A 72,089-nucleotide genomic window follows, 5' to 3' on the forward strand; every position below is an offset into this window, starting at 1 on the left:
TTATGAAACATGAGACCCTTTTGTCTTTGGAGTTTTCAAAGTGATTAAGGTGTCAACTAAATTGTGATGACCCTGGATGGGTGTCCTTGATTCCTTCCTTTGGGGCTGAGCATCTCCTGGTAGTTTTCTTTCTGTGAGCTCATCTCTCCCTCTGGTAATTTCCAAACTGAGAAACTGGACTAAAAAAATTTTCCTGTAAAAAATGTCCTTTTCAACTCATACTTCTGTGAAATATTTTGGCCTCAGCACAACGAAATTATTTGGAAAATATTTCAATCAGTTCTTTTTGGAGGCATTATGATGTAGTCTTTAATTATACACGTTCTTCTTCTGTTCTCCAGAGCCCCAGCCCATTTTGAAATTATTTGTATTTTATTCATATTTTTATTGTTAGAATGCTTTCCAGGCTGGAAATCATCTTTTTAAAGAAAAAGAAAATAAATAAGGGGAAATGGCTATTCTTTCTTTAATGTATTTTACATAATAACAGTCGGTATCTTTTAAAATAAAAATAAAACAGTCATTTTTCACACACACAGAATTACAGGAAAGTTGTGGTGTATCTTTGTTTATAGGCTCAAATTTGTTATATTTAATAAAATTCACCCTTTTCCTTTTCTTTTGTACAAATATTGTAGCACAATACATCAGAAATAATGTTACAGGATTATAAGCATTTCTAGCAACAATCCCATTCATCTGAAAGCCATTGGATTTGTACTTTCCTGTAGGTATTTCTGTTGTGATTATATATATCAATAGTTAGGTACTGTCATTTCAGTAGGCATGAAGCATTAGTTTATTTTGTATTGTGCGCAAACATATGCATATGTATACCTGCAGTGTTTAGGACAAAATTAATTTACATGCCCACCTACATTTCTACTTAAATATTTATAATACATGCTTTATACTTACGCATTTATACTCAGAATCCAACCTGCATACACATTGGTATGTTTATGTGATGATACCTCCAACTGACATGCAAAAAAAAAAAAAAGAGCCTTATTTGACTTCTAAAGGTAGTGGAAAAGATGATAAACAATATCTTTTTTTTTATCTTAAACAAAAAGCTTTTAATGTCATTTTAGACACACATACTCATTTCTATAAACCCTCACTGCTGGGCAGGAGCCTGGTAATGCCAAACATTTGATATTTCAGGCCGTAAGTTCAGTATTAAACAGACTTTGGTATCAAAATCTGTACATTGTTAGCAATTGTTTGGTAGTGATAAATGCAGCTTCACACTGACCACCCCAGTTGAGTTGATCAGGCATGATCTCAGATTCCATGCTGTGTCAGTACCAGGGCAAGAGGGATCCAGACAGAGAGATCCCATACTTCATAACTGGGTAGGCAAACTCCAAGGACTTTCTGGAGCTGCAGTTACAGAGGCCTGGGTTCATCTGTCCAAAATGGTTCACCAGTAGGACTGAGGGATGTTAGAATGAATCAGCCACTTTGTGAGGGAAAGAGATACTGGAGATGAGGTTGGAAGAGCAGGCCAAAGAAACTGGGGGAAACCTCTCATCTTCCTGACTCTTCTGGCTCCTCACACTGAGGTTGTGCGGGCACTGATAGCACACGCCCCATTCTGCCAGCCACCAGCACCCTACTCACCTTCCTCCTTCTGCTTCAGTGCCTCTGGCCTGTCCATATGCAATAGATTTGTGTAGCTTTGCACTGTTGGGCTTTCTGTGCCAGTTGAGTACAAAAGTTTCTCACTCCTCATGGTGCCAGTCATTGATATATAGGTGATAAAGCCCATGATATAAAGAGTTTCTCCATGTAGATATTATACATAGGGTCAAGATTTCCTGAGACCATCTAGAAGAAAGGTGGTACCATTTTTAAAGCATAGAATACAGAAATATGTAGATGCTCAAGTCTAGAGAACTGGGGTGCTGTGAGAGGCTGGGTCTACCAGTGATGACACAAAGTGAGAGGGTAGCCTTGGCTACAGAGAGATTGCAAACAATAGACAAAATAGCTTTTACCACAAGTGTTCAACCAAGGCACAGATGGCCTGTGGGACCTTGAGAGATCATACATGAAATATGGTAGCAAAGGGAAGGGGATTCTGTCAACCCCGGTGCTCTCTAATGCCAGACCAGCACTCCTTGCTTGGCAGTCAGAATACTTTTTTTGTATTTATGATACTAAAAGAGAGAAAGTGATGAAATTGAAAAAGAAGCAAGGATTCTAGAATAAATAAAACAGGGAGAAGACACTTTAAAAGACCCTGAGAAAAGAATTCCTTTTCTCTCCTTCCTTCCTTTTTCTGTCAGAAAAAAACATGATTTCGTGAATGCCTTCATGCTGATCTTACCTGAAAACTCTCATGTATTTTTGCATGCTATTAGAGTAATGCACTTTCAGGCTGGGACCAGTGATCCCTTTGAACTCACTTGAAATACCAGAAGGAAAATGGAGAAACAGATTTTAATTTTGGCATGTTGGCAGTAGATGATGATGGGTATTTGAAAATGAAGGATGAACTATGAAAATGAGAATCATGGAATTTTTTTGTCTGGAGCTCCTTGGTCCCCAAATTATTCATAATCTGAGGCTGATTCATCATCTTTCTCCTTTTGTTTAATTTTCTCCTCACTGCCTGAATCCAATGGGAAAATGAAAGAATGCCTGTAAAAATTTTCTTCCTTGATTAATTCTAACTTTTAACAGGATAGAACGAATGAGCCAGTTTTCCCAGGTGCCCTTATTTTGCATTCTTTCCCTGGGAGCAAAGCCACACTGATAATAGTTCGGCAAATTTTTCAGAACAAAATAGGCAGATGTTGTGTGTGAGAGGTTGGTCTCTGGTGGGGCTGGTCATCAGTGCCATGAAATTGTTGTGTCCCAAAGGTTTCTTCAGGAGAGAAAGAGATCTGCTTAGAACCAATCCTACAATACCCTCCACATGCTCTCCTACAGCAGTTTGCACTTTCCTTGCAATGACCATTTCTATCATAAATTTGTCAAACTCCCACTTCAGGAATTCTAAAATCCAGGTCATCTGGAGTGTGACTTACTGCCTTCTTATCAGCCATAAGGAAGAATAAAAACGTCACCTCCACCCTCGTAATTTTATTTATATCTCCTTCATTCCAAAAGCTGGTTAAAAACTGCTCTAATTAAACCATGTCTTCTATGGTTTACCTCTACGTATTACAAAAACAACATCTCTGTAGAGAATATTCCCTTCATATTTTTTATATCAATAATGATCTTATTTTGTATGTATGTGTGTAAACAAATATATCCATTGTATCCTGGGCTCTTAATATTTTTTCCTGTTTATCTGTAAGTGCTCTGTACAGAGTGGTTTGGATGTATTCTGCAGAAAGGGTGCTATCCTGTATAATACACTGGTCAGAAAAAAAGTATTTTCTAACTTTTTTGCAGATGTCTGAAGTGGATGATACCAATGACAGATGATGTTATCTGTCTTTTGGGACAGAACAGGATAGTTGAAATGAATATATACAGAAGTAATGCAAATAAAACTATTAATTTCCAAAGTTTTATAACCAGTCTAATCATATTGTTTAATTTTTCTCACTTGCATATTCTCTTTCTTATTTGATCTTTGAAATATTATAAACCCAAATCCATATTATTTCTTGAGCTTCTCATTAGCAAATTCAAGAGCATTTAAAACAAAAGAGGAATGGTTAAATGGTTAGCTAAATGTCTCCCATTTTCCCCCCAAGGCCTCCTCATCACCAGCACCATTCATCACCCCTGCTCCATGGTGTGGCACCTACCTCAGTAGCAGCGCTTTCTTCATGAGAAATAAAAATGGTTCCTGTTTTCTTCAGAAATTCATGGGACATTTTCAGCACTCACTATGCCTGCCAGTCAGGAACCTGCTTTGTGACTGGCCGTATGCAGCTTTTTCTGCTGCTCTTTATAGTCATACAGTGATCTGTGTGAGAATTTAACGTCATGCAGACGAAAACCTGTGAGAATACTCTGTACATCACATCCCACAGGTGAAATAGCTCTTCAGCAGGGGCCAGCCAAATCCAGTTCCTTCAAAGCCCTTTTTAAGGCCTGAGTTGCAACGTTAAGATGCACTAGTTCTGTGCTCAGCCTAATCAAAGAAATGAAGGTGAAAGAAAAATTCCAACACCTTTGATGTTGAGCAGAGGGTGAGTACAACCACGGAAAAGGCAAAAGAGCCCTAAATTGGATATCTAAAATTTTCTAAGTCAGAGCCAATCGCCCTTCCAATATTTATTTTCACATTACCAGAAATAAATAATCACTTCCAAGGTACTATTTATCTCACCCTAAGCTGCATACCTGCAAGACAGGTCGCCCTCTGGAGTTCTCTGTGTCTTCTTATTGACCATAAGGTAAGTTCAGGGTGATTGCCTTAGGCTTAGATGGCCAATCCATCAATGTCTAAGTGAAGGAAGATGACCCCAGCTCACACAGCCTGGAGGTACCTGTACTCATATACCCTGTCTATTACTCTAGTAAAAGAAGGACTTCAAGGTTTTGCCCTAAATTCTTGGAGGATGTGTACTTTGGGTGTTTTGTAAAGGCAAGTGCAATTAACCTACTGCAAGCCACTTGTACATAGGCTGAGCTGTAGAACTACAGAGTGAAATGTTTTACACACACAGTGTTTTATATAGTCCAATATAACAAGGTCCATGGTTAAATAACAAACATAGTAATAGATGTAGCAAAATTAAAATCTTGTAAACTGTGCCTCATGGTACTGTGCAATGTTAAAAGTTGTGAAAAATCAAAGAGCATGGTTATTAGGAAGAGGCAAAGAGAAAGCACCTGGGAACAACCCAAGCTACAGTGTTCTGTCACATTTCTTGGCTGGAGTGGTTTTTGCTGCAATATATCTGTGAGTGACAGGGTAAAAATTTACAGAGAATCAACTGAAAACTTGCAAAAATGTACTTATTTTTGGGATATCTAAGTACAACATTTCGTTACATCGTCTCTCATGGCAAATTTAGACAGTTTTGCTATAAGGATATCCAACATGCTAATCTTGATCCTCCCAAGTCTCCATCTTTCATCATGCTCATCAAGATTGTTCTGCATGTTGTTTCTGCCACTGTGTCATGATGATTCAGTGTGCAAAGTTTCTCATTAGTACAGGCATGGGACAGAAATGCAAGCAATAAACATCTCAAGTTCATTTATGCATGTGATGTTTTAGCTAAATGAAAATACTTTCTCAACTATGTGAAGCTGGAGGGAATGTTTCTGTTTCCAGATTTTGTATGCTCTGATGGGAGTGAGATGTGCTTAAAGTAAAAATACCATCCTCAAAATGGAGAACTACTGGTTGCCAATCTACCCAGTGCATGTCACCTTGTGAAAAAATTAGAAGTGAAAAACTGATCTTCTCAATTACCAGCATGTGTTTTAAGTATATGAAAAACATCTAAATTAAGTCAACATTTGTTGAGATTTAGGGTGCACGGTTAAGCAGTTTACAGGTTAACATTTGAAAAGCTGATTTAACAAATGGCTGTGCTAACAAATTTATTTTTTCTTCATTTGAACAAAATCATAGGAAATTTTATGCATAAGCTGTTCAAGTCCTGTGAAGAAAGAAACTTTCTGCGTGCATTAATTTTACATTTCAAAAGTCATCTATTTTCTTTACATGCAATATTTTTAAGCAATATAATAGAAATTTTAGATTTTAAGAATTAGGTACTTAATACCTGCTGCAGCCCCAAAACTCATCCTGGTGTCTCTTGTTTCATGGCCTTCCAAAACCACCCTGGAAATTAGTGCCTACTATTCTATAAAATCTCTGTGCACTCAAAACATTCTGTGTGGTCTTTTTGGTAAGTCTAATTTTAAGTCTTCTGATCTTTGGTGGATGTACAAATTCATTTAATCAGTCAGTTATCCTGCAATATAGGCATCTGAGTCATATGCTCTCCACCAGTCTTTGCTTGGTTAAACACCAGATGGATGAAACAGCTGTATAAATCTTTAATCTCTGTGGCAGCCTTTCCTTCATTTATTCTTTGACTTATGTGGTTAGCTTCACTTGTGTATTCTTCCAATTAGGGAGTTAACCAATCTCTGTCATTCAGATCTATTTAACACACTTTGCTTGTCATTAGCTTAGGGAATTTTATTTTTACATTGATTTTTCAACAAATACATTAAATATTTAGTCTGCATGTGAAGTAATATTGACATCTTTGATACCTTTGTTCATTATCTGTTCATCTATCAACATTACTGATATAATTAAGAACAACCATTATCATCACACTTTGTAGTTCCAGTCCTTCTTTGGAATAGTACTTTCTTGTAAGACAATTCTCTCCTCCAAAACTGTGAAATGTATAACCAATGACTTTTCTTCACACCATTCTGGTTTGCAGTTGCACTATTTCTGCAATCTCACTATTTTGATAAAATAATATAAATGTAAACTGGAAGACAATGGTAGAACTATCCATTTAAATGTATATACTTTTAAAGGGTTAAACTTAACCTTTTTTTTTCTAAATTACCGTTTTTTATGAATAGAAATTTTGGAACTAATGTGAGCTCTGTCTAGAAGAAACCAAACTTAAAATAAGACTCTGTTACCTTGATTAAACAAGCTGATTGTAAGAAAGTATTGTAGTACTAAACCTTGAGGAGCTATTCCCAGATCAGATGATATCAAGAGTGGTTTTGCAACTCCAGAAGTACTGTGCCCAACTAACCTTATAAAGATCTGAAATAAGTCTTTTAAAGAGATACATAATACATGAAGTGGATCTAGAGACTGCAACATGAGAAATTTTCTGCAAAGACAGAGAACTGTTTAATGCATTTGAATATTGGGATGTCTTATAAAAGGAGGGTGTGAGCTCCTCCAACCATACAGCTTAGAGAGAGGGTAGAATAAAATCCTCTGTGAAGAATGTCATTGTTTAACCTGGCTGGTAATTAAGCACGGCGGGCGCAGCTGCTCACTCACTCCTTCTCACCCAGAGGGATGGGGAGGAGAGTTGGAAAGGAATGTAAAACTCGAGGGTTGAGATAAGAACAATTTAGTAATTCAAATAGAATAAAACTGAAAGAACAATAATAACAATGATGACAATAACAGTTATAATGAAAAGGGGGAGGAAAAGGATAAAATCCAGAGGGAAAGGAAGAAAGAAACCTGTGGTGCACAATGCCACTGCTCACCACCCGCCGACTGGTGCCCAGCCAGTCCCCGGACAATGATCTGCCCATCCCGGCCACCCCCCCACATATATGTACAGCAGCCATGATGTCCCATGGTACAAAATGCTGCTTTGGCTAGTTCGGGGCAGCTGTCCTGGCTGTGTCCCCTCCCCACTCCTTGTGCCCCTCCAGCCTTTTTTCTAGCAAGGCCTGAGGAACTGAAAAGTCACATCAAAGCCAAAACACAGCACTGCACTAGCTCCTAAGAAGATAACCCCGTCCCAGCTGAAACCAGGACAAAGAATTATTTTTTTTATTAATATTTTCTAGGGAAAAAAAAAAAAAAGCATGTTCAGCTGCTTGGTCTGATTAGAGTCAAGACTAATTTGTTTATTTTCCCCCTCTCCCCAAAATAATGTTTTGATTTAGCCAGGATAACAGTAACACTGTAATAATTTTGCTACCTGAGCAAAAAGGGAATCAGAGGCAAATGGTGAATGTTAATGCTGAGTTAGGAAAGGCTATTGTGGCACCTTTGTTCTGTAGGGTGCACCAGCAACGCTTAGCTAATTTCACCCAGAAATGTCCAGACCACCAAAGGCACAACCTAAGAAGTCCTGAGGTTTTGCAAACAGAAAAGAAATTTGCATACAGAAAAGAGTGGGAATAAAAGGCGAAAAACATGGCATATATGAAACAAATCTAAAACTCTAGGATGTCACTAGAAATGCTGAGATGCTACAGGGACTCTAGAAGTTATTTGATGCCCCTGAAAGTCTTTAATGCTACTAAGTCCTAAGAGATGGTTGAAACCATTTCATTTTCAGATGTTATTCTTTATGTTCTTTCTTTTGTGTGTGTGTGTGTTTAAAGTCTGTGGAATAGAATAGGAGTTGAATGCAACGTTTCTGAGCTAGTCCTCCTATGCATGTGAATAATACACAGTTTAAACAAAGTAAAGGGAGTGAAGATATAAAGACACGTGAGGTTTCTGCCTTCTCCCTGGTATTTCAAGGATATGATTTATAATAGCCCCATCGTTTCAAGACTAGCAGTTGACTGAGTTCATGCCCTCTCTCTAATAGCTTTTCAACTCTATGTGCTTTTGTTACCATGTTTCATATCCATGCACACTGGGATTTTTATCAAGGTAACAGGAATCAGAGTGACCACCAGTGTAAAGTAATTTTGTTCAGAGCAGAGACAGTGATTTCTTCCTTGCATGGTAGCACAAAATGCAGAGTGGGTCATATCCCTGTATGGAAATACAATCTCACGATGACCAATGCTTTGATGTGTTTGATGTGTTTCAAGCATTTCTGAAATATTTCTAGGCATATTAGCTATGAAATATGAATGCATTCTTAATATAGGGGAATAACTTTGAACTTCAACTACAGTTCTGCAAGCAAAAAATCTGTTCCTCCTTCCAAGGTGTGTATAAGAATTAGGTATGGAGGTTTTTTTGTGTCAGCTCTGTGGGGATGTAAATTATCTATATCTGTATAGAAATCTCCCTTTGAACTTCTAGCTTGATATCATTACCTATTTTGCTTGCAGTGTTATGCCAGTTACATGTCCCTTGTTTATTTTCCCCTCCATCTGCATGCAAAAATATCCTTTCTGTCAATATCAGTTATCCACATGCAGCCAGAAGAGATTTGATCTCACCACATTCCAGCAGTATTTTTCAAACTGTTATAGATATGAGATGAAATCTCATTTATTTTGTGGCTACAAATTCCAACAGGGAACAGGAATAATTTTTTCATGGAAACAATCTTTAAGCCTCTGAGATCATCCAACACTGTCTTTCTCAAGGAAGTTAGCCTAAAAGAGAAGGAGTTCTTAACTGGCTTTAAAAATTGAGTGTATGGTTGATGGTAGAGCTTAGCATGGCTGGTCCTCTGTTGCTATGGAACTAGGAGGAATCTGCAGTCTTTCCCTTTACTTGATTTCACTGATGTAAGACAGCCAGTGGCATATGGGAACACACTTTCTGCATTAAGATTTCTAGAATTTTGCTCATGTTTTACCTGTGCAGTTTGAGCGGATCGCTGTTTTATTGTTGTTTTAACATAAACAGTAGGACAATGAAATATTTCATGAAAATTGGGAAATCCTCATTAAGAAACAGAGACTGCTCTACTTCTACTCCACACATAAAGATGTATTTTAAATTCAGTAATATTTTCCCTGCATATTTTCTGCTTTTAAATTTTATGTCTTTTTAAATCATTATGAAGGAATCCATATTAAATACATTTTAATAAGCCCATTGTGATTCTCTTTGGTCAACATAACTTATATAGTAATGATATTTCATTCAAAATTTCTATACCCTAAAGAGTAACAAGCTTCATTCTAAGAAAATGAAACCCCAAAACTCAGATATTGGGTCCAAACGGACAGAAGATTTCAACCCAATTTTTTAGGGTTAGATTTTGCAGGAGCCAATCATGTTTTTTAATACCTACAAGCCAGTGGCAGGTATCCAGCAACTGCAGTCTTTTTTAGTATATATGTATATGCCTATTAATGTATACACACACATATGTATAGTGCATGCATCTATAGGTTGTTATGTGAAAACTTTCATGACTATGGCTTCTTGATTGTTATCAAAGACAGTCTAAAAAATTCATCTGAATATTTTTTTATATTATGTTGAATGTATGTATTTGTGCAAGATGCTGCTGACAGAGGTCTTCAAGCATGTCTGTAAGACACAGGCATTTTAATATGCCACAGCCAGAAGAATAGTTTCCATAGGTGTTCAGCATTAAAATAAAACAACTTTATTCAGCAAATGGAATAAAACATTGTATTGCAAAGTAATTCCTTGGAGACACACTTCATATTTTAGTTTCAAGTAATTTAGAAGACAACAGTACATCTTATTCGGTAATTTTGTGAGTCTTGCCTGTGAATCTGAGAGCACTGCAGTTCAGTAGTGGGACAGAAACTGATTCATTAGCTGTGAAATATAAAGAAGATAATTCCATACTAGAAAAAAAAGAAAAGCAATTTCAGTGTTAGTTCTATCCTGGATTTCTTGCTGTAACTGAGAAGAGGTTAAAGTGAAACACCCTAAGAGTCTAAGGCAGCCTAGACACAGCCTGGTACCTGATTGCCTTCAACTGCCTATAAACAGAAAATCCCATATTTATATATCAAACTAAACTTGTGCCTTGAGTAGAACTGGGTGAAGGTCTGTCATCTTTTACTTGCTCTGTTTCATAGTCTCATGATCAGCTGATCTAAGTCACTTAAGGTCCACTTGCTACATCAAAGGACTTAAGCCTCTACATTTCTTGTTGCAGATTTAAAGATATTAATGTCCACCTATGCAAAAGTACCTGCCTTGTACAACTATTAATTGCCCTGCTGCAAGATGACTATGTGACAAACTACTGTATACCTATGAAAGATACTTTACCTATGAAACCAGTTGTCAGTACAGTGAATTAGTTGATACAGGTACAAATGCGTGCAAATTATTCAATGATCAACTATCCCCATTTGATGTTTATTTTCTGAGTTACTTAACATTTTGTTCTGTAACAAACCTAAACCATGTAACTTACATCAACTTGAGTAGGAATTATGAGCAAAACTTGCTACAAAATAGCTTATTTTCATGACAGGAAATTTTTTTAACATAAAGGTTATGTTAAACTGTCAGCATTCAGGAACGATTCAACTATAACTATATATGATGTCAGCACACAAAACACACAGAAGTATGGTGGCAAACACCACAAAAAGTCCATTTGTGATACAGTCAAACAGAAGGATCACAGATCGTGTGACCACCTTACAGAGTCAGAAAATCCATCTGAAGATCTGCATGAATAGATCGTATATAGCAACAGGATTCTTACCCACACTCCCTTCACTATAACCACCACCACCTTTCCAAAGAGTCTATATTTTCTCTAATCCATAGTGGGCTTGTCCATGTTATGATATGCCTATCTTACCTTTCACTCTGACTGTAAAGATCTTTCAGTGATGAAAAGGAAACTGGTAAAACCGATAACAATTGGGGGAAAAATATCTGAAACATCTTTTAAAGAATAAATATTCTTAGCTGCAGTGGTCAGACTCCTTTTCAAAAGTATCTGTCTGAGTAACAGTTCCTCAGACCTGCTGAGTCACTGTAGATAAATCCCTCCAGTAATCAGAGTTTCATGAAAGTAAGGTAACCATGTTAATTTGGTTTAAATGGTATTTTGTGATCTTCTGATGAAATGCAATCTGAAATAAACAGAGTTTATTAGTCAGAAAGAATCATATTCTTTCAATCCAGCAATATTCTTGAAAATGAAAAAAACTTTCAAGACATGACATTCTCCAAGTTGGGAAACAGAGAATCTCTCTTTTCCTTTGTTTTGTCTTACCTTTTTTCAGACTGTAAGAACCAAAACAGAAAACAGGGTAGACCATGGCATCTACAGATGCTGAAAGGCCGTTCCCAGAAGATGAAGCATGATGAAGAGGGGAGGCAAAAGTACTCCTGTGGAAGCAAAATGAAAAGTCAAAGAGATCAAATAGAAACAAACTGCAAGTGCTGCTCACTGTAGCTAAATAAATAATAGCAATACATATGACAGATGATACCAGCCTGGATGAAACAGAGAGTGGCATTTTTTCACACCTTGTTTTTTTCAAAACTCACTTCTCAGCCAAAGCAGATAACACTCCAACTGAGAAAAACTGATTTGATGAGTCTTGCCAATATGGAGAGGGGATTTTACATAGAGAAATCCTTGGCAGAATTTCTTATTTGCCCTTAAGGCACATTACTGGGCTCTAGGCTGAAACAATATGGGTGAGGGAAAGACAATGAAACAGTAGATGATAAAAAATGAAAAGGAGAAACAAAAATAAAAATAAAAAATTCCAAAGGGATTTCAGTATTACTTATATCTAACACATATATACTACATTGACTTTCTATGCAAGTGTAAAACCAGTGCTGCTCTGCACTTTACCAGAAAATGTCTCCATGCTTGGCCATTTTTAAAAGTGGAGGAAGTATTGGTCTGCAAGGTCTTTAGGCCACAGACTGGTCTTTCTGCCCTAGCTGCTTAGGGCAAGCCAAGGGCATCCTAAGCGCTATTTACTGTGATAAAAATGAAGTCTCTGAATGACACTGAAGAAACTGTTCACTCAAAAAGAAGCAGGCAATTCATACACAGGATTATTTTATTACCACCATTTAGACTTCAATTCAGCAAAGCACTTGAGTATGTGCTTTAAATCCATTAATTGTTGTTAATTAGTTGAGACTCTCCTTGTAACACTGAGAGCTAACCTTTGAAGACACACTATTCAATTTCGCCACAAGGTACAATGAATAAGACTTTTTCATGGGCTTCATTTTCCTGTCTTCTCTGGCTTTTGTGCTTTCATGCCCAGAGTGAGGACTGCTGCAGCATGCATTTGCAAGCTTTGAGGTAGAGAGTCCCTAACCTGCACCTTTTAACAATCACCTTCAGTTTTATTGCTGAATTTCTGCTTTTCGGTTCTGTGAAGTACCGGGGCTGGGCTGAAATTAATTGTGACTGAAAGAATGGCATTTTCAAAGTTGTTATGACAATCTTCTTCCTTCATTAAGATGCGTAAGACCTAGATATTCCATTTTTTTCCAAGACCACTTATGTAATTCTTAGAAAATATATTGGCTACGTGGTGGATGACTCAATTGTCCTGGAATAAAATACTGCTTTGACAAATCTACTTGTACTTCTGAGTGTCACTGAGTAAGCGCTATTCATTCTTAAAGCAGGCATTTCCTGCCAAATCTCCAACTGAAATTAGTTATAGTTAATAAAAATAATTCTACGGGGACTTAATTACCATTCTCGATTTCCAAGTCTCCTTCTTAGAAAGATTTGCTTTAAAAGATCAGTCCTCCCTATTCTAGAGCACCTATCACTGACAGGTCAGATTAACAAACCGGTCAAAAGTTTCTAGTTCTTCTGGAAGCAATACAGCTCTTTCAAAGACCAGTTTTTCATTTTGTTCCTTTGTTTCCTTTATTCTCTGAGGAAAAGGAGCCCAAAGAAACTCTCTTAGTGATCTTTCTTACCCTAGTTGGAGCACATGAAGCATTCAGAGTGAACAAAAAGCAATTTGTGCTATTCCTCAGTGCTATCTGTTAAAATACAGCTTTGATTTGGCCAGCCACAGCTTTTGTGTGGGCCTAGGCTTGTTCCTCTCCTCTTTTCCTCCAAAGCAGGCATACAACAATAATTTCATAAGCACTATATTTCTTCTAAAGCCAGAAGACAAAGCAGTGCTTCAATAGCTACTGTGAAAACATAGGGCTACTGTGTATCTTGTCTTGCTTTTCATTTTTTACTTCCCCAACCCCCTTTTTTTTTTCTTTTTCTCTTCTTCAGCAATGTCATCTTTTCCAGCCAGTAGAGTAGATATGGATAGATTTGGATTAAGTGGTGCTTGCGTTTAGTGTCTTAAAGAGCAGTCAGGTCTGGATCCATTGTTAGAATCTATTGGAAGAGTAAGAAGGATGAAGAGTTTCAGTGGGCTACAGCAGCCAAGTGAAAGAGACGTAGCAAGCCTGGGAGAACAGAGGGCACTGGCAGCAGGGATTTTGGAGTAAGCTGAACAAGAATAGCCGGATAGGGACCATGCCAAAGCTGGGCCACAGTAGAAGGAATGAGGGTGGGGACTGAAGGACTGCAGAAATGTGGAGAACTTGAAGCTCTTGGGTGACTGAGCAGGTCAAATCAGAAAGACATGGAGATTTGGGCGGCACTTGGAAGGAGTCAGGGAGTGAGCTTTGGAGCTGGAGAGGTTGAGTTTTCAAGGATAACTGAGGGCTTAGAAGGGAAGGGATTTCACACTGAGTGAAGCACATTTTGTCAGGACAAGTCAAAAAAAGAAAGAAATATGGGATGAGAGAGCTCTAACAGGCAACAGCTTGAAAAGCCTGTGTTTTGCCTGCTAGCCAGTTTTGTTAGCTCTCCTAATATACAATGACAATTGCTACCAAAGCTTTAATATATACGGACCATAGTCTTCAAAGAAATGCAAGCATAGCTCTGACAGGTCTGAGGTAAGAGGTTGAACATTAGATGGATTGGTGAGCAGGTGCAACCAGATGAAATGTGGGGATGTCTTGCAGTTTAAAACCAAATGATGATGCAGTGTCTAACTGGAATTGGATACCAAAACAACTTAATCACAGAAAAATTTTACAAGTCATTGGACTTGTCTGCTCTGCAGATGGCACGACATTGTCCAGGAAAGAATTTGGTTGAGTTAGGATTCTATCTATGCCATGCATAGACCTTATTCAGGGCTTGAGAGCCTTTGAGTACTCTCCTGAAAATAACCTGGGCATCATCAGTTATTAGATTGGGTAGAGAAAATCAGATTCTTATTGAAATTCACACAGTGCCAATGTCAGTCTGTCACCATCACTTGGTGCCCACAATCTCGTTGCCTCAAATATTATGCAACAAGTGTTAGGTTTCTCACACCAGCACTACTCTATTCTTAAAAATAATCTACTCCCTTACCCTATGGAGTTAACTAAAGTCCATATGTTAATAGTACTGTCAACTAGACCTAACTTCGCTAACTGCTACACAGTCCACCCCTTATATAGACATTCCTTTAAATGTCCATATAGATTAGTTCCATGCATTGCCATTTGTGAGACTACCTACACACATCGAGACATTCTCCAGATCTTTATATACAAACTAATTGTTAATGCTACTAATATGAAAATTTGTCCAAGTAAAATTATACAGTAGAAATGTGGCATTATCCACATAACCAATTGTCCAGTTACCTATAACATGCTCATCATTCTCAGTGCTGTTGTGTGCTAGAGTCAAGATTTGGTCTTTTGTGGAAGACACTGCATGCCATCTAGTACCTTGCCCATAGGTTGTTATTCATGTGGTGTTGTACTCCTGCCCTACTGCAAATGTCCCCACCATTCATTTTCCAGCAGTCTGTTGTGAGAGTCACGGTAGCAGAAATGTTTGTGGGTAGATGGCATGTGCTGGCACTACATATAGCACATAGCAGTCCTCTGATCACAACTACACAGATTTGGTATGTCACAATGTCTTTTTTGACCTTGGTGGCCCAGATGGGTTACCCAAATATTTCCATCTGTGTATTTTGCATTGTTTCATCCATCTCCACACACCACTGGCTGCCATCTGGGAATCAATATGGGCATCCAGTGCAGTACTGGCAATCGGGGCACTAACTTAAGTGGTTATACTGCTCCTAGTATTTCAGATGTTTCTTGGACTCCAGCACAGGTGTTGCACATCTCTTTCTCTCAGGCTGCATGGCTACCTTATCCCAAATATGTGCGGCTTCAAAATCCCAGTGATTGGCCTCAGATTTCATCAGGACCGTTTTGCTGCATGTTCCAGGAGACTCCACCTGAGAAGGTATGCAGGACATTTTTGTACTCTACCACAAGCTCAGACAGGGCACAGAGTCACTGCTGTGCTGCAACTTGTTTCACTTGTTGAACGGCTTAGTGTTATTTGTGTGTCCCCGAGACCCTGATTTTGTGCATGGGTCCCAGTGGTACCAGCAGCTGGCTACACCTGGGAATATGCACCCACCAGAACCCTGCCATTCCAAGAAAGGCTTCTGGATGAAGACCAGACGTCCCTTGTTTCTGTGCTTCGGATCCCAATGGGGAACACTTGTTACCATGATCTTAGAGACCAGTATCTCAGCCTTTTTGATCAGCAGTGCAGCTGTCCTGTCTTTTGACAAGCCAGCTCCACCGCTGCTCTTCTCCACATTTTGCTGTGCTATATCCCTGTCCCCCTGGGCAGTTCTCAGAGCTTCTCTTACTCACCCATTACTGTGCTCTAATGTACTTCCTTTGTTTTCCAGAGCATCCTTCTCTTCCTCTGGTTTCCATATTTCTTCAAACAAAACCCAGTATGCAAAGGCACAGCACCACTTCAAGGCAATGCTTATCACCCAACCTCCCTCACGCATGTTGAACTCTTCTGAACTGGTCTCCCTATACCCTAGGAGTCTCCATCTTCACCTTTTCATAATCCCTGACAAATGGTGAGATGCCACCAGGTCAAACACTGTACCAGGAAGCCCCATTCATCCTCCCATCCAAGAACCAGGGAGTTCTCTTGGGTTTGTACTTAAACATTTTACAAAGTTTTGTCCACACACATCGACTCACACCTCAGCCTTTGGGGCTTGGTGAATAGTGTGGTCTTACCTCAGTCATCTTAACCTGGGGCAAAGGCTGCAGCACATGCAGCCTGCACTGTGCCAGCCCTGTCCCTGGAGCAAGGTATTGCCACAACCTCACATCTAGAGACCTAGTGCTCAACTATCCCCATGTTACAGATATCTGTGATCTGTGTAGTTGCTACCCCAGTACCAACACCAAATGGCAGTGTGGATATTAACTGAACCGGATACAAAAACACTTTAATCACAAGTACATGTAATTTTATGAATTACATGCCTCACGTGTTCTGTAGGAGTGTTGATGGGCAGCGGTTCCCATTGTGCCAGGCATAGTCCTGGTGCAGTGCTGGGGGTCCCTGGTCCTCTCCCCAAGCAGCCCTGGGTAAAGAATATATATATATATAATAGAACTGGGTAGAGAATACCCTATTCTTGATTGTCTTGCTCAAATGCAAAGGTGTTCAGCACCTTCACAACTCCCATGGTGATAGATACAGTAGCACCTTTCGCGGACATTATCAGGTTGCTTAGGCTCAAGGTGATCCTCTGTTGTTACTTCCTTGTCCTATGGACATCCTGACACATTTCAGCTAGGCCTAATTTAGTTTAACTGCTGCACCTGTGGGTTAAAAGCAAAAGGGATTTTCAGCTGTGTGCAAGGCTGAAGATTCTTGAGCCATATGTAAGGCAGGGAGGGTTTTGAGTCCAGAGAAGATGGCTAGGTCAGGCATAGTTCCTCTGAGCACAGGCATACTGACATACTGTCAGGACTCTGGTTTCAGGAAAGTGATGCAGAGAATAGTGCCCTTCCCTTCCTCCACAGCGTGCAGGAGGACTGAAACCTCCCAGTTCCTTTATTCTTTTTCAAACATAAATGTAACCCTGGAAATACAATAGCCTAATGGCAATTAAGAATTGTTAGCAATACATTGCACATCCTTTCCAGAGAAAGTATTCCTGCTGTTGAAACTGGTTAGAGGTAAAGCATCCTATATGGATACCAGAAACCTCAATCAAAAAAATAGTGTTACTTTCACTCACACTGTATGTTAGAGCAAAGCTAAAGAAGTCCTCTCAGTGAGTAACCAAATTAAAGGTTTGGAAGAAGAAAAGTACTGCTTTCATCAGTTTAATTGCAAAAGACATTTTTCCTGGTGAATTGCAAACATGGACTTAAAGAAAAATTTTGATCAGGTTTGGCTCCAGTACTTCCTCAGGTCCTCATCTGAAGTCTTCTCTGCAGCCCACACTTCATTGCAAATACAGAGTAACGCAAGCCATTATTAGACAGCAGAGAACCAAAAAGTGTTGCTTTCAATTTTACCTCTAACAAGTGACAATTTCAGTTAGATTTCTCAGGCATTATTTCTCAAGTTCATGGTATTGTAATAAAAAAAAGATTGAATAGTTTATTGGATTCAGCTACCACATAGCTTTCAGTGTGTCAGTCTAAATTTTTAAAAGGAAAAGACCAAAGAAAACCTGATGAGAAAATGATGAAACTTTCTGTGTTATTCCTTGGCATTGTGGTGAACTCATAGATTTGTTAGATGTTCACTGTAACTCAGTTTAAAATGTGAAATTCTCCCCTTGTGTTTAAGATTGATCATTTTACCATTGACCAAAGGTAAGTGGTTTTGATCACTGTAGTAAAAAAAAATGTTGTCACTCCATACTTAAACTACCAGGTGCCATTTCAGTGTAACTATCTTCACACAGAGTCCTTGTGAATTATTCGTTTTCTTCATATGTTGAATGACTGAAGGGAATGTTCTTAAAAGCAGGCTGATGATCTACTTTGGCCAGTAATGAATACCACTTCCTAGTAGTCTTCAGCAAGGGCACGAATGGTGGCATGGGAGCAGGTGACAGTTCTTAGAGTTGTGGAAAATACCATGTCTTTTTAGTTAATTATCAAATAAACGAATCCTTTGTAACTAAAGTCCTGCTTGTTCCCATCAGACAAATTTTGGCCTCTAAGACCTGATGGTAATTCTGCACTCAAAGGAACCACTGGTGCCATGAAGAAGGTGCTGCTCTCCCAGATCTCCACTGGTGCCCGCATTATTTTCCTCAAAGTCCAGTTTGTTTGCACAGGTGAGAGACACTCAGGCATTTTGCTTACTCATTTGCCTTCTCCAACACTGCTCTGGTGAGAAAGCATCTTTATGGCAGGCACTGTAACAAGGTTAATGGAGATAAATTCAGTTCCCTAGCAGCTGGCTTCTTGCTCATTATATACACAACATACTACAAGACTGCCCATGTTCAAACTGGAAGGAATCTTAGGCACCAACACACACTATGTTTGTGCAATAACCAAGGGTGCACAAACTGCCCCCTGCAAAATATACCTGCACCTCTGCAAAACTCCATCTGAGTGCATTGAACAGCCACTAAAAATGTGGTGGTTTTATACTGTTTTTTCTAGAAGATGTTATAATACTTCCTCCTTGATTTTAAGCCATTAAATAGCAAAAATATACAATTTCTGTGGTCAAAATACACACTGCCTTCAGAGCAGCGTGTGAACAAATGTATAACTATGACACTGATGGAGGAGTTTCATGCCTATAGTTCATAAAAGCTCACCAAAACTGCTTTTAGTGATCAATTGATTTCGTTCAGTGATAGGTCTTTAGAAAGGGAAAATCAGCCATGGTTTAATATAATTGAGAGAAAAAGCTACTAAACAACCCACAAGAACAGAGTTGGAAATTAAGGACATTTCCACAAGAACAACCATTCTTCAAAACTATTTGCCCTAACTAATTCATCCAATCGGAGTGTCCTTTTGTGCAAAGCATTTTACAGGAGCATTGTGACTGACATGTTTTAGACTGACTGATGAAGACTGTGGAAATTTATACTCACTATTCAAGGCCAAAAGTAATTGAGAAAGCATACAACAGAGATGTAGTTGAATCTGAGTTTTCACATGATACTCATGTCACTATCATTATGAAATAGTCATTTTATTCCATCAGCTTCCCAAAGACCAGTTTCAGTCCTCCTATTCTAGCCCACACAGTAACTTAAAAAGCATCTCTGTGGGATTATATTAATTATGTTTATCTACAATCCCCTCATTATTCACTTTGTACATTTTCTTAAAGGTAAAACAAGTTCACTAGACTGGACTAACCACTTCTTCAATCATGATAAGAAATACTAATTAAATCCCTTGCTGCAAATGAACAGTATTTCATTGTCTTTACAAATGTTACTGTTAGGAGTCTACACCTGCAGTAGTCAAGATAGATGCTTCTGATTCTTCCCTGCTATTTATACTGAGGCAACTTGGGATCTTTCCTTTACAGTCTCCAAGATGAAATTATTTTTTGGTCATTATGAGTCAAGGTGGCATTACTCACCTGGAATTTAGAATGATATTTTTAATATTGTTTAATGTGCCTATGGAATAACTTTGGGTCTATTCTGTACTTCTATTGGGATAAGGCTTAGAGTCCTGATTAAGGTAGAACCTTTATGTTCTAAAAATTGGCCAAACACGTACAAATCTGTGACAGAGTTTAAAATATCAAAATGAGTAACTCATTCACTGAATATGGCTGAAAAAGCAGTAGAATTTGCAGAAGCTTCCATTCCCATTTCCTGAACTCATACACTAACTTGAGACATGAACCAGACAGACAGACAAATGAGAACCTGTGATTCATGCAGTACTAGTCACATCAGTCAACAGAACCTTTTGCAAGAGGCTGAACACTTAGGAATGGTGTTTTAAAAATTTAGACAAACAGAACTTGCTTAATTGAATGTTCATTCATTCCACTGGCATCTTCATTACAGAAATTTATTCTGTTCTGGTTTAAATGGTTTTCACTTCCATTAGACAGGGACTAAGAGGTATACAAATTTACTTTTTTTAATTGATTCCTTATCCCCAGTTAGACAATATTTTTCATTCAGGATTTCTGAAACAATTTGCATGAAAAACAGCCTAAACAGTGCTTAGAATTTGGCAGATGTGCTAGGCTCCTTGTATCTTCAGTGTCTATTTCAGAAAGCTGTATTTACTTGTAATCTGTGCTACAAGTACCTGAATGGAAAGGGAAAGAGTATATTTTTTTATTTTTTTATTTGCTTAAAGCTAGTATTCTGTGGCTCTGTAAAGTATCAAAAAGGCTCTAATAACTTGAAAATTCAAAGTCTCCTCCCATGGAATTCCTTTGGAATTCAATTCTGTATCTAAATTTCTAGTAGACCCAAAGGGAATGACCCATAGACCTCTGACACCAGTTAATGTCCCGTTAATGCTGGTAGGTCTTGAAGCAAATTTTAATGCAGTAAATGCCATCAGTATGACTTGTATAAAACCATTAGGCATTTGAGTAATAATGCTCTTGAAGTTATTGCAATTTGAATGAGACCAAATATGAATATTACTTTCAGATTTTTAAAAATACTGATAAATGGTAGCTAGAAATGTATTTTTTGAAGTTCTACATTGTGTATTTTTCATGAAATGTGTACAGGTTGTTTCCAGACTATCAGATTATTTTTTTCAAACTTCAGAAGAGGTAAACATGTTTGACCAGTTACGCTGGTTATGCTGAATGTCATGTAAGGTTACTGCAAAAAGTGAGATATTGTCTTCATCTTAGCAATGCTATTTATGTCCAGCAGTACTTGGAATGCCTTCTTTATGTTAATGAATTAATTGTTTCAAAAGATAAAGTAGATGGAGAGGGCAAGACTGGTATCTGATCATAGGCTAGGCTTCAAGAGTACTGGCAATCTGGATTCATATTTCTTTAAACAAGGAGTGCACAATGACTTAATTTTCCACAACTGTAAATTGACAGTCTTAATCCAGCCGTACTTATTAAAAAGCTTTAGATATGTAAGAAAAGTAACTTTAGAAGCCATGTAATAAAAAATCTTATCTTGATGGTGAGCCGTGAGTATGTAACTCTTAAATTAAATATCCAGCTTTGATATGTAACCAAAAATGAATATTTCATCTCTAAAAAAATACTACTCTTCTCACACAGATAAATTGTAACTCCAGAGGAAATAAGTGATTTAAAAGTAAGTAAAATTGATAAAAGACTTGAAGTTACAGATGTAACACTGCCATCCACATAAACATTTTCTTTTAATTCAATTAGATCCCATAAGAGTGATTTCTTATTTATGGATATCAAAAGTTTATCTAAAAAGACTGTAAATATACAGTTGCAGAGTACAAAAATAGAGTCTATGCATTTCTGGAGAGTTATGATAAAGCTCGTGAGGAAGCTGAAACACATGGAGTGAAGGATGTCCTCCCACTAGACAGTTAGAATTCAGATGCCTATTAAAATCTCAACAACACAGAGGCCTGACAGTTTGCAACATCATGGAATATTCTGAAGTTTACGTTATAGAGCGAGTCATTCCCATTGAAAATTTTGGCCTGGTCTCCCTTTCCATGGCTTCACCACTCGGTATTTCCATTAAGATCTACCCTTAAAGTGTCTGATTCATTCATTCCAAGCTACTCGACCTTGGCTTCAAGCTGTTAGGTATCATGCTTTACCAGTACAATTGAACTACAAATAAAAGTATCCTAGAAAAGTCATGATTAAAGGGAGCTGAGGAAATAGTGATGAGATTAATTAAATTAAACACTCTTTACAACAAAATATGACAGGAGAGATGAATGAAATGCTGGTCATTACCAAGATATTTATAAGAAAATTGGACATTTTTAGAAAAAATCTATAAAATAAAGGACTAAGGTATTTTTCATTACCAGAGTAAAAAGGAAAGCAATCAAACAATGAATTTCACATGCTGTGGGATTAATTGCCTACTTCTACCACCTTGTGGAGGCACAATATTAATTAATATGACAGGACTGTGTAGGAAAGAAGAGCCATTAAGTGACTATACAATAGGCTGGCACCTGAAAAAGATGTTTTATGACCTATTATAATGTTCCTGTGAGCAACGGACTCTTCAGGAGTTTCATTGTGAATGGTAAATACGGCAGATGTGGCATTCTTACACTGATCAAGTGGGGTGGATCATTCAGCATGCATTTTATTTTCAATAACACTTTTGCAATTAAATTCAAAGTTGTAAGAGACAGTGGACACTTAATTCTGTGACACAGAATGAACAAAAGTATCTACAATCATATTATTATCACAACCGTACCTGGAATAGATAACCTTGGAGCACAGATAATTAATATTTGTTTATACATTGTCATCAGCCACAAAGTCCTGGTCTGCTAATGCAAAGTTTCATGCCCATCCATGCAATAGTAAAGGCAACAGAGTTTTGTGTGATTTTGTGTTCTGAGAGTTTGTATAAACTGGGTTTTAAATTCTGGGCCTGACCTTGTCAAATGATGTTATACAAGTATGAAAGCTCAGAGACTGAATCAATGGGAAGAGGAGGGAAAGTCGATGCCCCCTTCTCATTTTTACTGTCCTGAGTTTATGTGTGGTCCACTACCCACCATTTTCAGCACCTGAAAAGGCCTCATGTGCTTAATTTATAGCTGCATCCAGTATATGCAGCACTTCCATGAATCTTTTCTGAGTTCAGCGTTGGTTATTACATTACACAGAAGAGTTATACTACAATAGAAAGCAAAGCTGAATTCAGGGTGGGAGATGGGGGTTTTTTTTGTTTATTCGGTTTTTAACATTGGACAAGCTCTACCCTTGCCTCAGGGAAAGAATGTCCATTGCTGGCTCAAGTGCTCCTGGAAAAAATCTTCCACTTTAGTTTCATCTGAAATGAACCCATTCATGATCTCTCAGAAAACACCATGCTGTGAACCACAGCTCAGTGAGGGGGAACAGTCAGCTAAAACGTGCTGCAGAAGGGCACTCCTGAGTGGAAGAAAAAGATGTAGACACACCTCCGGAGCAGTCTTCTGGATCCCAGAAAGCTTTCACATCAGAAGGCTGTCACCACTACAGGATCTCAAACAGGACAGTTTGCACACGATGTTTAGGCTACCCCAAAATGTCACATACTCTGAGGAATTTAAAGAAAGCCTGAATACATTATGTGAATAAGGCTTACTCCCAGCTTCTAATTATCTCCAGAACAATGGTGCTGCAACCTGCAGCATGAGTTCTCGTACAAGTCCCAATGCATCCATTTTTAGTTCAGTTAACATATTTTTAGAATCTACAGATATTGCTCAATATTGGTTTTTCATGCTTGTTACAAGATTCCGCTACCGATATTTTGCCAAGAAGTCTTTCATAAAGTAATTGCTCAATATGTTCATATTTGGTATTTCTCACAAGAGATCTCCCCACCTGTGACAGCTTTAATGAGATTGCATCTTTTCTTAGATTAAGTAATCTATCATCTAAGTCCAGCATCATTTTTATGATGAGTCCTTCATGCCATCTGATTTTGCTTCTTCAGACATACTGTATTCCAGCCTTGTAATAGGTTGTGAAAAATCCATCAGGGGATTAAGTAGCAGGCGGTTAACTCTCTCCTCCAAGATACAGAAGAGGCAGGAGCTCAGGGTAAGGACTAGAAGGAAATGTATTTGTGAAGAAAGCGTGACTAGGTTCAGGTGTGCTGAAATAGTTAACTCCCTGGTTCTTTACAAGGATGTACTTGAAGAAGGTGGAAGAAGCATCAGGTTCAGTTTGTGAATGGAGGGAAGGAGAGAGTAGGTCTGCTCTTCGAAGAAACTCAAGCTAACAGGAGCAGGAGAGGGGGTATTTTTTTTCTCCTGTAGTTTGACTCAGAAAAAAATAAGTTGAGGAGAAAGTTTTGGAGGGTATGTTGAAAATTTGTATTTGATACAGTTGTAACAAGATTTGATATGGTCAGGGAGATAAGGTTCCCTATATGTTTTTGCTGTCCTCGCAGGTTCCCTAAAAGGGAACTCTTGCTTGGAAATCTCATTTTGTTGCCTTTTGGAGTGTTGCTAGATCTTTAGAGTCTTGCTGCAAAGTGCTGTGGACAAGCCAACTTTTAGAAATGTTGGCCTCTTGTGGAGGAGGACTTAAAAGCTTCAGAAATTAATTTGGCTTTTCAGTACTTCACCTTTCAGTTTTGCTCTTGGAAACACTCAATGAAAACACAGAGCCAGTAAACTCAAAAATCCAACAGTTATGTTATACATTTTGGAAAAATCAAAAATCAATGTTGTACTTTAGAAAAAGAAGACTATAAATTCAGTTTCCTCTCAGTGGCATTGAGGTAATGACAGGCAAGGGGAAATAAGGAAGTCTTACTACCATTTTACAGGATTTCCAGCAGTACCTTTCCTTTTTCCACTGTGGTTCAGCAGCTGGATCCCCTATGTACTGTTTTACAGAGTTTTACAGTTTCTTAAATTGTGTTAAATGGTGCTAGAAATAAACAAAACTCCATGCTCACTACATCTCTCAGTCTCTACCTGTTTAGTCATTTGTCTGGTCTCTTCCTTCAATGTCCCTCACTCTCCTTAGGGTCTTTTGGCTATGATGGAAGGGCCTAATGTGCTGGAATTGCACACCGTGCCTTCTCCCTAATACAAATAAAAGCAGGGGTTTTCTTTTCTTTAACTCTTCCATGAAGTTTGTTACAATGCCATGCAACAAGAATTCTTGAAAATTTTAAGTTTTTTCTTTTATGACTAACTTTAATCTCTGTATTCCAGAATTCATGTGAATAAGGGTCTGTATCTGACACCATCCTGATAGAAAGTACAGAATTCTTACAGCAGTGCAGAAGATCTGTACTCAGGGACGTTGCAAAACTAATTGCACTGAGATCTTTTAAACTCCTTGGTGTTGTGGGATGGGAAAACCACGTGAATATCTCTGTACCTCTGTGATAGAGGACATAGTGGAAAACTAAAGATGTTAAAGAAGAAAACAAAAGAGAAGGTTTGATCCCTTAACATGAAGCATTTATTAGATATAAATATTTTTAATAACGTGAGCTATTTATTATGATTTGATGAAAGTCCATATTGACATAAATTGAGATGTATCTTTCTATGTCAGAAGCTAATTTATTTCCCTACAACTAATATTCTGCTTTGTTTAATTAGAATGCTCTTCTTGTGGATAACAGCTGACAAGCTGGGCTAATTTTAAGACATTCTAATGTGTATCTCAGTCAAAGCTTACCAGGAGTTTTTCATTATGGAAATTGTTGTAGATATGGCTCATAAGGTTTAAGTAACGTTTTACAACAAGATCACTTAGGTCACCTCAGAAAATTTCTTCATTATACCTTTATGTAGAAATTAAAGAAAACTTAAACCAAATATTTTTCTCAACCTACTAATTTTACTACAGTCTCATAGACCTCAATTTACATTTTTCTTAGCAATGAAAACCTTGGAAATTCAGTTTTATTGAAAACAATCACAGTAGGGCAACTTTATTCTGCCTTCAGATTGAATCATTACATTGATATAATAGTCACTGTAGGAATTTTGAGAACATAATATGTATTATTCTAGATATCCCTTTCAATAAAATCTTACTTATCCTAAAGATATGATTAATCAGATTCAATCAAAGGAATTTGTGTTTCATTTTCCGCCAAGCATACAGACTGTGGCAGCTATCTAGCAAAGTATCATGAAAATTTGTTTGGAGTATTACGTGGATTAGAGCTGTGAATAGCATTAGATTTCCTAGTTAATATAGAAGGGTGATTCTGATTGTAAGCTGATTTGGAAAAAAAAATAAAAAAACCTGGTTGTCAACAATTTGTTTACTATGGGGAATTATTTTTTTTTATTTTTTTTTGTTTCTGCCTTAGAAACAAATTATAACCAGCTTTCATATATTACCCGAAAGTTTAAGCACCTGGTCTTAAAAAGCTATATCAATAATGAAAGATCTATTCCTATTTAGGCAGTCTTTTCACCCATTAGCCTTCCATTGTGAATTATTCCTCATACTACATCTAGAAATAAAATTGTGAGCCATCCTGACAATAACTTTACTTTTCTCAGGTCAAGTAGCTGGGTATTTTATTTGTGCCTCAGAGTCTCAGGTGACTTTTACAATTGATGGTCAATACAGCTATAAGCCAACAGTCAATTAGTGGCTATTTCATCAAAAACAGTATAAAAATTAAATTTAAGAGTGACTGATTAGGGAATGGAACAGGCAGAGATCAAACAATACTCTTGCTTATAGAGCAGCAGGTTCAAGACCAACACACCAATCACACAACACAAGGATCTGTACCTCAGATTTCTTATCTGTACCTTTTTTGGTGTCTAAAGATTTTAGCTTCAAGGTTTTCAACCCTAAGTTCTAAAATACACCTGAAAAAATGACTCCACCCACAGATTATTATTTTAGCCTGGTGTTCATGAAAACAATTTTTTTAAAATTGCTTTATCTTCTAAGGCTAGTAGATTCAAACTGGAGATAATTTAAATGTTACCTGCTAAAACCAAAAATGCCAGCCAGGTGACGAGAACATTAAAAAGACTGTAACAGTTCTGAAGTGCATGATTCAAGCCCTGCTGAAGTTTTGGTCATCTGTTCTCACTGCTTTCAGCCCAGTGAGAGGTGTGAGCGGCAAAGTAACACATTCATCCCACAGTTCTCCAGCTCATCAGTAATCTTTCTGCCATTCTGTAATGGCTGAAGAGACTGCACAAGGCTACAGAAACCATAAATGTCCCACTAATAAGCAAAGAGCCATCATAAACTTCCTGAAGCTTTTGTTTATTTTTGATGTGAGAAACTCTACAGCAGAATAAGTAAACACGGGGGAAAGTTTTAATGCAAATTCAGAGCATCTTACACACAAAAAAACAAGGAAAGCAGTAAAGATGTTGACTAGGTGGTTTCCTGCTTGAGAATCTACATGGCTGTAGTGGTCTTTGTTTGAAACTGCTAAGGCATACAAGGTACATCACCTGTCATCTGACCTTACTAGAATGTTCATGCGAGTAATTTCTTCCTCATAGTGAAGAAGTAGATTGCTTTGATTGTTACAGTATTATTTCAGAATTAGCCTTTCCCTGTGCCTCACAGTGAAACCTCCTCCTACTCTTTCCTTACAAGGGAGCCTGATTTCCTATCTGAAATTCTAAGGAGGCAACTTACATTATTTACACCTTTCCTTTGTGATAGGTAATTAAGAATATAAGGACTATTCCGTGCACTGCTAAAAGTGTCCTGCTTCTAGGTTGGATTGAAAAAACTATTCAAAAACATGTTATTAACAGTTTGAAGTCTTGTAATGAGCCAGTTTGGAAGTTTTGACTTTTTATAAATCTGATTTTCATGCAAATTTAATGTATTTTATTTTATAGTTTTAGACAAGATATGATAGCAAAGAGAATGTTTAAAATGTTATTTTATTTGAGATTATATATTACCTTATTCTACCTGTATCTAATGACATTACACACCTAGTCTCTTTCTTTTTCTAAGAATTATTCCAGCATGTTACGATCCAGCATATTCTGAAGTGGTAACATTTTGTGAATCAGTCTCCAAAATAATCTCATGGAGAAAAGTTTAAATCCTGGGATGCCAGTACAAATCAGGAAAGCAAGCATATTCAGACAGTGGATTTCAAGTCAGTCTTAATCCGTAACTGCACTAAACTGAATGAAATGTCCAATGATTTATTATTCATATTGTGAAATATACTACATAGACCCCCTACTGAAGCTAAACAATTACACAGCTCAGCTGTGTAGAACTGGGGACACTTTTTGATGACTCAGTGTACCATGACTACCCATTGGAGGGCTGAAGCCTGAGAAATTTCCTTTCTGAAGTAAGAGTCAAATAATTCTCATCTGAAGCTGTGCACAGTTCAATATTATTAATGACTAGCAACACAATCCTGCAGAGTATGGATGAGAGTTTGGACATGGGGACTGAAACTAATTTAGGCTTTGAACACTGGGTTATTTCCCTTGCTTAATGGATAGTCATAGAGATGCTTGATAGGATTCTTACATTTCTCCAAAATGGTCAGGATCTTGGTGAAGTCAGCGCCCGCAATCCATTATAGCCCATCTGTGCAGTGACACATAATCAAGCTGTGCATCACAGAACAAAGGTGAGACTAGTTCCTGTCCGAAGAGCCAGCAATATAATTAAGATAGATCATACAATGTATTCTTGATGTCATAAACACTTTTACTTACTGGCTTCATCCTCAACCACGTAAATCTGATTCACATTCCCAGCTATGAAAATACAATCCTGTATGTCAATACTAGCAGGACAATAAACTGGATAAAAAAGACAGGAATATGAGTCTCATTCCCACTGGACTTTATAATCCAGAGAAGCCAACACAGAAAAAAAATGAAGGTGGTACCAAAGGGAGCAATGCAGATTTTTATCATGTGGAAGGGGTACAGTTTAACTTAAAGACAACTGGCATTTACAGCTGCATTGCAAGTAACTGTTTGCAGAATGAGCAAAGTTTTCTTGTGAAGTCATTCTAAGTGAATTTTCCTCAGCCTCTCATAACACTGACTTTTTCAGCAGGAAAGCCACTCTTAAGGGTCAGTACACTAGCTTCTGGGCAAATGGCAGACTTCACTGTCACAAAGAAACTCAGATCACCAAGTGTCAGGTGTTGACATACAACATGTCCTTGGGAAAATCAATGTTCAAAGTAAATATTAACTGCTGTAACCCATCTTTTTATGGGGCACCCTATAGTTCCAACACCACTGTAGCTTTTTTTGTGTTAACACAGCTATCCAAAGAGCTACACAACAGTTTCTGAGAGAGTTTTTTACACTGTTGAATTAGGTTTAGTAATGTACAAGAGACTAAAATAATAACTAATTTTTCTATGGGTTTTTTAAACTTTTTTTTGCATGGAATAACTCACCAAGTGTAACTGCCCTTTGAACCTCTGCAAGCTTTTTTGTTCAAGTGATGTGGGAGTATGCTCTTCAGCTGAACAGAACCCTACGTGACTCAACTCTGCTCTCACAAATTGTCATATACAGAATTATGAGTCTTGTTTACATTATCACAAACACTTACAGGGATGTTTACCACTTCATTTCTTTTTTAAAACCTAATATACATATTATCAGCTGTACTACCAACAAATGGCTCACCAAAAACTGTAGTTAAGACAAAACTAACAGACAATATTTAAAGTCTGTGTTTTTACATATTTCCATTTTCTAGCAAGATGTTTTGGAAACATTTTGTGCAAATAAGATGGAAATGAGCAAGAAAAGTCTTCTTGCTTTTGTGAAGAAATATCTCCTATGACACATGCATCTTCTCAATTGTGAAAACATTTGCTTACTGAAAGCAGTTCACATTTGCCAACTTCTGTAAGATTACAGACTACCCACAGCAAGCCAGACCCTGGCCTCTCATTTATTGGGTTACACATTTAATTTACAGCAGTGAAAATCGGGAGAAATTCCTTTAAAGAAATTTTCTCTGATGACAGCTTTATACTGCTTTACTGTGAAAAAGATTTTTAAAACTTTCAAGCCTCTCTTCTAGTCCCATTTCCTAAGCATTACCAAGATTCTGTTACCCTTAGAGAAGAAAGAATATAAAATTATAATAAATTGTAGGTATTCCACATAAAGATATTAAGCACATTTATCCCAAAAGGTTGTGTGGAACAGTTAAATGACTTACCTCCAAGATCCTATTATTGATTAATTTACTTTCCCATTGTCCTAGGTAAAAAGAAATGCCACACTTTATTGATTTGTCTGTCTCTTTTTTTAAGTAAGGCAAACTGGCAATTTTGACCAGCAACCTGAAATGGTTTGACCAGCAACCTAAGCGCAGCCTGAAATGATTTTCCTACCTAGACACAGTAACATATTTGGATCTTACAGGAAAAATTAGAAAAGGAAAAGATCTTGAGCTGCTATCACGTGATGCTTCTCCTCTACCCTCACAGCTGCATAATGTGGACAACAGATTATTGAATTGTACCGTGTGGTATAATATACATTATTGGTGAGATAATTGCTAGGTGATAGAATTCAATTCTAGTGATAGAGATGATTTCAGATGCTCATTTCAGGCCCGAAAGAGTAAAGTGGAATATAAATTGTCGGACAAACTAATATATTGCTGTGCATATAAGACTGCTGGTTGAGGATCATGGAATTATTCTAGCTTGCTTTTATATAGTTCAGCTTTTGGATTTACTCAGTGAAAAGAGCTGTTTCCAAATATAATAGTTCATATTCATTCCCACATTTTCTGTCATGACTTGAGTTGTACAATTTACAGGTGTAAGGTTTTGAAAAATTAAATAAATTTAGATAATTTAGATTCTTTCTGAAATTAAATTTGAGAATTTAAATAGTGAAACACACCTGATCTTAGAAAGTGCTATGCCAATGTAAAAGAAAATAAAGACAAGATTGTAGTCTTGCAAGATCTAGAGCTAATATATTTTTATTAAACTTGCTAACAGACTTGGAAAAAATGGGAGTTTTTAGACCCACGAAGTATTGATCAAGTCTGAAATAGAAGCTGCAGCCATCAAAGCTAAACAGCCTCTGAAAACAGCAGATCATAATTACATCTATATCATTTAGACCACCTCAAAAACGACTTTTGAAATCTGTGAAGTTGTCACTGCCAACGAAGGGATGAAAAGGCCAGTACAATGATAATCAGGAAACAGCAGAAATAGGCTTGCTATACCTTTATGCGGTTTTTGCTTTAATGAGAGATGGAGTCTTGGAGGTGAGCTGAAAACAACTGTGTTCTTTTTCACAACAAAGGTGCTCTGATCTGGGGTTGTGTCTGCAAATCACTTTCATTATGTGGGAGGAGCTAATGTTTATCCTAGATAGTGAGAGGACATTCTGAAGGGTCTCACAGAAGTAACTAAATAACAGGTCTAAATAGAAGAGTTAGTTTCAAGCAGAACCTGGGACCCAGTGTCCACTTCAGGTGTATTTGCAAGTAAATTTATTATGAAAAATAGGTCAAGTCTTCTCTGTTTCAAGTCTTCTGTAGTCAGTTACGCATCTATTTTGACAATGGTGACATAAGCATTAGCACCAAATGGAAAGTAGAATTGTGATTTAAAGGGAAGTCAATGGTTCAGATCAGTTGTAATGTGCTAGATCTCCCCCTCCTGATTGTAAGTGGCACCTTACTCCTTCCCTAGGTCCCCTGTCATCTTGACACCGCTCTGCATTTGTGACTGCCAAAGAGAGGACAGACTGAGGCAGTACCATGAACACACCACGGTCTATTCATTATGCAGAGAAACATAGCATGAGAGAGACTGTGATGGCCAGATTCTCCGTTTGGGGATAGAACTGTCTCCAACGGGCTCTACAGCCCATGTGAATATTTGCTTGCCTGTCTCTTAGGTTCTGACTGCAGTCTTAAGGCACTGGCCTGTGCTGGTGTTGGCTTTAACAGCAAAGTTAGACCTAGATTGCTGGGGGGTGTCAGCCCACAGGTGCCAAAGGTGTTCCCCAGTTGCCAAAGAAGTGAATAAAAAGATCAGCCTGCCAGAGAGCTGCAGGTGTTTACTGTCACTGCAAGTTTCCAGGAAAGCTCAGAGGAGTTGAAATGTCAGTACACATCCTTACTCCATATTCTCATTTTCCCTGTTGAATAAATTCTTAGATTTCTTAAATAACAAGTTTTTGTAACAGGAGGGAAGGTTGGTGATGCAATTTGAGCACTGCAGGCATTTGCCATTTAAGGGGAAAGAATGCAAATCAGAACATGACAGAAACAGAGACAGAGGAAAAGTCAAACTATCACAAGAACAGGGCAGATGCACTGAAAGGACAAAACCAACTGTAGACGGCAACTGTCACCCATGCAAATATGAGCAAAGAAAAAGCAGAAAAGATTGACAGGCTAGTGAAAAATTAGGGGAAGTCTGAGGCTGAAACAGAAAACAATAAATAAGAAAGCTGACAGATTCTTGCTGCTATCCTTTAGTTCAGGTGAAAAAAGGTACTGTGAAAGAGGATGTGAAACACTTATGTGTGTGTTTGTTCATATTTAACCAAACTAACATAGAGGAGAGCCTGCACAATCAAGTCCTGATCTGGGCTGCCACAAATAACCACAGTTTTATCATGTCTTTTGGGATTTTTCCATACACAGATCCTAACAGAAAGCAGACTTGCTCCTGTGAGTGTTTGTGACCTGCTGCTAGCTTAATTATAGACATTATTACTTCAGGCCTATTGGTCTTGCACTAAATTTGTCCTTTAGCATTAACAGCATTCCATCTTTCGTAATTTCTTTCTCCCCCACCACACCCAACTTCATGTATACTTGTGTATATGTGCACATGTAAACATCCCACACTGCCTTTTCTTTAATTAGCTAAACAGGCCAACCTCTTCTAGTTTTTTCTCCTAAGACTGACCTAATTCACCTTGAAGGTCTCCTCCTATTCCCACTTGAACTAATCTTTCCTGAACACAAATGGTCTTCAGGTTAAGGCCTTTGTTAGGTCCCTGTTTCAAAACTGAATGTTTCCCTGATGTTACTCCTATATGATCAGTTTTCCTTCTCACCTTGAACATCTTGATTAAACTGAGGTTGTAACAATTGCCTCTCGGGTCTTAGTCTAGTGTTTCAGTTAGATAGTTTTACTCCAAATGTGCTGATATGATCTCATCATGCCCAAGAAGTACCCACAGGTACTTATAGTAAAGCCATGGTTGTAAAAGATGAGTGAAAATGTGATCAGACAAGTGGCAAGTGCTTGAACAGTGAAGAACAGACTCACTGTCTGTAATCTACACTTTCCAAGTCAGATCAGTGCTTATTTGTAAGCAGTTTAGCAGAAGCTTAACTTCTAGCACAGGACAAGCCATTCCTCTTCTGGCATTTTGAGATATTTCATTGTGAGTCACCAGCTGAGAAGTAATATAAGACTGAACAACTATTTTTTATTATCATTTCCATGTGATTCCAGACTCCCAGAGGTTTAAAATTATGTCCCTTTCCCAAAGGAAAAAAAGAGAGACATCACTTGCCAATGAATGGGATGTGTGAATCAGAGGTCAGGTTCAAAAGCTACAACTAGTAGCTGTCTAATGGGGTGCGAATGATTCGTATTGGAAGAAGTGACTCAGAGCAGGCTTCTGGTTTACTTGACACTAGTGAAGTTTCTTAACAAATTTTCCTTTGTTCCTCACAGACAAAGAGTCAGAAAATCATCAGTGCAGAAATAGCTTCTGGAAATAATTTTTAGGATTGATTCTAACTTTACAGCAGTGTAAATGCATTAAAATCCATTGAGTTATGTGAGTAAAGACCCATAAAAAATTAGTTCACAAGGATCCCAGACAGGGGAAAACATGAGCAGTTTCAACAAATTAAAAAAAATAAGAAAGAAAAAGATGTTTCAGGCAATTAATTTGCTGAAGCCTGTGCTTCTGGCTGGCGTAGAGTGAACAAAATACAGATTTTGTATTTTACTTTCATTTAAGTTGTCTCATCATTTTTGCTAAGAGTTTTCTTTCCCTTGCATCAATCTGGTCCTGACTTGAAGCTATATAAGAAGGAATCAGACCCACAAAATCTTTCCACATTTTTTAAGTTGCTTTGGTAATAGGGTTCAAGCAAGTGTTTGGGAAAGCTGGGCTGAAAGAAGGATAACAGAAGTATAAGGAGCGTGTAGGATGACTTTGCTTGTTCTCAATTTCTGTCACTTTACAACCGGAAATATATATAAGGTAATTCATAAAATGATAAATGATTCTTCTTACTTGATTAAAATAGTTTGATTGTTAATTATAATCAAGAGACAAGTAAAAAGAATTTTCTGCCCTTGCTTGGCTGAACTTTGGTGACTTCAAGCTTAGAGGGAGACAGGTAGAAAATTCTTGGTGTATTCAAATGAAACGTGTCCAGTTCCAATGCACAGATTTCCCTGAGAATTTAATAGTTTTAAATTTTAATGAGGGAATAATTTTATCACTTTAAGGACCGCTCCCATGGCACTTCTAATGTTACATCATTTAAAGGCTGTCTTCATAGGGAAATTGGCCAGCAAAACTCTAGTGGGAAAAGTATATCATGTAGTTATATTGATGTAAATCTCTGTGCAGGCACTTTCTGCATGCATACAAGTGCCTTTTTCAGTGTAGTTTTTCACTTTACCAAATTATACTGAAATTCTGCTGGCCTTGCTGTTGCAATACAGTAACACATTTGGAGTACTGCTGCCAATTTCTTCTTGAAAATAAGGCCAGAATACTTAAACTTGTTTAGCTATGCAGTTAAGTTGGGGAACTCTGATTCCAGTGTCACTTACTCTAATCTACAACACAGAAGTCAGTGTTAGTATACTAACATAGCTACTCTAGTTACAGGATCCCAACAACTCTCCCATTACTTTTTTTTTTGTACAAGTCATTTTGTGGTATGTATGTCTAAATATAGATGCTTAGAAAACCAAACTGTGCTGAAAGGAATTAGCATCTCCATGGACAAAAATAACTCAGGAACAGAATAATCCATAATTTGATCAGATGGATTGCTTAAAAACCTTTCATTAAGCTATAAAGCAAGCCAAGAGATACAAAACTGTATGTTCACACAGGCAATCATAAAAAAGGTAAGATTTTCAAATAAAAATTATTTTGTGAATATACAATGTATGCTGTGAAAGCAAATAATGAATGCCTGGATTAAGCCAAAAGAAAACAGTTGAGATCAAAGTATGGTAATGTCTGAAAGAGGAAACAGAGGTGCATAAGATGAATGGCATGAGAATAGTCGATCTAGTTAGTGAAGCAAAAGAAGTGATAGTTCTGAACTAAAGGAGAATGAGAGCTGCCTCCTGCTGGGAGACTAAAAGAGAGCATGAGTGGGGGCTTTACTACAAATAGAAATATATACAAATTAAATAAACACAAATAAAAAGTCTTTATGCAACAGAAAAAGAAATTAATTTATGCTTTGAAAACAGAAACCTGGAGAAATTTGAAAAATAAGCCAAACGGGAAAAAAAAAAAGGGGAGGGGAAAAAGGCAAGTTCTGAGAGCTATTGAGAAAGTGAGATACAAAGCAAAGGATTAAAAGCGTGACAGAAGTGACTGAAGAAAGGAATCATGTGTGTAACACTCATTCTTGGAAAAGGATAACTAACACTAGAAAACCGATGAAAATACACTTGCTTCTTCATTAAAATTGATAGAACTGTGATACTACTTCCTAGAACTGAAGAGACAAAAGGAAAAACAAGTTGTCCCTTACTGACAGATTCTGATTGTCCTGTAGAGCTTAGCTACCATGTAAATTAGCCAAACCTTGGGCAGTCACAGTAACATCCTTTGAGTCTGCTAATTATTTGTACTGTTCATGGCAAGTGTGCTCCATTGGGCACAATTATGATTGTTTATTGAATAATTGCTGTCCTTGTCAAATGTTTGCTTGAATATTTGCCTTCACTGCATAATATTTTTACTGAGTAATTGCCTGCTGTGGATAATATCTTCACTCAGTAATTGCCTACTCTGAATAATGTTTTCACTGAATCATTTCCCATTCAATGTAATGTTTTACCGCATTATTTTCTCTTCTGAGTCATGTTATTGTAAGTTAGTTGCTGAATTACATATAAAGTTACTGATAGATCAAATCTGAGTTTGTCTAAATGCAGTGCATTTCAGTAATTCCTCTTCAAAGCCTGTGGTGGTGGTAGTGTAATTTCCCTTTCAGATGAGGTAGAAAGGGGTAGCAGTCAGAATTCAGCATTAGGCTGGAAAGTGAGTTAATGTACTAATAGAAGGAGGATGCTTTCAAAGCAGGGCATGCTGAAGAGTGAAAAAAGAGCAAAAGCGAGCAAGAAAGAGTAAGAACTATAGGGGAGATAACTGAAATCTGAGAAATGAATGCTAGGAGAACAGAGAAACAGACAAAAGGAAGAAGAAAAGAAGACAGACTGTAAATGAGCAGGCAAAGAATCAACCCCAGGGAACAGTAAAAAGCAGAATGAAATGGAAGTAATACATACCAATAATGCAGGCATAATGGTCAGCCTGGCATCCTCTCACATTGCCTCTGCATTAGAGTAACCTTATAAAATTAACAGCTAATACTTCGCAGTGGAGAGAAGAATAAAGGTGTTAAACATCCTAAGGTACAAATTCTGGAGTCCCCATTGCAGGCTTCATTCCTTTCCCTTATTCACCTCTGGGCTCCACTTTCGCAGCGCAAAGAGACTGGACTGGAAAACAACTGGGCTGTTGTAGGAATAGCTAACCTGCTGAGGAAATTTCTGCTTGGCTTGGGATCACCACAGACTCTGTTTCTCCTATGACTGTGTTGGTGGCCAGGCTGGAGCTAGACAAGAACAGAAGTTAGTATCTGAGGATCACACCATCTAGGTTGATGCATGCATGTAAGAAACTTCTGTAAATTCTACTAACTTGTTACACTTTGTGCATATGAGCATTAATTCTATTTTTCCTTAGTAATTTCTCAGTAGACCACAATAAACTGATTCAGCTTCCATAAAATACATTATTCTTCCCTGTTTTTACATAGTGGAAGAATTTTTCCATTCTAATATGAAAAGATTCATTATTACAGTCCTTATTAGCTGGGATCTATTCCTGCTATAGGTCAATTGACCTTACGTGACTTTCAAGATCAAAGATGAATTTGTTCATTTCTTATTCTGAATTTCTCTTTCACCTATGCTTCTGCAAATGAAGTCTGTTTGTTTCCTTGTTTCCTGTCAGGGTTGATATTGCTCAATTTATTTTTCTGATGTCTCAGAGCTATACTGTAAAATCACATGAAGAAATAATATCTGAATGTCATTTTGAGAAACACTCTAATAATTATTTTCTTCCTTAGTTTCCATGTCTACACACCTTTATTATGGATGTTCTGTAAGGGCTTTTGCACAAGAGAGTGCTTGCATTGTATTGCAGAATTTAGAGATGATGGCTATATAAACCAATGAAGATCGGAGGTACCTAAGATGTACAGTTCTTCCGTGATTGTATCGCTTTATAAATCACTTCTATATCCCATATGAAAAGAGAACATAGGCAATGCATCTGATGATAAAGGAGTAGCATTGGTATTAGAACTTCTGCCTATTTCTACTTTATTCCCATTTTATAACACAAATTCAATATGCTCATTATTTTTGAATGATGTTAAGTTGTGAAAGCAGGTCTAACAAGACTAGCTCTGAGAGCTTTGAAACGGTGAGATTTAGGACAGAATATGCTTTAAGTGTTGCAATATTTCCCACTTAATTATATGAGAACACCTGGTGCTAAATTCAGTAAAAAAATTACATCAGGGTTCTACGCATTGAACTTCTGTGGCAAGGTGCACAAGAAACCTTCTGAAATACGCATTATGAAGTTGATTACCATTTCAGTCTTGCTCTATAGCTTTTGAATAGACATCAGCAAATATAAGAAAAAATGGTGTACATTTCTTTGTTTTTTCTTTGCTTCTATATGTTTGGGATAACTCACTGGAAGCCAACCAGGTTTGCATTCAGAGCTTTTAACTGAATAATTTTTATGTTACATGACTTTTTGAAGAAATAGTGATAGCCATTGAATGTTACCTTTATAAACCATGAATTAGTAACAAAACTGAACTTTTAAAAACTTGTCACTTAAAACCATAACAAAACTTTCCCTTTCTCATGAAATTGACCGGAAAACCTAGGAAGAACCTGATGTAGCAGAGGCTTTACATACAGTTAAACTGGGTTTCAATGTATTTCAAATTCTCTTGCAAGGTCTGCTGCATGATTTAAACCACTGGTTTAAATCAGTGCAAGTGATCAGCTATGCCATAGAGCAGCTCATTGTATAAATAGAACTGTGGAGAACAGGGAAAAAGAAAAAACTAAATAAGAAAGAAGTTATGGACAAAAAATAGTTGTGGGCACTAGCTGTGTCAAACAACATGTCCATGTTCTGAGCAAACAAGACAATTGAAAAGTCCATCAACAGTAAAAAAAAAAGAGAGCACATGTTCTTGTAGAGGAGCAAGGGAAGCAGTACTGTAGTGTGATCATTAGAATGCTGAAAACTGATTAATAATGCTCATCCAGCAAGGTCTGATCATGTCCTCCACAGAGGAAAAACATTAAAAGAACATTTTGCAGTGTTCAAAGGCAAGGCCAGAAATAAAGAATGCCAGAATGCTCCTTCAAATATGATATAGGCCTCTACCCCTCATCCAATCCCATCCTCCTCCTTCAGGTAGTGATATTAAATGAACATTTTGCAGTCTTGAAAGGCAAGAACAGAAATAGAAAACACCAGAATGCTTCTTCAGATCTGTTATGAGTCGCTACTGCTCATCCCATCCCCAGGTGAATACAGCATACTGGAGTCTCCCAGTGCATTTTTTTTCTCCCAGAAACAGACTGTTTCATACAACTCACTTCATCCTTCAATTATGAAAAGCAAGGAAAATTTGTCAATGTGGCCTAATTATGCATTTTTTCAGAACACCAGCTTCAAAGCTTACATTTGGGACACAGAGGCAGTGTGTATGTAATAATATATTTACCAAGGATGCAGGACAGAAGAAGCATTACCTCTAGCTTGGACACAAAGACTTTACCCCTAGCTCAGGAAGTCTTTGCAACACAAGTCACAGAAGACTAGGAAAGTAATCCTAATCAAAGGACCACCATATGGGTTCCCAGGTCCTGTGTGCCTCTTTAGGCATTCACATCAGCCAATGATGGACAGATCAAAGTGGCCTAACTGGAATTTGGCTTGGTAAAACTATTCTGATTAAACAACTTTCCTACCTTCTTGTAGAACCAGAAAAGGACCACAATCCTTGGCTGCTTCCTACCGTATTTGGAAATAATTTCATGCACTTTCCCAATATGATCAATTTGGGATTGTACAAGAAGCCTGAGTGTTCAGGATAACTCTGTGTATATCCAAGAGAACTATTCATAGGCCTCTTTCTCTGCTTGTTTTCTATTTAGATTCATACCTGTTGGATACCTAGGTTGACTCCTGGAGAATAGAGTCATTTAAAATAACCCACAGAGCACTGCCAAGTATTTTTTTTTCTTTCTTCTTTGATATTCAAGCTTTCAATACCTTGATAATGATTAAGACTTTTCCAAAAGTGTTGGTACCAAAGACTTGTATAATTCCAGTCTTTGGAGTGTACAGACTTGAGTTGGAGTCACAGTACTGCACATAGACTTGGCTTTCCTTCCTCTCTGTAGAGTCTTCTCTGCCTCCCTGGAGATGCAAGCATGGTGCAATCAGCTTTTCTCCCATATGAGTTCAGTTTGCTTTTGTTCCTAGTCAGAATTTGTATACTACTGAACAAAATAAATCCTGGGAACGATAGGATAGCCATATATCCCAAACTTCAGAACTTTAGTTAGTTTTTCGACTGCTGATCCCACAAGCTACTTATGGAAATAGGTTCAATTTGAGACTTGGCCTGTGTCCTGGGATACAAGTGATTGTATGGATCATTAATGCACAATGTAGCAATGACACTTTTGGGAAACTGCTTGCAAAACACTTGCTTGTTGACAGACAGTGTTAACTGAAGTGTTTGGTGTGCCCATTTAAAATCATTCTACAGTGGAGCCTCAAGAATAGGTAAAGAAATAGCAGGAGTGTTAGGAGACCACAGAGCTAATAGCACTGGCAGGTGCAGTAACACATCCAGTAACACAGCCACTTACCCAGACCATAGCTGGATTCAGCTTTGCATAGTCCTATGCTGAGAAGAGCTGGGTCACTATTTCTTCTCTGATACCATGACACCAGGAGTTACTTGCACAGTTGTTTTAAAATAAGATTTTTTCCAATCTTTTGGATATTCCTTTTGGATAATAATAAATGGCAATGACTGTCAATGGGCAAGTGCTGACCTTTATCACCATCTGCTAAATAAAATCCTGGGGAGAAATTCCCCACTCTTTTGCTTGGAAATTCAGTGCCAGTTTCTCACCACCCTTTGAGGTCTGCTCGAAGGTGTATAGTACAAGGAAGCCACGGACCTGGTGAATCCAGCTGGCACAGGATTTTTCAACCTAAGGAAATCTCTTGGCTGAAAGCCTGGGTATGTAGAGCAGAAAGTAGTGCTGGAAAGTGAATGGTAGACTCACTAAGAATTTCACTATCTTTTCGTATTTCTGATTTGTAACACAAAACAGTTTGAAATTCTGTGCCAAAGGAAAGAGTGCTCTGGATCTAAGACAACCCATCAGGGTTGCTGCAGAGGAGCTTGGCCAGGTGCTTGCTGATGTTTGATTGGAACAGCATCAAGATTGCGGTATCTTATTTCAAGTTTGATAAATCTTGGTAAATCAACTGAGAGCAAGTTACATCTGACTCTTACCAACTACAGCAAACTAAGAGCTTCCCTTTCATTCAGCAGAGGTGGAATGAGATTGTAATTGCAGTCCTTCGTGCAGCCTTTACACAGAATTATGAGGAACTTTCCTGTGAAACCTCATCTTAAATATTCAATGTCCATTGATGGTGTCTTACTACTAGGGCTATTTAAGCTCAAGCCTTTTAATGAGGTATTACCTATGCCTCAGTCAAGACCTTCTCCTTTTTATCCATCAACTTGAACTATTATATAGTGTTTATTAGTTTCACAGCCTCATATACTATCTGTCCTCAAGGGATGTGTCTCCAGAAAGGCCAGATTCAGCAGCAGATGGTTAAGTGTTATTGCCATGCAGCAAAATCACAGCCATGCAACTACCCTTAAGAACTGACTGCTGAACTAGGCTTTTCTTGCGATAGAGCTGACCTCAGTATTGTGTGTCTCTGTGGCAGTAAAAAACTTTCCTGTGTGTTCATATAATCCCTAGTATGATCAGCTCCCAATCTTGCCTAGAACATTTTTCAATACTGTTAGTAATATGTAATGGGAATAATTTGAAAAAATACAAGTTAAATTAAGGGGGGCAAAATAGTATAGGTATCTAAGTCCACGTATCTACCCATGTTTTCTAGTTAGAAACTTAATGGGCATTAGTTTCTCCCACAAAACTTTAGTCTCTATCAAATTAAAATTTCCTGTAAAGCTCATCAGTAAGAAAATTGTGCTGTTATTACTCTGATACTTGAGGATAAAGCATATTGCAAATGGCCATCAATGCTCTATTATAAGTGACAATAATGATGTTTCCTTGGCAAAGAGCTGCATCTAAAGAGCTTGTGGCTCCTAAGGATATATTTAAATCCAAGCGATCTTGAACAACTAGAATAGTTATCAAACTGACAACATGACCATTTTTCTTAGAGATTAAAGTGGCATATTGATGATGATTACTTTAATCTCATTTTAAGTACCTCATAAAATGCTTGAGAGGTTTGAAGCAATCTTGAGTTCAGAAGTTTTCTTCTAATTGCAAATCCTGTATACAATTTGCCAAAGATTATCTACTGTCATTTCACTGTGCCTGCAGAAGGATGATGTAGAGTAGAAAGGGTACAGGAGAAGCATTCACAGGCTGACCTAGATTTAGAAACAGAGAACCCACATTCATCTTTCACAGAGTCTGAACCTGAATAAGGATAAAACCCTCTGCTTTCCTAAGTCTGGATGCCTTTTCCAAGACATTGTCTCTGTTTCACTTCTAAAGCTGTCTAGGGCTCCCCAAACATATTCACTCAGTTCAGAGAGAAGACTATTGGGTAGAATTCATTGGCCAGCATAATCCTAGTCAGACATGATGATTGCCATCATTCTTCCTTTGACAGCCTAAATCAGCAACTGCAAACTGGTGCTCCATGACACTGTCCACTGTTTTTTACATATCCTTTAATTTCTGCAGGTCTCCTGTGATGAGAGGGGGTTCATGTAAGTAGGTCAGCTTTCCCTGATGGGCATAAACTGTGGGAATGGGCATGGTCTGAAGAATGTAACCTAGCAGATGCTAAGCAGCACACCTGAAAATTCACCCTGGTCTTTGCATAACGTTAGTGTATCAGTAAGCAGTTTGTATCAGGGAACAGTTATTAAGTGGTTAATTTAAGAGAAGTAGGGCCAAATCATGAATTCACCTGTCTTCTTTACTCCTTGTCCACCCCTCGACTGACCTGTGGTGATTTGAAAGTTTTATTTTTGATTCAGTAAAGTGGACTATGTGATAAGATATCTGATGTCATTCCCTAGATAAGGAAATAACACTAACTTAGGAAGGTATGGCTGTTAATTCCTTTAAATCAATGAGAGTTCCTTGTGCCAGATCACATTTTAAATGTGTTTTACAAAAACAATTAAAACAATTAAGTTTGTTCTGTCAGTCTCCAAATAATTTTTGCTACATCTGTTTTTTCTCCCAGTCTATCAGTTTTTTCATGGTTTTGTTGTTCTGTTTTATCGGGGGGGGGGTCCTATCTCATAACTGCATTTTAATCTTTTAATTTCCAGATTATGACTTCTTCTTTGGAAATATTTGGAAAACTGCAAGTACTGCAGACTCATAAGCAAACAATAACAGGACTACGGCTCTGAATGAAAAGATAATTCTGGACATGTTAGACCTTACCTTTTATTACTCCCAACTTAATCACTTTCTTTTTAGCTCAGCTGTTAAACTTGATCCTTTTAAAATTAAAGCTTACCTTCAAATACATGACTAGGGGTTTTTTGCTTGTTTTCAGTGGTCACAGTGTGTATGAATGATTTACTTGTGCTTTTTCTAAAACAGACGTTTCAAGTCAGACACCAGATTTACAGACAGCAGGTCAGATGAATAGAGTCCAGATCTGGATATCATAGTTTCCAAATCCACTTGATTTACAATGGAGCTCTAGCCATTTTTTATTATTTTTTTTTTTAGGCTGCCTAGTGTTAGCATGACCTATAGCTCTATTACAGCACAGAGGCATAGATTCAGCTAACTGCAATATTGCAGGTGTGATGATCTTGAATTAATTAATATTGGTGACAACTGACCTTCCTAAAAGACTAAAAAAAGACAATATTAATTAAGAAAAAGAACCAGACAGAATTATTATAGCCATTGGAAATGTCATTCCTTTTGCCCAGTTTCTATTAGGTTTGTCTATCCAGTTGAAACCTCCTGCAGAGCTGATCCCTGGGCACCCAGTCCAGCCTGTGTCATCGCCGGGGCTTTTTTTCCCCCCCACATACAGGACTTTGCATTTGTCCTTATGAATTTCATGAGGTTTCTGTTAATGCATTCCTTCCTTCTGTATACGTCCCCCTCGATATCAGCCCTGCCCCTTGACCATATCAATTGACCACCCAATATGGTGTCATCTGGAAATTTCACAAGAGCACACTGTGTCACCTCCTTCAGGATATTGATAAAGCTGTTAAATAGGACAAGCCCATTGTGTTACTCCTTTTGTTACCTGCTGCCTGAAAGAACATGACCCATTAAGCACTGCCCTCTAAGCCTGGTAATCCAATCAGTAGTTTCCATCCATCCAAGCCATAATATCCCAAACTGGATACAAGAATATTGTGGGAGACTCTTTCCAAAGCTTTGCCAAAGTCAAAGTAAATGACATTCACTGATCTGCTTCCCTGATCATTCCCAAATGCAGTTGTTTCATCACAGAAAGCAATCAGGTTGGTCAAGCATGATTTACTATTAGTAAATCCATGCAGACTTCACAGGAATCTTCTTGTCACCAGAAATGTTTCAGGAGGGCTTGTTGCACGTGTTCCAATGAACCAGAGAGTGGTCAGCTTGTAGTGCTCTACTTCATCTTTTTTGTCTTTTTTGAAGTTGAGGGAAACATTTGCCTTTCTACCGTCAGAGACCTCCACTGATCTCTAAAAGACAGCAGCCTTACAAGGACATCAGCCAGTTTTTAATCAGTGTCTTGGATGCAGGTCTCACAGACTCTTATGGGTCAAGTTCTCTGAAGTAATTCCTGACTTGACAGTCACTGATTTCTGCTAGTTGTCTCCCTGAACCCTGCCTGCAAGCACAGAGGCCTAGGAGACTTTCCTGTTGAATACTGAGACAAACATGGCATTGAGTAGCTCAGTCTTATCGTGTCCCCAGTCACTAAATTACCTGAATCATGGAGCAATGGGTCCATGTTTACCTTGTTCAGCTTTTTGTCACCAATGTATCAGTAGAAGCTCTGCTTGTCATTCTAAGGCCCTCTGCATGCCTTAACTACAGCTGAGCTTGGCTCTCCTAGCATCATGCCTCTGTGGCCAGACAGTGTTTCCAAATTCCTCATTTATAGCCTGCCCTGTACTTCCACATCCTACATACAGCCTTTCTGCACTGGAGGTCCACCAGGAATTTGCTGCTTATTCAAGCTGGTCTCCCAACACCTCTACTGCTTTTCCTGAGCATTGGGATAGACTGTTCACACATTTGTGGGAATGCTGTCCTTAAGGGCCTGCTAGATTTATGGAGCTCCTTTACCCTTCAGAGCTACCTTCCAGGGCATCTCATCTACCACACTCCTGAAAAAGGTGTAATCTACTCATTTAAAGTTCAGGTTCAGCTCTATTGAAATTGGCAGGAGCTAGCTATAGTTGATGTTTGCATGGGTGTATTTAGAGGCTTATCTTTTTTATGTTACAAGTTAAGAAGTGGGAAATTCCCCAGGAGGAGAGAAGGTTTTCCTTGGCATCACAGTGCTCCCATTTTCTAGTACTTCCTAAGCCTTTGTCAACAACATCTAGTTCAGGAAACAGAACAAAAGGGCTCACCTGAAGCAAGTAGAAACTACCTTTTCTCAGACCTGAGGCAGCTCTTGTCAGAGGTGTCCTGAAAAGCATGTGTCAAGCAGCTGCAACAAAGCTTTTACCATCAGTCAGATTCTACTTTCTGTCCATGCTGTTTCTCCTTCCTCCAGAGGTCAGACCATACTGCTCCCCCTCTATCCAAGCACCTATTTCCCACCCCAGTGCTATTTAACCCCTTAGCAGGAACGAGCTACAGCTGCACATCATCCATGTCAATCAATCCACCACCTTTGAGGCAAGGCCACAGCCGCATGTTATCAATGCTAATCAACCACTGCATTCCTCTACATCAAGTAGTCTTGGGAAGCAAGGATGTGATTTGATATTGAAAGTTACTGCAGTGCAGCTAGACTTGGCACTGAACTGAGTAGGTTACAAAGGGTTTCTAGGAAGACAAAGTAACAGGAGTGATTTTCCTAAAAAATGCTCTAAATTGTTTTTATAGTAAAACTCTGAGCTGAAAGGGAAGGACAAGCAGGACTGAAGTAACGTTGTTGTGCAAGCAATGCATCCCAGCTGTCTTCTTCCAGCAAGCATAAAGTATCACAGATTTTTTCTTAGCTGTTCTGATGCCTACAAAACAAGTCATTCTGTCAGCTTTTCAGGGAATTTCTTTTAGCTTCGGTGAGTTGAACGTTAGACCTCAGCACCAGAAATTACTGCAAACTTATCCCCAAATAACTGGCCAAAGGTCATGAATGAAGAGATTATAAACGTGGCTTCAAAGGGGAAGCAAGGAGCCAAGTGGAAAACAGAGACAGCTCTGAGAGAGCAGACACACAGAGGAACACAAAACTGACCAACCAGGTCATACCAAAGGTTCTTAACTCGTTCTGACAGTGGTCACAAATGGAGGTATAGGGGGAAATGGGAATAGGAATCTCTCAGGCTCCAACAATTTGCAAGTCACAAACTTTAAGACAGAGGTATTGGTTTTGTATTGACTAACCCTTAATGGTTATATTTTGGGGTTTTTTTCTTCCAGTTGTTTATTGAATCCTTGCAAACTTTTGGTATATGCAACATACTTTAGTAAGGAATTCCACAACTTAGTTACATGCAGTGATAGGCATCTTCCTTTTGTTATTTTGAACACCGTCTCTCACCTTGTCCATTAAAAACTCAAGTATAAACTTGTAATATCTTCCCTAGACTTCTGCATCTAGGCTGAAGAGCCTTATTCCATTTAACTGTTTCCTGTAAAGATGCCATTTCATAACTGTGATCATCTTTGTAATCATTATCCTAGACAAAGCAAAGTTGCTTTTGAGTAAGGAGAAGGTAGACAGAAGGGAAGTCTTGAAAAAGGCTTGGGAGAAGAAAATCTGGAAAAATGTGAGAAATTTCAGGCATGAATGAAAAAAGCAGAAGGGGATGAGGGAATGTTGAGCTGTTTCCTTATTTGATTACACCACTATTACTAGTGTAGAGTTATTGCTGCAACCATCTCCTACTACAATTACAGTCAATTACTACATTTATCTTAGAATACAGCTTTGATCAAGAAGCTACCATATTAGGAACAAAGACAAAGTAGAAAGCTTAAAAAGCATTAAAAAAAACCACCTTTAAAATATTGCTTAGGAGATAACAAAAGTTTCAGAAGTGTTGACTTGAAATGTTGACCTTTTTTGTCTCATCTTGTTTCAGATTTTTCCCAGGTGACCTTTTAGAGGTCATCTCTGCAGTAGATAGTAATTTTTGCAGCTAGCTGGGTTGTTTTCATCTCTCTGTAGGCATCAAATGCTATCCAGATGATGTAAAATCTTTGGACTTCTTGCACTGCTACTTCAATGAAAACAACAATTATTTTATTTATTAGCTGGAACCCTAAATTAATGTAATGTATTTAAATTGTGAATAAACTGACTTCTGTTTTGACATTGCTGCATTGTAACAAATTGAGTTTGCTGTACATTTTCCCTGACTGATGGCTTGAGAAAACTTTTTTGGCATTTTGAGCTCTTTACTCTTTCATATATAGCTTTATCATTCAGAAAAAAAAAAAAGAAAAAAAAAAGAAAAAAACACCAAGATCATCAATCTCTCTCTAAAATCAATAAAAGCCAAAGTAATGAATTATTCTGGACCTTCATTCATACTAACATGATTCTGTTTTCTATAGAAAAAAGGTTTAAACTTTCATTAGAATTCTGGCATGAAAGCTGCAACATCATGGGCAGTATCAGAATAACACAGAAAAGCTGAGATGTAAACTGCAGGATATTTATGCAACATTCGGAATTATTATTCATTCAGGAACTACTTACAGAGTGTTAATTCCTGCTGAGGAAACCTCCTTACTGCAAGCAGCCTCCATGGCTTCAGTAGATCCTACTTGCATAGCTAACTTTTTAAGTCACATGGGTGGAAACTCTCCATTATGATTCGTCAAAAATAGATTTATTTTAAATTAGTAAAATCTCATTAACACAATATCACAAAAGACAAAAATCATATCTCATCGAAACAGTCAATGAAGTTGCTATAGTCTAAGCAATATCGTGAATTAATGACATAATCACATGGATTTCCCTCCAAGCTGGATTCTGGGCACTCTGGGCAGCTACTGCTGCCATTCAGCATTTAAACTCTGTTTCTTTTGTGTTTGTAGAAAATGGTTGTACCCATTTTCCAGACCTTCCCCAACCACCCCAAAAGACAGGCTTTTCCAACAGATATTGTACTGAGATCTTTATCCACAAGAGCGATGCATATGCAGTTGAACTGTGCCCTCTACCTGAAGACAGAATACTTAAGAGTACAGAAACTGAGGCACAACCATCAAACAGATATGGCAAATTGTCGTATCTGTCATGCTGTAAAGTCATCTTGCATGTAGTTCTACAAAAAAATGGGAGATTAAAATTCCTGTACCGGTGCTAGAGCAAAGCTAAAATAATATGTTATTAAAAGCCTAACCATGGGTCAAACTCACTCCTATGTAGTCTGATGTGTAGATCTTAAAGGGATTGATTGACATGGAGCTTAAATGTCCTAAAGTGGAAATACTTTTACTACTCTTGGTCATGAGAATGGAACTGAACAAAGCAGAGAATGTAAAGTCACTTGCAGAATTAATACTCTAAACTCACTTCCTTGAGAAGATGTTAAGCTACACCGTATGTTATTTTTCACTTGATCACTTTCATATTTATCTCTAGTGCTAACATCAGCTGTTTAACACCTCTCAGAGTTAGAAGAGGCTTTTGTAAACAACCTTGTGCTGGTAGCTGCTCAAAGTGCCCACAAGAAGGAAAACATCTGCCTTATTCTCAAATCTTTTTTTTTTTTTTTTTTTTTTTTTTACAGCTAAGTGCAGTTTTCTGTATTGTGCATAAATATGAAAGGCAATACAGAAGATTCTAGGTAAGCATGAACAGTTTTGAATGGAGAAGCAAAAACATAGGAAGACAAGGTCCTTGACCTGAAGATCTTACAATCTGAAGAAAGGACACATAAAAGATAAAACCTCTCAAGGGCAGACAGGGGTGCACAAGAAAGCTGAATGCAAGGTTAGGCTGGCTTAGAAACTGATCAGTGGGAAGCAAGGTGGATTTAACAATAATGGGGTTTTGCTTTCATTTAAAAAAATGGACTGAATTATGTAGCAATGGCCAACCCAAGCCTGTACAAGCATACAATTTAGGAAAGCATCTCTATGATCAAGTTCATCATCAGTTCATCAGTTTAATGTATTAGATTGCTTCTTCATAAGATCCATCTCAGTGAACTAATGCAATTGCACCTTAAAAATTAATTGGATTTTTGATTGCCCTTAATCAGACTAGAGAGACAGTGGACAGTGCAGTTGTGAAGATGATGAGAGAGAGAAGACGACAACTCAAAACACCCGCCTGTACTCAAAAGTCAGAGAGAAGCTAATATCACAGATATCTGGGGTCATGGGACTGTTCAGTGTTGCATCAGTAAAGTGAAAGGGAAACTGAAGTGCTTGTAGGATAAATACAGTTTCCTCCCAGAAAATCTGAACCTGAAGAGTTACTAGCCATAATTGTTTGCCTGAGTGGGGCAATTTGAACGGAGAGAAAGAGGGTATACTGTTGGTAAGACCTAGGAGGAGAAAAAAATGGAATTCTCAGGTACTATGTGTGAGGTTGAGACCACGTAGTCCCTAATAACAGGGGGTGATACAATGCGATGTTCTAAGAAGATGAGGGAGCAGTGTGCTGAAAGGTGGCTTTTCCCTTTGCATTTTGTCTTTCAGTTGAGGGATGATTTTTGACATGCTAGATGATATCCATAGCCTCTGAATCATTCAAGATATTCTGATGGAGGAAGAGAGAGAACAGGACAGGATAGACAAATCATAACCAAAAATGTCATTTTCTATATTGTTTGCATGATGTTGGTACTCACTGCTGCCATTGTATAACTTTGCTAAGAGATACAGATCAGTTCTTGTAAGCAGTGCCAATAGACTGGTCAATTATATGACAAATGACAGACTGATTTATGTCTCTACTGTCTCTAGTCATGAGTTAGGAAGGCACTGTTGCTAGGAAGCCAAGAGCAGTGAGGATTTCAACTGCAGCAGGAAAACCTGGATTTATCATGCTGTGCTCTCTAAATCTGTCTTAACTCCTCAGAGAAAGCACATTTGTTTTTCCAATCTGTATATTTGACTTCCTCCTCTGACAGATATACAGAAAACTGCCTAGGTGAATGCATGACCTTACAATATAATCATTCACAATGAATCTTTAAAAATTATTTAAACTCCCTCTGAAAATAGAACTTTCCCCCTTGTTCTAAAGGTGTGATACGCCTTTTCAGCCCTACACCTGGCAATTAATACAATCACAGAGTTAAGCCAATACCAGAAAGAAGAGAGTAATCTGGGATCCTAAACCTACCCTTAAGATCGAAATATAAAGATTCATTTTTCAAAAGGGCTGAGTAATAAGCAGTTGCAGTATAGGTCAAAGAAAGAGCTCTGAAAATCAAACTATTAATTTCAGTACCTAAATATGAATTTGAAAGTCAATGAAATGTTTGAAAGTCAATGCAATGTTTGAAAGTCAGTGATAAGAAGATTGTATAAAAATCTAACCTTAAGCTCCTGTTTTTCTACAGGTCACATCTGGAAGAGCTTGTCTTTTCAGCTCTTTCTGAGCACCCACTGGTCCAGCTGGACATGCTATAATTCATGGACACTCAGCTTTCCTTATCAGAAGGCCAAAGGTGTCTCAGATTAGCGTTACAGAAGAATATTCTGATCCTGAGATTTGGGAGCTATTTACATTGATTAGGAAATTATGATTTTTCTTTTGGCCATGATACCTCTGCTGCAGCACTGCCCTGGCAATAAACAAAACATGGTAATATCTGAAGAGGACATGAAGTCTAGCAGAGGAGTCTGAACAAGGTTACAAAGCCACAGTAAAAGCCTTCACAAGGCAAAACTGTAATTTTCTGCAGTCAGCACAAATTCAGGTAATTTCCAAAACCTGTTTTGAATTGCAAAAAATTTTGACAGACAAATATTCACCAGTCATTGTCACACATATTTTTCCAAACAGTCCTTCCCAAACTTCTTAATCATAACCACTGCCATTGCTCAAAAATTCTTACAGATCATCCTTTACATCTACCATCAAACTCTTAGCTGGTTACATCTATCATCAAACTCTTAGCTGGAAACCCTCTGTAATCAATAGGATAAAAGATCATGTTGGAAAGCACTGGTCTATATCTTCATAAGGGTCTCTTAATTTGCTCACAGGTTTTAAACATCACAATTGAAAGAAACAGAGGGAACAGTATATCAAATTAATTTTAATTTTAATTTCTGTTGCTGCCATTCTGGCTGTGAGACACTGGGAGAAGTAATGGAAAGAGGAGGGGTGGAAGGAGGGTTTGCTTTAAAGTGTATTTTCAAGGATCTATTAATGTAGGTAAAATTTCAAAAATCTGCAAACATAAAATTTCCTTTGGAACAAGGGGAAAAGTTGTTTTATTTATATAAAATATCCCCTAACTTTCAAGTCATCCTTCAAAACTAACAGAGAATATCTAGATGTCTCTTTTTAAAAGTTTCTCTGTGAAAGTTTGAATGTTATCGTTACATCATTTTTTAGAGCAAAATTATGAGGAACTAAAGCTAAGTCGAAACAAATCATGTGTGACCTCCACAAAAGCTAAATTGGAGTCTGTACATTTATTTTTAAATGATATTTTGTTGGCTCCTCTCATCTAGATGGGCAGTAGGCCAAGCTAAATCCCTCAACCTTATCTGAAGCCCAATTAACTAAGATAAATTGTCAAATCACTCTGGAGAGGCGATCAGCATTATTTAATCTTCAAAGTTGAGGCAGCTGGCCAAAACAGGTATTCCACAGAGTATCACAGAGCATTTGCTATTAAATCCACCATTTCTCTAGCCAAAGTATTTTATGTCATAGTTAGAACCCTTAAAATTGTGAAACTTCGAAAATCTAGTCCTAGAATTCCTATTGTTTCAGGTCAAGGCAAAACAGCCCGTAACTGTTCTATATATAAGACAACCTGTTTTTCCCTTTGAGAAGGCGTTATTCCTTCCAGCCACCTTTTTAGCCTTTCTTAGATATAGTCAACAAAAGCCCCAGTCCTTCAGCCTTCTTGTTCCACCCACTTGCTTCAGCTGCATCAGTGGAACCGCACAGTGTTGGGTAAAACGGGGTTTATTTACTTTTCCATGCAGAGTTTTTGATATTGCCAGACTGAGGTGTTAAACACAGCCTTCCATCATCCTCCAAGACCAGCTCTGAACCCAGCTTTGTTGTGCAGCCTGGGTGCTCAGTTCAGTGGTGAGCCACAGGGAGCTGTGGGGCTCCCTCAGCTTTGCCATTCAAACCCAGGTGCAGCTGTACACTTGGTGGAACTTTGGGCACAGGCATTGCCCAGCTCCCGTAGTACGCTAGGGTGTGCACAGTATTAGTGGTCATTGTTAATGAAGGGAACTGAAGGATTTTAATCCTCCCAGCATCCCTACCTCTGGCCTTCCAGCTTTTAAATATGAAATCCCCCTAGCCAGGCTGAATAAAAATACAACTTTCTCTGTGTTGTTTCTAGCAATCAAGAGTTAAATGCCAGTTTGTTCCCTCAAAATATTGAGAATCTTTAAGGCCTGTTTATCTTTGGCACTGTATCTCTGAGTGTATTACCTTCCTTTTAATTTTAGTTCCAGTCTCGTATGTCCACCATAAACCCGTGATGTTATGAGCATCAGATATTGTAATTGGTTTTTTTAGGTAAGAAGTTACTATGATCCAAAACTGTCATGTTAGCTTCTTACTCTGTTTATCTATCAGGGTGAGAAGCCTGTTTAATGGCACTACCTATAGTACAGGAGGTATTACAGTTGCCTCATGCTTTTCAAATGCAGCCTCTCAGCAGCCAAGTCATGCTTCTACCAGGGGCACCTGTGGAAAACAATGAAGAGCACCTTGAATTTAACCCTTGAAAACTGGGTTTCATTAACAGTTCGTCATCTTCAAATTATCTGCAATATACTCACTGTCATTACACAAATAGTCACAGAAATTTTGTGCTTAAAATACTCTTCAGTAATGTGGAACAGAAAAACTTGTGGGTGTTTTCCTCTTTGCAAAAACTGGCAAAACTATGTGTGCTGAACTGGATTTCAATAACTCTGCTAACTAAGTGAAATAAACAGCCCACTTTCATGTACACATGCTGCTTCGCAAGGTCTGTCATGGATTTTTACACAGATAATTTATGACTATTCAAGAATGCTCAGGCTATAGAAAAGGATGTTATTGAACTTTTGTATGAGGCAGAGGGGATGCCAAGGATATTTTTTCAATGAAGATCTGCTCTTAAACTTGCATTACTGATTGTATGTAAGATTCACAAAGCATAAAAAAACCTTTGAGATATACCTTGTGAAATAGTTCTGTGCATTTAGTAAGAATATTTGCTTGCGTGAGAAAGTAATATATGCTAGCTGAAGTATTGTCATTAATATTGATTTGAATATGTCCTGGTAGACTAAAAGAAATTCTGAAAAAGATAAAACAAAGTGTGCAAATCAGCTTAAGTTAATAATTATTAATTAAGTCAATGGTTTTCTTTTTTCTACACCAACAATGGAATTCATTTCACCTAATTTTGCTAACTAGGAAGGAAACATCTCATGTCAACAAAACACCCATGCCTTCCGATTGTTCTCACCAGAGGGAAGAAGACACAACTTCTCTCAGTCCATCTATTTTAGGATGAAATAATCATCTTCTCTCTTCAATGACCACAGATGGAGGTTAGATGACTGGCTTAATCTGTACACATGACTTTTAGCTGAATTTTGGTAAGACAAATCTTGTCTTCAGTACACAAACACCAAAGCCCAGTATCTGAAGCCCCATACTGTCACTGAGAGCAGAGTAAGTTGCAGCTGACTTTGTATTTCTGAACATGAGGCTGTGTTATTTAGGTTCATGGTTTAATGAGAAGTAAGCATTTAGGCACCTGTTTTGAGAGTCTAGTTCACCATATGATGTAAATATGATGTCCAAGCACAACAATAAAAAAGTGTAAAATAAAATTACTTTTACAAGAATTTCACCAATAAAAACTGGCCATTGAGTTTCCAGAAGAAACCTAAAACTTGAACTAAAAATGAGGAAAAACAAAATGTTGTATTTAAAGTGAAGGATATGAAAGACCATATAAAGAAAGGTCATAAAGTCAAGATGAAGAGGACGGAGTTCAAGGCCAACAAGGGTAACAAAAAAAGAAGTCTAAAGATTGAAAGGATGTGCTGGTTTTGGCTGGCTTAGGGTTAATTTTCTTCACAGTAGCTAGTGTGGGGCTGTGATCTGGATTTGTGCTGAAAACAGTGTTGGTAATTCAGGGGTGTTTTAGTTACTTCTGAGCAGCTTACACAGAGCCAAGGTCTTCTCTGCTTCTCACCCCACCCCACCAGCAAGCAGCCTGAGGGGAGTACAAGGAGCTGGGAAGGGACAGAGTTGGGACAGCCAAACCCAACTGACCAAAGGGATATTCCATGCCATATGACACCATGCTTAGCATATAGAGCTGGGGGAAGAAGAAGGAAGGGGGGACATCTGGAGCGATGGCATTTGTCTTCCCAAGTAACTGTTCCATGTGCTGAAGCCCTGCTTGCCTGGGGATGGCTGAACACCCATCTGCTGATGGGAAGTGGTGAATAAATTCCTCGTTTTGTTTTTCTTGCATGTGTGGCCTTTGCTTTACCTTTTAACCTGTCTATCTCAGCCCCAGACTTCTCTCATTTTTACTCTTCTGATTCTCTCCCCTATCCCACCTGAGGTAAGTGAGTGGCTGTGTGGGACTTTGCCAGCTGGGTTAAAGGGTGACAAAGGGCAAGAGAGAGTACTTTGAGTCAACAGACTGTATCTACTTAAGTGGATAGATTTAGGATTAGACTAGTAGGGAGAACGGAGAGGTTAACAGAACATAACCCATGAAGTATGTAATTTGAGAAATTTGGGGAGGGCCAAGTCATAAAAAAGTCCAGATGAGAATGAGAATGGCATATGTAACGTAAAGCATATGTAGCATAACACAGTACAGTATTGTAGAGGTCATTATGTTTTCTTGGATAAATTCTAAATCTCAGGGTTTCTCACCTTAATTATTATTCTATTAAAAAGAAAAGACACATCTTAAGCTGGTATATGGTGTGGTAAGGGAAGGTGCAGCTTCATTTAACACAACTTGTTCTCTGTAGAGAGCAAATACCTTTTGCCTGTATGATTAAATATTCTTCTTTTGACATAAGCAGCCAATTAATTGCATTTATGTTGTATCCAACCCACAAAACCCAAATGGCAAGTGCTCTATGAGCAGATACTTGTTGTAAGAGGAAGGAAGGGACTTTTATATTCCTGAAGACAAATGACTTCAGTGTCAACTTTAATTCAAAACAATTCTTTCAGAGATTGAAGGCAGTCATGACTCAGAGAATGGAAAGATGTAAACTATGACAAAGAATCTTACTTCTCAAATGAGAGGTGTGACACAAGCCGAAATGAAACAAAAGAATTATCACTGAGTTTTGCCTTTTTAAAAGTCAGTATCATAAAAAGCATGGACATAACATGTATTATATTTTTATTTTGTCCAGACTTCGGGTTAACAATGAATGCTAACTCCCTGTCAGAAATATAATTGTCCACCCTTACTTTCTTCCAGACTTCACGTAGATGAGTACTGACTTGACTACTGAGAACATTAAAAAGATTGTTTTAATTACCTATTATCTGCATCTGTTTGAGACATAATTCTTATTAAATGTATGCACATTATTTATTATTTAGTGAAGGAAAATTTCTAAGAACTGATTGAAATGAGAAGGAAGAGAATGACATTTTTCTATGCCAGGCTTGAATAATATGGAAGGCAATGCTATTCAAAGTGCCAGCAGCATATGCCAGCTTCAATTAGAACATAAAAGGAAAATCTGTTGCTAAAATATAACAGCACACTTTGAGGACCTTGTGTGTGCTTATTCAGAACTTAAAGGGTTGAATATCCTTAAGAAATTCTAAGTTTTGGCATTTTGTTGAAGCTGTTCTTAAGTATGATCTTACTGTAGGATTCTCTGAATGAAATACTGTGTCCTGTGCTTTACAGAAGTTCAGAATAGATTATCATAATGATCACTTCGAGGCCTGAGAACCTTTCTGTCTGAGAAAGTATTCATTAAAGTTATTGCATCTTGTCCTTCCTTGTCACCTTTCCCAGCTAATTGCCTACAATAGGAATGAGAGAGCTGCATTTCGACTCTTATCAGTAGGCTACAGTGCTCCCTGACATGATGGAAGGACAGTGAAGTGCAAAGAGCTTTGCTCCAGAAAACTTGAGGTCAATCCATATTATATGGTCTGAAATGCATCAGGAAAAAAAGGTTTGCACTGTACTTTCCAGTGCTGCTAGGCAGTCTCTATATTGTTGCTGAAACAGCCACACAGTACTGTGTAATCCACAAGGTAAACTGATGCATTTCAATTTCACATGAAACCCTTGAGCTGCTTTTTCAGCCAAGGACAGCTCAGAAGTCCTTATTCCAGGAATCCAGCAATTTCATTGGTGGTTCACTCCCTTTACTGGAATTTGTCAGGAACCGCGACCCATGTCTTTTAAGATTTAATATCTCAGAGACCCAATGTACTGACCAGAGTGGGTTTGGAATAGGCTCAGACTTCATATCTAGGATCAGTACCTGTTATCCAGGATACCTTCTAGGAAAAAAGTTTGCCTCATCTCCATAGCGTCCACAAAGTTCACTTAGAGGAACTGACAGTTGTCATGAACTGCAGTGTAATTCAAACAGCTCCAGTCAAAATAGAGTTTATAACATGGTCCATCTTAATCACAGATTTTTATCTGTAATTTTCATGTAAAATGCACACTGGCCAGTTACTGTTTTCTCTGTGGTGTACTTAAGCTGTGTGTTTTTAAGAAGTCCCCAGAGTAATCAAAGTTGTCGAAGTTATCCCCTTCCTGTACATTATAGGGAAAGTGTCAGAAAATTACCACCACTGACTTCTGATAGTCTAAAATCACCACTTTTAATAGTCTTAAATCTGGAGCATAATAGTCACATTTTAAGTAATTTGTTAGAATTTTGTTCCTGTATATGTTTTCAAATGTGCCAAGTGGCAGAACTGTTATTTCTAAGATTTTGATTTAACAATGCATTGCAGGTACTCTTCTGGTCTTAACAGACAAAGACATACTTACCTGCTAACTTCCCAAGCATTCCTTAAAGATCTATCTGGCGCTAAATACGAGGGAAATACTAGTTGGAATAAAAAAAGAACCTAGATATTCCTGCTTGAATATACACCTGAACACCTTTAGTTAACATTGGGTTAAAATGCTCATTAAGAGAAGATTTAGATTTAAAAATGAGATATGAAGCAATTTCACTTCCAGATCTCTGCAGACATGGCAGACAAGGCTTTTAAGATTATTTACCTTTCCACACAGGGACACAACATTCCTTGAGCAGAAGCTGCATGACCTGGTCTGCTACGGAAAAATGTGTGGTCTCTTTCAGTCTGTTTCTCTATGTGATATTATCAGTAGTGCTCTTCCCCCTTTCTAGTGATAAATTCCTTTTGTCTGGTTTTATTTTATTTTCTCATTTGCAGGATGCATGTGTCATGCTAAGGATTCAAAGCTGCTGCTTTTGCATCAGTGACAGCGAATGCAAAAATTATAAATGAGGTTAATCAAAAATCTTTGCCTTCCCCAAAGAAGAAGGAGCTTTGAATATAATGGTCTGTAGAATCTGACTAATGCTGTCATTTTTCTCCTGTCCAATAGGAATAAAGAAAATAATATCTTTTGTGGGAGCAAATTACCACCAAAATCTTATTTAAAATATGACTCCTGTGTCATATTGAGCTATCCAAATTTTTCAGGGTCAGAATGTTGTACCCAGTTCCTGATTTAGGATTCTGGGCTCACAGTGCACTTCTCATTACTGTACCCTGAGCATGTCTTCTAGGACAGTCTCAAGATTCAGTTTCTAAACTTTTACAAAAACCTCTAGGAGAAAAGCGACAACCTGAAACTGAAAAGCCAGAGGATCAAAAAGTCCCCAAGTTAAGCTACCTATGATTTCCAATCATCATATTCAAATTCATATTAAGACCAGTGAAAGAAACAAAAGCCCTGCTTTAGTGAACGTACAGTGTGATATGAGCAGATTCAATGCAAGTCACTAGGAAAGCACATACAAATCTAAGAGCAGATGGATAGCCAAAGAGATCAGCTTTGTAACTTTGAGTCAAATAACTTATCCTGCACTCAGTTTGGAAGTGAATGATTGCTTGTTGCACACATGGTGAGAGGTTGTCTCATGTGCAGAGGTTAGAGAAGGTAAATAAAGGCACAAAAAAAAGCCAGAGAAGTAAAGGGAAATTAACTTATAGTGAAGCTTAATTAACATCCAGTATAAAACACTCACCCAGGCCCCAGGCTGCAGAAGGAAGGAAAGGATCACAGGATGGTGGCAGGAGAAGGGCAGCTCCTTCACACTGCAGCAGCTCCATCACCAACAGGGATGCCTCTCCTGCTGCAGGGCTGGTGCCCTGGGAAGGCAGCAAAGATGTTGCAACAGATGGGGAAGTTGCCCCAATGTCACTATATCAAACCGCATACTAAAACATTGCATCATTCTTCTGGAAGATACGAAGTTTTGAACATGTAAGAAAACCTATCCAAAAGTAGACAACTGGGGATTTTTAGGGAACTTTATGCTCAGCATTATGCTCAACAACAGCCATTTGAGACATAAACTGGGACAGTATAGTAGGATATATGGTAAAATTTTGGGAATTTTGTGTCAAAATCAGCAATGCCTTATCTGTATTTGAAAGTATTTTTCAGCAACAATGTTGCAAACATCTTAAAATTAATCAGATTATAAGGGTCTGAAAAGGCATTGTCAGGAAAAGCATATGTCAGTTGCTTCTCTCTTTCCCTACCCCATTTTTCTATTTGTCTACCTCCAGATCCTTTAAGTATTTTTTTTCCTAGAACAATTTGTGTTTAACACGTCCCTCTTTATGAATCCATAATTCATTGCATAGTGTATACCCTGTAAAAACAGAAAAAGGACAGTAGAAGCTGTGCAAAATGGCATTAGGATGGCCTGTGTCAACACGGAATATTTTCCTCATTTTTTTTATTGTTCATCATTCAGTCAGTCCATTTTACATGGCAAGGTATTGTACTTTTATAACATTGTTCAGGATAGATTATAGAATTATGCAAAAAATCAAAGAAATGTCATAGGAAATTATGCAGCTGCACCAATGCTTTAAGGGTTTGGGATGATTATTTTTATTCAGAATCTGTGAGACTGTTCTGCAGCCAAGAGACATTATGTTAGGAAATGTTGAAGATGGACGTAAATAAACCAACAGAGCATACATGTGTGTCACGCTATGTCCTAATACTGCAAATATTATGCCAGAATTAGATGCAATTAGAACAGAAATTCGGTAAGGACAGAAGACAGCACAGTGAAGCGCTTTTGTGAAAGTTTGCAGATATCCTTGTATTTATTTCATGTGAATTAAAGCTGTTAGTCCTTCCCTTTCAGGAACATCCTATTTCCCCAGAAAAAAACCATAATGCCATGGACAAGAAACAGTCAGTTGTCTAAGGAAGTCCTTTAATGAGGGGTACTGAGCTGCATTGTTAAAAGGCTGCAATGACTTACTTTATTCCAGAAGAAAAATATGTGGGATGAATTCAGACACTCCCTTGCTGTAGTAACCTCCAGAACAGAGCAGTTTCATGTCATTCATACTGAATACCAAGCCAAAAAGTTAGCCTGCTGTTCTAAATTTTAAATTTACAAGAAAAAATTAAATTTAAAATTTACAAGAAAAAATGCATTGGGTTTTCAGTTACTAGAAAGAAAAGAAGCAATCTGAGAACACCAGGTGAAGTGAAAATTGCCTCAAAACATCAGAATTCTCTCTACATTTACTCTACATGATTAGGATAGGGGAGTAAATTTGGCAGTTCATTAGCAGGCTCAATACTGTGAGGAGGAAGATGATAGAGCCTATAGATAGAAATAGCCATAGGATAGACTAACAAAGCTATCAGCCTGATAGGTCTTTAGAAGAAAAAAAAACCAACTTTTTTTTTTTATGAAATACAGGAGGAAATAACAGGAAAAAATATTTTACTTATATTTTTTTTATTACATTTCTAAAAAATAAAGCATTATGAAATACCAGAAAAAAATTTGACCACCTGATGTCCACAGTATAAATTTGATGCTGGAACTGGTAGAAAAATAGTTGTTGACCTAGTATAGTGTTTTGAAATTTAAAAAAGAATTCATGTTGTGTAGAAACAAAAAATTCAAAGCTTTGAATATTTTAATGAGATAAAAATCTGGAAAAACTTACACTGGATCAACTGAACTATTTTATTATAATAATACAATATATTTTTTCATTTCTTATTATCTTTGTATTTCTAAACAAGAATAATTTAGAACCACAAACCCCTAGAACCTAAAAAAAAAAAAAAAAAAAACCAACGAGAAGACATTGAAATGTCACAATTTAGCTCTCTTCTACTGCCTAACAGTTTGGTTTCACATACAAATGAAATTATATGAATCAGCCAAGGCCTGTTTTTACAGATAAGATTGCAGCCAATGCCATGAAGTAGGGGTCCAAAATATTCCTAGTGGAACACCCTTGCATAACCAAAATTACTTCTATAGGTGGCACACTGCAACAGAAAGAAAGACACTCTGTGAAGGCCAGAGGGCACAGTGTTAACTGTTCTCTGAAGATGACTTCTTTCAGTAGAGAATGGAACCACCACGCCATAGGGAGCAGGAAAAACCCTGCCATGTGGCATAATTGTGCTGTAGTCCCTTTCCATTGACAACACTCTACAGTGTAAAATTAATTATAAGCCAAATAAAAGATACAGGCCAAAGCTCAGAAATACTTAAACATGACATAAAAGAACCACCTGCATTAATGAAATGGGTAAAATCGTATATGGCCAGAATGTGTATTCAGAAACCACAGAGCTGTGGTGCCATTTATTTTTAGTGATCAAAGGAAAAATTGATAGATTAATGCATTTTGATCTTAGAAAAAAAAATTGTGAGTCTTTCATTTAATATATAGTACTCTAAAACTCCAATGGCCACCTCTTTAAACGGTCTTTTCTTTCTGTAGGAATAATTAAAAATTCTGTGTTGTAAAGAGCACCCATCTGAACTTCTCCAACTCACTTGCTAGCACTCTCATATGCTATCGTAAGCAGCAAGTATGGTAAAAAAAATCATATGAGGTGATGCATTTAGTTCTGCCTGTGTTCAGCCTTGCATGTACAGAGTTAGGATGATGTATTCATGAGGACTGTGGGCTATTTAAAACGATCTAAGTGAGGAAGTCTTCTAGATATAGTCCAGTATTTTCATCATCCTACATTAGCTGAATGAGGAAAGTGATTCTTTCACCCATATATCCTGTTTTTCTAGCCCTATTTCCTTTTATAAGGCTGTAAATCATATAAATAAAAAGCATGCAAAGAAAACTGTTATTTTTAAGGAATGCTAAATACATTCATTGACAACTTTCATTGGTGTCTCTTTTTCTGTACATCCTTTGTAGACCACAAATAGCACACAGAGCAAGTGATGGGGAAGATGCCTGAAAAAGAAAAAGAGGGGGGGAAAAGCAAAATTGTGTCAATTTGGCTCTGACAACTGTAAAAAAAAGTACTGCATTACTGATATATACATCTAATGTCATACTTTTCAGAGTGCTTTAAGATATACTTAAGTAGGCGATGCTTAAAGTAGGAAAGGACATCCAAGCATAAATATTAGGAGATCAAACAGGATTCTGGATTCTGAAGGTAAACATTTTTCTTCCTATTCCTATCAAACAACGCATCCTGCCAACTAACAGCCTGTGAGGTTAATTATTTTCCTGTTGAAAAAAGTAGTGTAAGTATTACAAGTAAATTCATGAAATAACCAGAATACTGCAGGGTACTTAACTGAGTTCTCTGTGGAGCACTGTGTGGGCCAGCTGGTCCATTTTAGATTTTCTTCTCAACTAAGGATCAGAAGGGGAAAAAAAAAACAAACCAACAACAACTCTACATTACTAGAACCTCAAGTCAATATAGTATAAAGGTCAATGACCAGAGAAAAAAGAGAAACGTTAAACGAAAGATTTAGAAAGACTGAAGGAATAGTATTAAAAGAGTAAAACAGGTAATTCTTTTAGAATACAAGTTCTTAATTGCAAAGAAAGTCATCCCAGACCTACTGGAATCTAAGAAAAATGATCTAATTGCTTTTGATGTAACATTTCAGTGGTAAGAAGTTATTTAGAAAATATTAAGACTGCCATAAAGGTCTTGGGGACAGCAGGACAAGAACTTTTGAAGGAACATACAATAGAGACCCATGCAATTCTGGGCTGCTTGGGGAAAAACTGCTGCCATGATCCCTGCTTGAAGCACTACGGGAGCTCACAATGACTCCAAAGCACCACAAAAGTACCAGGAAACAAAACCAGGGTGGACAGGAGACACAGTGGCATTGTGAGTAAATATTAAAGAAAACATGAAGTCCCATGGATCATGCTGAATTGGATAGGGCAATGGAGGCTGGGAAGAGCACATGTAAGAGAAAGCAGAAGCAGTCCACTCTAGTAAGTCCTCCAGCTACTTCCTAACAACCCTAACAGGGTCCTTCTTTCTGTGTGGAGCTTTTGCAATTTTATTTTCTCCTGGTTTTGACCGTTAAGGTCAGTTATTCTAACAGCACAGTGGTTCACTCAATGAACTAAAAATATCCCCCTGTTCCACTGTCATTTTCATATATTTCATCTTTTCTCACCTTTTCACACTGCTGTCTTCAAGACAGGAGCAAAAATGAATAATTCTACTATGGTCTCACTTGGAACAAGCTTCCATTTTAACTTTCCCTTTACACATAATATTCCTTCAAAAGCCACTCAAAAGGATGTGTGCTGGGTGTGTGCTTTCACTTCTACAAGGGAAGAACGTGAAAGAGAACTAAGTGGACTTTAGTGATTAAGCTGTATTAGGATCTGAACTAACTTCTGACTAACAATCCATAGTTTCAATCACTGAAAGCAAGAGTGAACAAATCGATGAAAAGCAGAGTTCTCAAAAAGTACTGCATTCACACAGGAAAACTGCTATAATAATTTCATTCTGTCTTTGATTTCACTGGTATTTTTCCTTCCAAACTGAAGTTGTGTGTAACTTCATAAGCCATTGCATTCAGATTCAGAAAGCAAATCTTCAGTGTTGTGGAGAAAATAATCTCATTTTTTGCCAACGGTCATTCAATGACTTCACAAATTTTATCACAGGAGGAACTCCAGTTTTGAATGATGGAGGACTTCAGTTTGCCAATAATTTACAGATTTTGAAAAATGCCTTAGTTCCAGTTGGAAAGGAAACCAAATTTTTCAAATTTACATCGGGGAAAAAAAAAAGTTCAGGAGAGGCGGGACAGGAAAAGATTTGTTTTTCTAGTCATTCAAATAATTTTATTTCAGTGTTCAACTTCAAAATATAAACTCGCTACAAAACAAAACAGGATTTTAAAATGAAAACAGTTTTGCCAAGCAATAGCTGAAAAGGTTTTATCAAAAATGTCAAAATGAGTTATTTTGACATTGTTGAAACTTTGTCCCTGCTCTTTTAAAATTAAAGCCCAGCCAGAAATAAGGTATTTCATTAAATAATTGGATTTCAACAGAATGGCATAATATGATGGAATAGGTTCTGTCTAAGTCTCTCTCAGCTTGTCTCATAAGTCCAGACTAATAGGATTCTCAAAGCAAATACTGAGAAACGCTTAACAACAGCCCTGTGTAATTATCTGATGGCCACTTTGAAATTTACTTTCCCTACACATTCAAATCCTTCTTTTAATTTGAGGATTACAAGGTAGAAGGTTGAAAATTTGATATCTATATTGCTCAGTGTTTTGAAATGAATATGTTAAAATCTATTTGATTGCATTGTAGCAAGCTCTAGTGGTAGCAATGTGAAAAATCAATAAAGCAAAAGCATAAATGCAAGATCTAAGTAGTGACCTGCATTGTAGCATAATCCAGCAATAATTTAACGCTCCCTGATGCTATCTTTTCCAAGAGTAACAATGTATGTTTTCCAAGAGTAACATTCAAAAATTTCTGGTAGCTCACTTAAAACCAGTGTATTATACTGCACTTGTCTATGTTAAGATCTGCACTTACAACACATGTGGTACATTTTAGGCAGTAAACATAGTCCTAAATTTGGCCCAGCAGATCAAGCAGAGTTCTGTATATAAACATGCATAAGATATATAAAATACCAGTTTACAGTTACTTGTTCAGTGGAGTCTTTTTAAATGTTCACTTTTAATGTGTTTTGCTTTATGAGTTCCAGTAACCTGGTTCCAGCTAAATGAGCAGTCATCCTCCTGTAAAAAGACTGCTGGCTTCTCCTCCCTGTCTTCCTTATATATGTGCAGACAGCAAGCATCTCCCGATAACTGTGGCAATTTTTAGAAACTATATTGCACCTCAACACTGAAACCCAAAGCATGCCCTTCCCCCCCCCCTACATTTTTTATTCCTGTTTCCGTACAGAACGTACTCCACAGGCAGTTACTGACAGAGATATTCTCTTCACAGTGTGATTCCTCCTAGTGTGTTGTATCCATTGCTGCAGTGAAACGAGTTTTTCCTATGCATTGATGGTTTTAGTAGTACAGATGCACTGCAGACAACTTTGTGACCGTACACAACTGAACCCATTGACAAATGCTGTGGCAGTCATACAACTGGGCTGCAGGGAACTTCTGTCCCTCTCTGGCCTGCTTACAGAGGTTTCCTTGCAATGTCAGCCATGGAAGGAGCTAACAGAAGAAAAGAGGTGCAGTATTGACTTGGGCTTGACATATGGTGTGGACATCAACCCTTCTGGTGCCTTATTCCTCAGCACAGTGTGACACAGGGAATGGTCCATCTTTGTACTGCAGTGCTCCAAGAGAGGGGACTCACAAGCCTGGGTATTAGCAGGGATCCCTCTAAGGCAACCAACAGCAAATCCTAAAACAAGAATTCAATTTAGCCCTTGTCTCAGGTGGCAGAGGGTAGAGTAGTACTTGACCCTGGCTTGGTTAGAATTCAGAAGGAAGTTCAAGGAGCTGTATTTTGGATTTAGGTGCCACTCCTGAAACCTTAGTCCATGCACAAGTCTGTCTATAAGAGTTTGCATTTTTAAATAAAGTGTGTGTTTTCTTCCATACATCTGCTATCATCCTTCAGAGGACAACATGAGGATGACAGGCCTTAATACATTTGTATCACTAGAACTTTACATTCTGAAAACAAGTAGGTCTGAAATTGCTGAAATAGGGATGAACATGGAGAAGAGAGGACATATGGAACATAGCAGAGAGAAGACATAGGGGAAGAAGTTTCAGCAGCATGATCAGGGCACCACAGCTGACAACTGAAGCTGATCACTTCATCTCCAGGGCCACTACATAACTCCTTGGAGCAATGGAGGACCCAGCTACTTTGCCCCACATCTCTGTTTACTTCCTACTTTCATCAAAGACTTTTGTTGGTTTTGTCAACAAAAGATCTTTCAGCATGCCCTGCTCAAGACCAGCTTTTCCCTTGGGTAGATGTTCAGCAAAAGGATTTGCTGGCACAACTGACCTGAGTGCATCTGGTACCTGGTGCATTTGGCTAGGAAAATTCACCTGAGACATAAGAAAGAGAAATGCATGGGTGGGGACATGTACAGCAGGGATGCTTGGGAACCCTTTATTTCATATTTATTGATGTTTACTTATGGTCTGTGTCTGTCTATGTAATATATCATCATCTGGCTTTTTGTATAATCAGAGACTTTGTAATTCCCTCAACTGAAAAGACCTTTGAGAGAAAACAGTAGGGTTTAGGAGGTTTGATTTATGATCATCCCTCACCTCCAGGTCTGTATAATGGTTCATGAAACTGTTTTGTGATTGTCTCAAAACTAAAACTATGTAGGACTGTTCATAAAGGCTCTATCAGTACCTCCTGGAAATTACATTTCAAATACTTCTGTGCTCATTTGCATTCACCAGGGCCTTCACTACACTACATTTCCCATGACAGTTTGAACGGGTTCACCTCATAATTTTTGAAGGTGGATGTTCCATAGAAGAGAAGCTCTTCATCTTGCAAGACTGATCTATACACACACAGAAAAAAAAAAAACCAAAACCCAAAAAACCCCCAACCAAACAAACGAAAAACACCAAAGGAACATGAAGCATCCAGGCTAGAAATCTCAAACACTAAATCTTTGGCAGCATTTTAACTTCTTGTTCTGTCTTTTAAATTTTTTTTTCACTTTTCCCTTTTTTTTAAATGGAAAGCTCAAAATTTCCCATGCAGAAAAAACATTTATAACCAACTACGGCATTTCTGTATGACCCTAAGAAGTTGGACAGATATACAACAGCCAAAAATATTGGCACCAAAAGAGAACCTACCATAGGATTTGTTGTAGATGCTAAGTTATAATGGAGAACAGAGGTAAGATAAGTTAAATTATTCTCTTCAGGTGGATATTGCAATGACTGTTGAATTACTTGAGTTTTAATGTTCATTTAGAAAAGAAATTTGTTTGTGTATAAATGGTGATCTCTTTAAATTTAAATTTTAAAAAGAATGCTTTATGTTTTAATGTAAAAAGATGTATGAAAGATGAACTTTTTAATTTTTAAATGGGTTAGGAAAAGTTAGCAAGGAACACATTAAACTGAAGAATAAGCATTAAGGAATTCGGAAGTGACATTTACTGTGCTTTAGTTGTTCAACACTTCATAATCATGCTGATTGCCTTTGTGAAATTCTTCTGGGGAAACAATTAATCAGTATAATTTCACCTTCTGTATGTCTTATCACATAATATCCTAACTGTATTGAAAACGATCCACAGAGGTGAGATGTATTTCACATGAGGAAGTGGTCAACAGCTTCATCTTGCATGAAAAATCTTTCACTGGCATGAAGATAAATCTGTTCTGTACACAATACTGTTGCAATCAATTTATTTTATTGAACTAAACTACAGCACTAAGTTACAAAAAAGTTAAAATGAAATAAAGTCTTCTTTAATGAAATAGGTCTTCTGAAACATGAAATTAAACTAGACCCTTGAAGTAACATTTGAGCGTGCAATTCATTTGGATTTCAATACCTTCCTTAGAAGAAAAACAGTGAGTTCATGCTATGATGAGGAGAAAAATTATTCTATAAATGCTTAAGATACCTTTTTGCTCCATAGTCAATCTGGTTCAACAGGCTTAGCAGCAAATTTTTCCTTTTTCCCAATATGGCCACTCTCTTGGTAATTCAATTAAGCAAACAGCAAGGCTAAAATATGGAAATAGTAACTGTTTCCCTGTAGCAGATTTCAAGACTAATATTTTTTAATTAAAAAAACATGAATATTTAAATAAAATCCAGTACCCTATTTCAGTATCACTGAAATAATAATCAAAATTTTCTTGACTGTTTCTGTTCATCAGAAACTGGTTTTGTGAATAGCATTTTTGAAAGCCCTTTTTTAGTATAGGAAATATTTTTTGGAACAATAAGCTTCTGCCAAGGATTTATATCAAATACTTGTTTCTTTCAATAAAATGTCAGGTGTAAGCGACCCTCAACAAAACACAGCAGAGCAAAGGATCTCAGAGACTGGTGTCTTGCTATGACGGATGATGTCTTCTCATTATGCATGAATTCACTCTTTGTATTCAATAGCCTATTTTAAGCCAATTCATTGGAATCTTTTGCAATGACTGTCAGTATACTATACTGAGTATTATTATTATCATGCATAGAAGAAAATGTGTATTATTTTCAATGTTTAAAAAAGCTTTCCAAAGAGAGCATCCTGGGTACCAGTGGCCACCAAGTGTGATGGTTCTTGTCAGGGTTTTGTCCACAGAAAGATGCTCTCATATAGTGAGGGACAGACTCCACCTTTTTTCTGACCTTGGTCACCATGAAGAAAATGATCTCAGGAATAAGGAGCATGAAATACATAAAGACAAATTAAGCTCAACATATTTGCATCAACATCATTTCATACTTAGGGAAAACCAGCAATTAGTTCGGTGAAGGATGCAGGCAGTAGAAGACATCAGCTTTACCACCCCAAAGTCCTTCAGAGCATTTGCTTATGACCATGCAAGACAGCAGCCTAAATGTGAGGTCATGAATGAGCACTACACTGCACAAAGCTGAGGTAAGCTGGTGCAATGACACTTAATTCCCAGGTTTAGCTCTGTCATTATTACCTGGAAAATCTCATCTGCTTAAGTCAAAGCCTTTAAACACACTAAGGAGAAAATAAAAAGTATGTTGTTCCATAAACTGTATCTTCATCTGCTACTGCCTGCTGGGAATACCCTTCTGTATTGCCAGATTATGTTGCCAGAAAAGAAAATCTTTTAAGCCTTTTTTACCTGACTTAATTTTCTCCTCAGCTATTGTCTTATAAATCAGGATTTATTATTTGGCATCTCATCTACAGAAATGCTAAAAATATGAGCCAGGCTTTAAAAAACATTTCTGATGGAGTCTTTGGAAAGGCAGATGGGAACAGTTATTCCAGTGAAAGGCTTTTTGCTCATCCCTTCTCCTCCTTTGCTGCTGCAGAGGACTCTGTTGTAACCCACTCACTGTGTAGATGTCCAGCCCCTGCAGCCCCCACCTCAGCTGTTCCAGACAGCAGGTTTCCAGGGTTTTCCTAACAGGTTTACTCCTCCTGCAACGGTTCAGATGTTATCCTCTCTTCAAGCACTCATTCAGCCTGTTTCTTTTTATCTTCACTAGCTTTACTCTTTTTCGCCTACATTACCTACAAGTTTTTTTTCCTTTATGCCTCAACTACCAGTAGGCATGTATACATGTGTGCATGCTTACTCTGAGCATATAGATACCTATATACAAGTCTGTATGAACAGGTATAGCTGAAAGACAGAAATGGCATGGTGGGAACAGTGAGGGTGCCAGAATTTGCGTCTGTGAATGCAAATATCCCTACCCAGGCTATACAGTCAACATAACAATTCAGATGAGCAAACCTAATTTATAGGTTAAATCCCATTTTTGCTACGGGAATCTGAAATATTGATAAACCTGGTGGGGAATAAAAGAAAAAATGCTAAAAAAAAAAAAAGGTAAGAGGGTTCCAGTGCTATGATTTTTTTTCTTATAATTTATTTTCTATGAATACCATAATCTCATAGAAGTCTAGTGAAATCAGCAAATCTACTGTTGTGTAAGTAATATGTGCATTAGCTGAAGAGGGCATAGTTCAGATCTCATTTAATCTTTAGCATAATTAACATATTACTTTTACAAAATCTTTATGTATTATGTTTGCATCCTATCCACATGGACACTAAAAGCACAAGTCAGACTTTAAAAATTAAAGCCTGTGACAAAACACAATAATAATAATTCCAAAATTCAGCTGTTTTCAGTTGGGTCTAATTAAAAAAAAAAAGCATCATTACTATTTCTGCTGTGCTTACACAAACAAAAATAAGTAAGTAAATAAGATTTAATTTGATGAGTTCTAGCAACATTTTTTAGCCGTCTGCTGTGGTGGAGTGGCATGCTAGCAGTGCCAAGAATAGGACATGTATCCTTGTGACCCACCCTTCTCCACCGCAGAACCTGTGATAATTAGTAAATATGGACCATATGCCTTGTTTACATCATTCAGTTTAAGGTCCAGATGAATGAACTGATAATTGATTAATTAATTGTCCATGATTAATGAAATGGTCATTGTAATCAACTTTTAGTTCTGTCCTGTCTATTTTTTTTTTTCAAATTTCTAACTGAGTGAAGCCCAATCTAACTTCAGGTACCTTGCCCAAACTTAAAAATGCAATGAAATAAAAAGAAAACCAGCAGCTGCTCCTCACTGAACAGTAATGAGCACATTAAAAATTAAGCTAAGCAGTACTCCATTTCTGATATAAATATCAGTCATCTTCACCTCACTTTCTCCCCCAAAACACGCTAAACAGGGAGGCCTTGCTGCAAACAGCGACATGATATCCCACCAGATAAAAATGCAGAGAAAAATTCAAACTTTTAAAGCCTAATAAAAAAAAAAGGCAACATGAAAACATGCTTATCTTTTCCAAAGTAATAAGACAAGGAAGCCATGCGGTACCATGACACTTAGCTCTGACTCTTTTCTTTAATGAAGCTACCTAAAAGATGATCTGGGTTTTGCCTTCCCTGGGACATCAAGGAAGCCAAAATGTCCCTGCTGGGTCCAAGCACTGATGACCAAGGAACCCTGTCATCTGTGTGACACAGCGTTATTGGTGACCCGCTATGCAATCCAGTTTGCCTTGCATCATCCAGGGATGCTGAATTTGTCAGAGCTGGAAGCCAAGCCTCAGTGGTACTTGCTCTGCCCTGCCTTCATGACCACAGCCTTTGCATCCATAGCAAAGTCGTGTGTCCCATACTCCTCCCACCAGCCTCCTTCCCTGGCAGCCACCATGCCCCCATTCCACTCTCGCTGTCCTCTCAGCTGATCTCTGCCACAGAGAGCAGGTAACAGCTCTGCCACAGTGCTGCCACCGTTTCACTCTGCTGGTGCTGCAGTTGATACGCGAACTCCCACCTTGTGCTGTTGCATATTATTTCTTTCAAGAGATTCTAATTATTTTTCTGGGAACATTGTGAAACGTTTCTCCTCAGTTTAGCTGTTTCATTATTGTGACTGTAACTCTTTGGCCTTTACACTCAGAGCCTGTCATTCTTCAAAATGGGGAACAGACCTTACGTTCTTCGTGTGACGTTTGGTTTCCTTGACTGTGCATCTTGTTCCTCGGTTTTCACAGCTGTCTCCAGTACCATGGCCTGTGCACTGATGTCTGCTATACACTTCTCAATTAACCATTGCATATAGACCAAACATCCAAATGTTGCCTCTAAAGGAGAGTCTGTTGGTGCTGATTGTATGTTAATTACACTCCGTTATCTGTTAGGACATTTTTACCATTTGGGGGCTTGCTTATTGCTTTTCCTGGGACATGAGGCTTTGTGGTAAGTACAAGTTGGCTTTATTGTTATCTTTAAAACTGATCTGTCAAAGACAGGATGTTACACACATAGCAGGTAACAGCAATATATATGAAAAAAAAAGTTAATGAAATAAAATTTTCTGGTGTCTTTTTTTCATCCAGTTGTGTCCTTTCTAAAATTATAAGCATTGGTACTAGTAATGTTTTGGGGGGTTGCATCATGTCTATTTCAAATATACAGATGAGGTTTTGCCACAATCAGAATAAGTGAATTGCACAAGTTTTCTTTCAGTTCAGTTCTAAAATCTTCATGGATCATACAACAGAGGCAATATATAACAAATCTTGTTCTGTAAAGGTTCATATACAGTATTTCTGAGTTCAGGAACTTTCTGAAAGTTACTCTTTTGTGGTGGTGGGGAAGAGACAGTGGTAGAACCAGACATGGTTAATTTTTTGTCAATATGGAATTCATATTCAACAAGAATCCCAAATGGAGCTAAACTTTTGTTATTGTCACGCAAGTCTAATTCTTCCCTTGTGAAAGTTTCATACTGCAGTACAAGCAAGCTAACAGCTATTTCAAACATTTCTTCTACTACATTTTTGTACTAGCCTACTCTTCCCTGGACCTTGTATCTGCAATATGCAGATGCAATTCTCACCAAGCAAAATTCAATATGTAATAGTTCCAGTAACACATTTCCTATTAAATAATCAGCAGGTGAAGTACAGAAATAGTCTTGTCAGCATGATTTCCTTTTTATGGCTCAGTGCCAGGTTAAAGTCATACTCCCTCCTGTTTAGCCTCAAAGAAAGGTACATGCAATCAAGAAACATACAGAGCAAGGCCACAAGAATGGTACAAATGCAAAAAAGTTTCGGTGCAGGAAAGGATTAAACGGTGATTCTTCAGGCAGAATATAATGCCTGTGAAAAAAGCCTATGGAATGGTGTCAGACATAGTGGAAGCAAGGTCAGAATGGCTGTTCACTGTGTCACATAGCACCTTAAAACTGCAGATCTGGAGGGCATTGAAGGAAATGCTCAGGAAACAGCTTCAAAATAAAAGGAGGTATTTATTAACAGATCATGCTATCACACTATGGAACTCATTGCTACCTGGCATGTGGGAGGTCCACATTCATCCAGATTCAAATAGCAACTAGACAAATTCATGGAAGAAAAATCTTTGAAAGACTATTAAACAGAAACATGCAATTTCTGTGTCAGGAAGTCCTCCAAATGGATTTCCTGGCACTGAACGAACATCCTGGGGAGTGGATGCCTAGCCTGTATACACACAGGTCCATGGGCTAAACTGCACATCTGTTCTTGTGAGAAGCATCACTGCTGTCCCA

Source organism: Falco rusticolus, chromosome 3 (genome assembly GCF_015220075.1).
Source record: "Falco rusticolus isolate bFalRus1 chromosome 3, bFalRus1.pri, whole genome shotgun sequence".
In the NCBI taxonomy this organism is placed as follows: domain Eukaryota; kingdom Metazoa; phylum Chordata; class Aves; order Falconiformes; family Falconidae; genus Falco; species Falco rusticolus.